The sequence below is a fragment of the Eptesicus fuscus genome, chromosome 7, assembly GCF_027574615.1.
Source record: "Eptesicus fuscus isolate TK198812 chromosome 7, DD_ASM_mEF_20220401, whole genome shotgun sequence".
NCBI classification, from domain to species: domain Eukaryota; kingdom Metazoa; phylum Chordata; class Mammalia; order Chiroptera; family Vespertilionidae; genus Eptesicus; species Eptesicus fuscus.
In genome coordinates, this window is record NC_072479.1 from 9,968,473 (window position 1) to 10,040,561 (window position 72,089).

Consider the following 72,089-nt stretch of genomic DNA (forward strand, 5'->3'; position numbering starts at 1 on the left):
ATACACAGCAGTAATGAAGTGAAACAGTAAAAAAAATTTAAAAGAAAGATAACAATTCCTGAACTTTACTTTTGGTAAATAAATAATAAAAAAACATAAAGCACATATGTACATACGTTGAGATGACGGAACTTTTTTTTTATGTAAATAAATGGGAGATGGTGACATAACCACGAAATAATGTACGTCGAGTCCGACATAGCCTGAGGACTGCCTGTAGTAGGAACAATATCAAATCTGATGTTTTCTTAATGTTCATTAGCACTTCGCTTGTTAGTAGATGGTAAGTTTCGGCTTTTTAAGCCACACATCTACTTTGTGGAGATTAAAACTAGGTCATGTAATTTGCAAATCGACTTAACCCTGCATACACATACTGCTAAAGGGATGGGGAGTGCAGGTGTCACTGTTTCCATCCAATGTGACCTCCCGCTACTTCCTCAGGACTCTTCAGTTCAGAATGTTACAGGTGACAGAGCGAAGCTGCCTGTTTCTGTCCTTATAACAAAATATAAGAAAGCTTCGTTTCTGTCTCATCCTGAGTCCCTAAAGGGATTTTATGAGCCTCTCTCCCCTTGGCACCCACTCTGGAAAACACATCCTAGAGAAGAAGTTGCAAGAATGTAAGGAACAAGAGCTCATTTTCAGGTCAACATGCTGTTTTCATGATCAAATACATTTTCAAATAGTTTAACAGATGCATAACTAACAGAAGAAAAAACTGTGTATGAGATTTTTAGCCCCTTTAAAATCGTACTCCCCCCACCACACACTTTGAACTTTTCCCTTTTCCTACTTCTCATATTTAAATTCTCTTTCAACCAAATCCAAATGAAGAATTTGAAAAAATGAAACATTTAATGTGACTGTGAATGACTGTGGGGAAGCACGGGACTTGGTTGGAAAGTCTGTGAAGAGGATTCTCTAGAAGGTCGGAGACCTCTAGGAGAACGTTGCCAAAGGCGGCAGATCCTGCCTTGACTTTTCCAAACAAGTCTGAGCCCCCAGGTGTTTTACTGGAATCTTTATGTTTACACTTCAAAACGTCCTTGTTTTACATATTAAGTGCCCAGCCTGTTTTGTCTTCCGGACGGGAAGTATAGTGTCAGTCAGTGGTGACTGACTGGGCACTTAACGTGTTAAAAGACACTTCAGAAGCATTGTGCTTTCTCAAGGGTTCTTACCCTGCTGATAGTATCTAATAGCTCATTTTAGTTCAAGCTGTTGTTTCAATGAAAGCCTAAGTAGGCAGGCAAACGGGGCTGTCTGGTTCCTTTAGCCAGGCAGTCCCTTAGCTCTCTCTTTCACAGAAACGTGTGTCAGAGTAATCATTCATCTGTTGCTCAGGGTCTGCCGGTCAGCCCTGGCAAATGACAATCTATTTATTTGACATATTTCAGTTATTGTTATCTGATGCTATCTGTCCACAGGCATGAGGCAAGGAAATTTTCCAGAGGATTTAGAAATTCTGTAAATGTATGTTAAAAAACAAATATATTTATAGCCTTTCGAAATATTTAGTCCTAGAAGAATGTTAACTTTACTTGGCACAAGCCACTGAGGACAAACCTCCAACCAATGCTGTCCCCAAACCATGTTTCTCCATTACCTCCATTCACGTTTTCATCTAACAAATATCAAATGAGGGTCTCCTATGTGCCAGCAACAAGACATCCTCCCAGAGCTGACATTCCAGTTGGGGAGACAAACAAATGAGTATGTAAGATAGTGATGCTCTAAGAGAGAAAGTTGAAATAAAGAGAGCAGAGAATGCAGGAGTGCTACAGATCATGTGGTCAGGCAAGGCCCCTCTGAGGCCACACTGGTGCTCTATTACATGTGGGGGAGGAATCTTGCAAGCAGAGGGGATGGCACGTGCAAACCTGACACAGGAAGATGACTGATGCACTCTAAGAACAACGAGGCCAGTGGCTGGTGCACTGGGAGCAGGAGGGTAAAGAAAGAAGGCTGTGGGTTTTATTCTGAATGTGATAAACAGAAAATGGAGAATTGTGAGAGGGGTAATGAGATTCTGGGCTGTCAGGGTAGACACTTCTGGGTTCCTCACCTACATAAGCTCCTTCCAAATAAACATTCATTTCTCCACCTAATTCTTTTTATAATTTTATACATTATTAAAGAAGGACCTTCAGAATTGTGCATGATTATGGCCCCTGGTCAGAGCCCTTTCCATCTGCACCATCACTGCCTGTTCACTTATCTATACCTCCTCCTAGACTCTAGGTTCCTGCAAGCCAAAGATCATATCATGTTTACTTTTATATTGATGACACCTGCATAGTACCAACACATAACAGTTACTCAATAAATATTTTCTGAATATGTATATATATATATGCATATACACATTCTATCTATATATATAAAAGCCTAAGTGACCGACCATTATGACCAGATGACTGGCCAGTAGCTATGATGCACACTGACAACCAGGGGCAGACGCTCAATGCAGGAGCTGCCCCCTGGTGGTCAGTGCACTCCTACAGCCAACCAACCTCCCACGGCCCCTCCCCTGCACTGGCCAGCCAACCCCGATCGGTCCCCATTGCTGGCCAAGCTGAGAGACTCCACCCATGCACGAATTTGTGCACCAGGCCTCTAGTATATAATAAAAGCCCAGCGACTGTTATGGTGTAATAACCAGAATGACCAATGACCAAATAATCAGCTAGTAGCTATGATGCACACTGACCCAGACCTTGCTGTTGGCACCCTGACAGCCCCGAATCCCATTCACCCGCACCCAAGACACTGAAAGGAGGGAGGAGGGATCCAGATACCCACACACCAGACCCTGATAGCAGAGAGGTGGGAGCCCCATTCCTCATGGAATCGGCCATTGGTCAGCTTGCTCTCTGCACCCTGACAGCCCAGAATCCCATTCACCCGCACCCCAGACCCTGACAAGAGGGAGGATGGAATATGTCTAAAAACCAAATATTAGCACAAAATACCTCTGAAACCAAAAGAAGCCAGAATCAATTGGCACAGGGTACCTCTGCAGCCGAAAGAAAGTGGCGGCATCAACAGAATATGTCTGAAGACCAACTGTTGGCACAATGTACCTCTGAAGCCAAAAGAAAGTGTTGTCATTGACAGAATGTATCTGAAGACCAACTATTGGCACAACGTACCTATGCAGCCAAAAAAAAAAACAGTCATTGACAAAATATGTCTGAAGACCAACTATTGATACAATGTACCTCTGAAGCCAAAAGAAGCCAGCATTGTCAACAGAATAAAGAACAGTCATCAACAAGTACTACCATACTGGTAGGAACTGCCTTCACAGCAAAAATGGGGTAAATGAGGATGCAATTATCGAACATAGTTGTGGTGGAATGACTGTTACATGTCAATTTTGCCTATCAGTAAATTTCTCTGATAAAAAACCATCTGATAGAAAATTACTCAATGATGTAGCAAAGGTAAAGTTTGTTCCAATGATATACATTTTCCAGAATACCAGGCATATTTTTAAAAAATTAATGATAAATGAAGATTCTGAAAGTAAAAATTTCATGGAAAATATTCATTCAATAAATAGTTCTTTTGCTTTTGTTTCAATGGGTGCAAATATTGCATTGCCATCAGGATATGGGCCATACTGTTTTAGAATACACGGACAAGTTTATCACTGTACTGGAACTTTACATCCTTCAGATAGTGTTTCTCAAAAGTTTGCTCAACTCTTTATTTTAGATACGCACAAAGCAACAAGTAAAAGATTAGCAATGCCAGAAAACAAAGGTTGCTCAGAAAGACTCATGATCAACATTAACAAATTCATGCATGAAATAAATGAATTAACAAAATCATACAAGATGCTACATGAGGTAGAAAAGGAAGCCCAATCTGAAGCAGCAATGAAAGGTATTGCTCCCACGGAAGTAACAATAGTGATTAAATATGATCATAATAGTGATCCAGGCAGATATAATTCTCCCCGTGTAACCGAAGTTGCTATCATATTCAGAAACAAAGATGGAGAACCTCCTTTTGAAAGGGACTTGCTTATTCATTGTAAACCAGATCCCAATAATCTAAATGCCACTAAAATGAAACAAATCAGTATCCTGTTTCCTATATTAGATGCAATGACATATCCTATTCTTTTTCCACATGACGAAAAAGGCTGGGGAATAAATTACAGCGGGAAGGCTGGGGATTGTTGGGGAGAGGGGGAAAGAGATCAACCAAAGGACTTGTATGCATGCATATAAGCACAACCAATGGACACAAGACACTGTGTGGGGAGGGATGAGGGGGTAGGGGAGGCTGGGGGAAGGTCAATGGGGGAAAAAAGGAGATATATGTACTACTATAGGTAATACTTTAAACAATAAAATAAAATTTAAAAAAATGACTCAGAGACAACAGTGTAATCGACAATAATACTAGACAAAATGTAAGGACACGAGCCACACAAATGCAGTATTATGGATTTCATCTCTCTGTCCGGGACACATTCAATACTATTTTAAATGCAGGAAAATTAACTCAACAGTATATTGTCAATTCATATTCAAAAATGGAAGCCAATCAGATAAATTTCATTAAAGTAAAACCAATCTAAGTTGAGAGTTGAAAAATATAGTGGTTTGATGGATTATCTCACATCTAGATTTGAAAATGACAATGTGCCGATTAGTGAAATGATAATATTTCTGTCATCTTTTGAGGGTAGTCCCAGAAATATGCAGCAGCGATATCAGGATGCTATGGCAATTGTAACTAAATATGGCAAGCCCGATTTATTCATAACCATGACGTGCAACCCAAAATGGGCAGATATTACAAACAATTTACAACACTGGCCAAAAGTTAAAAACAGACCTGACTTGGTAGTCAGGGTTTTAATATTAAGCTGAATGCTCTTTTAAATGATATATGTAAATTTCACTTATTTGACAAAGTTACAGCTAAAATTCATGTCATTGAATTTCAGAAATGTGGACTGCCTCACATTCACACATTATTGGTATTAGATAGTGAGTCCAAATTACAAATGGAAGATGACATTGACCACATAGTTAAGGCAGAAATTCTGAATGAAGACCAGTGTCCTCGACTTTTTCAAATTGTAAAATCAAATATGGTACATGGACCATGTGGAATACAAAATCCAAATAGTCCATGTATGGAAAATGGAAAATGTTGAAAGGGATATCCAAAAGAATTTCAAAATGTGACCAGTGGAAATACTGATGGATATTCCAAATACAAACGAAGATCTTGTAGCACAATGTCTATTGGAAATAAAGTTGATAACACTTGGATTGTTCCTTATAACCCGTATTTGTGCCTTAAGTATAACTGTCATATAAATGTTGAAGTCTGCGCATCGATTAAAAGTGTCAAATATTTAAATACATCTATAAAGGGCAAGATTGTGCAAATATTCAAATTTCTGAAAAAAACATTATCAATCATGATGAAGTACAGGACTTCATTGACTCCAGGTATGTGAGCGCTCCTGAGGCTGTTTGGAGACTTTTTGCAATGCAAATGCATGACCAATCTCATGCAATCACAAGATTAGCTTATTCATTTACCAAATGATCAGAATTTGTATTTTCATACTGATGATTTTGCTGAAGTTATGGATAGGGCTAAAAGGCATAATTCGACTTTGATGGCTTGGTTCTTATTGAATAGAGAAGATTCCAATGCACATAATTATTATTATTGGGAGATTTCACAGCATTATGTGTTTAATAATTCTTCATGGAGAAAACATCAAAAGGACGGGAATAAAGTATTAGGTACACTGTTCACTGTGAGCTTTAGAGAACCAGAACGATATTACCTTAGACTTTTGCTTCTGCATGTAAAAGGTACGGTAAGTTTTCTGATCTGCAAACTGTAGGAGGTGTAAGTTATGATACATTTCGTGAAGCTGCAAAACACCGAGGATTATTACTTGATGACACTATCTGGAAAGATACGATTGATGATGCAAACATCCTTATAACATGCCCAAATAACTACAGCAACGTTTGCACATATATGCGTGCTTGGATGTCCTTCTGATACAGACTCATTATGGGATGAGAATAAATCTCATTTTATTGAAGATTTTTGTTGGAAATTACACCAAAGAGAAGGTGCCTGTGTGAACTGTGAAATGCATGCCCTCAACGAAATTCAAGAAGTATTCATGTTGCATGGAATGAAATGTTTGCATTTCAAACTTCCAGACATCCTTTATTAACAAATACAACTACATGTGATGAATCATATGAGAGACAACAGGAAGAGGTTTTGATAAATTCTCTGAACAAGGAACAGTTGGCAGCCTTTCAGACTATAACTTCCACCTTTGAAGATCAAACTATACACCCCTAATGCTTTTTCTTCAGGAGGTAGTAGAAAAACATATTGATACATTATATTAGGGGTCATGGTGGTACTGTTTTACCCACAGTGCCTACAGGAATTGCTGCAAATTTACTTCTTGGTGGAAGAACCTTTCATTCCCAATATAAATTACCAATTCCATTAAATGAAACTTCAATTTCTAGGCTTGATATAAAGAGTGAAGTTGCTAAAATCATTAAAAAGGCCCAACTTCTCCTTATTGATGAATGCACCATGGCATCCAGTCATGCTATAAACGCCATAGACAGATTACTAAGAGAAATTATGAATTTGAATGTTGCATTTGGTGGGAAAGTTCTCCTTCTTGGAGGGGATTTTCGACAATGTCTCTGTTGTGCCACATGCTATGCAGTCAGCCATAGTGCAAACAAGTTTAAAATACTGTAATGTTTGTGGATGTTTCAGAAAGTTGTCTCTAAAACAAATATGAGATCAGAGGATTCAGCTTATAGTGAACTAGAGGCCCGGTGCATGAAATTCGTACACAGGGGTGTGTGTCCCTCAGCCAGGCCTGCACCCTCTCCAATCGGGGACCCCTCGAGGAATTTCCAACTGATCCCAGTAGGATCGGGCCTAAACGGGCAGTCGGACATTCCTCTCACAATCTAGGACTGCTGGCTCCCAACTGCTCGCCTGCCTGCCTTCCTGATTGCCCCTAACCACTTCTGCCTGCCAGCCTGATCACCCCCTAAACACTCTCCTGCCAGCCTGATTGATGCCTAATTGCTCCCCTGCCAGCCTGTTTGCCCCTAACTGCCCTCCCCTGCAGGCCTGGTTGCCCCCAACTTCCCTCTTCTGCCAGCCTGGTTACCCCTAACTGCCCTCCCCTGCAGGATTGATCGCTTCCAACTGCCCTCCCTTGCAGGCCTGGTCCCTCCCAACTGCCCTCCCCTGCTGGCCTGATCGCCCAGAACTCCCTTCCCTTGCAGGCCTGGTCCCTCCCAATTGCCCTCCCCTGCTGGCCATCTTGTGGCAGCCATCTTGTGTCCACATGGGGGCAGCCATCTTTGACCACATGGGGGCAGCCATCTTGTATGTTGGAGTGACGGTCAATTTGCATATTACTCTTTTATTAGATGGGACTAGAGGCCCAGTGCACAAAATTTGTGCATGGGGGGGTGAGTCCCTCAGCCCAGCCTGTACCCTCTCCAACCTGGGACATCCCTCTCACAATCCAGGACTGCTGGCTCCCAATTGCTCCCCTGCCTGCCCAATTTCCCCTAACTGCCTTCCCCTGCCAGCCTGGTCACCCCTAACTACCCTCCCCTGCTGTCCCAGTCACCCCTAACTGCCCTCCCTTGCCAGCCTGGTCTCCCCCAACTGCCCTCCCCTGCAGGCCTGGTAGCCCCCAACTGCCCTCCTCTGCTGGCCTGGTCTCCCCTAACTGCCCTCCCTTGCCAGCCTGGTCTCCACCAACTGCCCTCCCCTGCAGGCCTGGTTACCCCCAACTGCCCTCCCCTGCTGGCTCGGTCACCCCTAACTTTCTTTCCTTGCCAGCCTGGTCGCCCCTAACTGCCCTCCCCTGCTGGCCCGATTGCCTCTAACTGTCCTCCCCTGCCAGCCTGGACACTCCAGCAGCAATGGAGCAGAGAGGCTGGATCTGCCCCCTCTGGCAGCAGATCCAGCCTTGCTGCTCAGCCCCGTGGCCCTGGCCAGGCAGACAGGCCAGGACACTCCAGCAGTGGCAGAGCACCCACACACACACATCCCCTGCCTGGCCAACAGGCTTGAACACTCCAGCGGCGGGGCTGAGGGGACTGGGCGCCGCCATCTTGTGGCTATGGGCACTGCCATCTTTGTGATGGAGTGATGGTTAATTTGCATATTACTCTTTTATTAGATAGGATGGTTAGTAAACTTGGAGATGGAAAACTTGATAGCAGTTTTCATTTAGGAGTGGATATTATTGAAATCCCCTGTGACACAATTTGTAATGGATCTATTATTGAAGCTACCTTTGGAAATAGTATATCTATAGATAATATTAAAAAATATATCTAAATATACTATTCTTTGTCCTAAAAATGAGCACATTCATAAATTAAATGAAGAAATTTTGGATATACTCGATGGAGATATTCACACCTATTTGAGTGATGATTCCATCGATTCAACCGATGATACTGAAAAGGAAAATTTTCCCATCGAATTTCTTAATAGTATTTCCCCTTCAGGAATGCTGTGTCATAAATTAAAAATTGAAGTAGGTGCAATCATCATGCTACTGAGAAATCTTAATAGTAAATGGGGTCCTTGTAATGGTATTAGATTTATTCTCAAAAGATTGCAACCTAACATAATTGAAGCTGAAGTATTAACAGGATCTGCAGAAGGAGAGGTTGTTCTGATTCCAAGAATTGATATGTCCCCTTCTGACACTGGCCTCCCATTTAAATTAATTTGAAGACAGTTTCCTGTGATGCCAGCATTTGCGATGACAATTAATAAATCACAAGGACAAACTCTAAACAGAATAGGAATATTCCTACCTGAACCCGTTTTCGGACATGGTCAGTTATATGTTGCTTTCTCTGGAGTTTGAAGAGCATGTGATGTTAAAGTTAAAGTTTTAAATACTTCATTACAAGAGAAATTAGTCAAGCATATGAAAGTGTTTTTACTCTTTTTTTTTCCATGCAACAAAACTTTTATTAACATTTTGAACAGATTCAGTTATTACTGAACTGGTAATTTCTAAACTTAAATGGGGGAAAATGGCTATAATGCAGAGTAGTGCCATCATTGGGCACTATGAATGCAAAACTGAAGAATTAACAGCCACCCCTCAGACGGAGGACCAGGTGCAGTGTGGACTCTTTCCGGATGTTGTAGTCAGAAAGAGTGCGGCCATCTTCCAGCTGCAAATATGAGCCTCTGCTGGTCAGAGGGGATACCTTCCTTATCCTGGATCTTGGCTTTCACATTCTCAATGGTATCACTGGGCTCCACCTCCAGGGTGATGGTCTTGCCAGTCAGGGTCTTCACAAAGATTTGCATTTTGACCTGTTAGCGAGTGTGAAAATACCACAAGTCCAATCCCGTCGAGTCTCCTCAACAACAACACAGCCCCTACAATGCCTGGCACTTCTCATGTTTTTACTCTTAATGGGTTATACAAGGAGATATTAGAATAAGTTTAAACAATATCAGTCACTGTTTGTATCAATGTTGTTTTTATATCGTGTTTTTGTTGTTTTTATATCATGTCTTTGTTGTTGTTATATCATGTTGTTGTTGTTTATTTATTAACTCGAGGCCCAGTGCATGAAATTCATGCATGGGTAGGGTCCCCAGGCCTGGCCAGCGATCAGGGTCAATCGAGGCCTTCTGGCTGCCAGCCGGGGGCCTTCCTTCCCCTGGCTGCCAGCTGCCAGCTGGGGCCTTCCTTCCCTGGCTGCTGGCCAGGGCCTTCCTTCATTCTGCGCTGCCCCCTGGTGGTCAGTGCATGTCATAGCGAGAGGTTAAACTTCTGGTCGGTCGAACTCCCAAGGGGACAATTTACATATTAGCCTTTTATTATATAGGATAAATTTATATATTATTTTCATACATTTTTTACTAATTTTCTTTAATCTGGGATACTTCTATTATAGAGAAAGGGTGAGAGTGATATTAAAATATTTCTCTAATTAATTCCCTTTCAATGTGCATGAATTCATGCACTGGGCCACTAGTATGCATATAAAATCATTTCTTTTTGAAACAAGTATTCTGACTTCTTATCTCTGTAGATCAGCAACCCAAGGTTTCAGGAATTCATTTAAGATGAATTCCACCAATGTCATTGTCCAAATACATGTGCTTACATGGTAGTATTTAAAGATACAATTTAAAATATTTCAGAATCACTAGCTCTGCATTTAACAAAGATTATGGGTTCTTATACCTCATAGGTCCATGCCAGATACACTTCCTCACACTTTTCTACTTCCTGTACCCACCTGAGTCATGGCTTTGGCTGGGACAGGAATGTTACGACTAAGACCCAAGAGAAAACACCCCACAGAGACACTGCATTGCCCTGCAGAACAGACAAGCTTCAGGCAAGAATAGGTTCTCATCCCTTCCAGAATATATTTTAACTTGCAAATAAGGGATCATCCTCATTTATAGAGATATCCCTCTCCTCTTTGGCAATGGAGAGCCACACTCAGCTGCACACAAAAGGGGGAAATGTTCATCTATACTAATAAAAGCCTAGCTGGCTCTCACACCCTCACGCATGATGTCATCATTAGATGGCTGCCACAGGATAGACACCACAAAGATGGCTGCCACAAAGACGGCTGCCACAAGAAGGCCACCACAAGATGGCTGCCACACAGATGGCCACCACAAGATGGCCACATGCACAGTGGAAGCAGGGCCCGGCAGCCGCTCTGTGCAGTGAGGCCTGGGGGTCCCGCGACTCTGCGTGGCATGAAGGAGGCCGGTCCCAGCGTCTCAGTCGCCTCGTGTGGAGGAGGTGGGTCATGGCAGGGGAGGGTAATTGGGGGTGATCAGGCTGGCCAGGGGAGGGCAATTGTGGACCATCGGGCCTGTAGGGGAGGGCAGTTGTGGGCCACTGGGCCGGCAGGGGAGGACAGTTAAGGGCGATTGGGCCGGCATGGGAGGGCAGTTGTGGGTGATTGGGGAGACAGGGGAGGGCAGTTGGTGGTGATCAGGCTGGCAGGGGAGTACAGTTGGGGGCTATCAGGCCAGCAAAGGAGGGTAGTTGGGGACCATCAGGCCAACAGGGGAGGGCAGTTGGGAGTGATCAGGCTGGCAGGGGAGCAGTTAGGTGTCAATCAGGCTGGCAGGGGAACGGTTAGGGGGCAATCAGGCAGGCAGACAGGTGAACAGTAAGGAGCCAGTGGTCCCGGATTGTGAGAGGGATGTCCCAGATTGGAGAGGGTGCAGGCCGGGCTGAGGGACACTCCTCACCCCCATGCATGAATTTCATGCACCGGGCCACTAGTCCAGAAATAAATAAAACCATGTTAAACAGGCAACTGAATATTCTAAATACAAAAATCAAGGTAAATTTCTCTACCTAATGGTCTCATATAAATAGAAAACAAGTACTTGTAGAAAGGACAGGTCTGATAGTAAAATTTTAACACCAGCATGAGGTTTTAATTTTACTGTGTCTGTTGGAGTTTTTGCTGTACAATGAATCAGCTGTCTAAAGACTTCTCCTGGATGGTTTAGAGACATCTTTAAGAAATGCTGCACAAAAGAATGAAAGTTCTCTGCACCAAAATTAAACTTCATTTTTACAAGTCTTTTCTCCCTTCTATTGCTTAACACTTTACTATTAGGCATATCTTCTGGGCAATTTATGTTTTTAATATTGTTCTTCTAAACACAGGCAATCAGAACCCATTGCTGCTGGGAATTTCATGCAATATTATACAAGTTCCAAGGTGAGTCTGGGAAAGAGGTTCCCTGGTGAAACTGACAGGGATGCCTAGCTCAGTGGGGTTGGCTCTGGCCAGTTAGCAAAACGTATCCTCTATCCCCAAGTTTGCAGCTGAGTCCAGGGCACATCAAGAGACATGCACGCCTTCCATGTTGTACCTGGGCCCTGAGAAAACGAGGACTGGTTGTATCCCCACCTGCCTATGTTAGGATAGCATTCACAGTTCTGTCTGCCTCTGGTCTGCAGACAGGCTAAAAGCACTCCTTCACATCCCTTCTGTGTCCAGACAGGGACAGTCACTCAGATCTTTAGCCAGCAGATCTCAAGCCAGCATGCAGAGTGCGGAGTGCAGACGCTGGCCAAAACTCCCTCACCTGGTGGGCACCTGCGGGACAGGAGATGCTTTCCTATCCTTACTGTCTGCTTCAGTGACCATAAAAAGGTGAATTTTTAAAACCCCGGAAGTTTCAAAACCAGAGCAGAGTGCCGCGGTGCTGTCCTCATCTCTCCCCCTCCTCACTCTGGGGCTCACGCTCCAGATGCAATGTGCTGATGGCTGAAGCTCTAGGAATAAACCATGACTGCAACTTGTTTCCTGAATTTGGAGGAATGCAGGGAGGGAGGACTCAGAGGGTTGAAGATTTCTCATGCAGCAAAACTTGGGAAGGGCCTCACAAAGGGCATAGCTTGACCTGCTGAATCTTGTAAAAGAGCACTCAAGCGTAGAAAGGAGAGGGAAAAGGGTGTTCTAGAGAGAATGTGGGGAGCAACGAGGCAAAGGCTAAGCAGGGAAACCTGCTGGAGCAGGGCTCAGAGGGACACGTGAGAGAGCACCTGGCAGAGCTGTCCTAGCAGAAGCGGCACAGATGGCGCCCAGGGCAGGGCAGGCTGCCTGGCTGGCTCTCCCTCTATCAGCCTGCACCAGAGTTCAGTTGTTTCTCCTCTAAGGACTCTGTGGTATGCCGTCTTCTTTCCTTTGCTGGATTTGTGTTGAGTTTACTTTTTGGTACAGCTGTTTGCTTGTACCCTATTCCTCTGTGGCTCTAGAGCAAGAGGGCTTTTGTGAACTTCTGCTGTGTTTCTGCCTGTTCAGCTTTCCAAACAAGCTGATGTGAGAACCGATGACTTTCTAGTTTCTCCATTTGGAGAACCAGGTGTCTCACTTTTACTGACCTAGAAATGACTTTCGTAAACTCTGGCAGCACACTTCCTACTTAGCTAGCCATGAAAATACAAAAGGAGTATTTGGAAACAAAAAATACTACCATCTCTGGGAATATATGCATTCATGTGTTCATCCAACAAATGCAACATTAATTGTGCACTATATTACAGGATCTGTGGGAGACACCAGAGGTACATCAGTCATGTTTTCCCAAACATGCTAAGCAATGCTCAAATAAAACAACTTATCTTATGGATTCATTAATTAAAAATAAAGCTTAAAATAAAAAGACATGTAGCAAAAGCCAAAATAAAAATAAAAGAGGTTGATGCCCTGGCTGGTGTGGTTCAGTTGGTTGAGCATCTTCCCATGCACCAAAAAGTCGCAGGTTTGATTCCTGGTCAGGGCACGTGCCCAGGATGTGGGTTCAATCCCCAGTCAGGGTGCGTATGGGAGGCAACCAATTGATGTTTCTCTCTCACATTGATGTTTCTCTTTCTCTCCCTTCCTCTCTAACATCAATAAAAACATATTTAATACATAAATAAATAAATAATATAGGTCAACAGTGAAAAATCACTACTAATCATCCCACATCCCACCTAGCTCTTCAACACCCTTTTGTTCAAAATCATCTTTTTAAATATCTTTGTAGTCACACTTGATTTGGATCTCATAAGTGTTCTAGTGAATATGAGCAATATAGGCTAGCTATTCATACAAGGCTTTCTCAACCTTGGCACACCTGACATTTGGGGTCAGAAAATTCTTTGCGGGGGATGTCCTATGCATTCCTTAGCTTCTACCCATTCAGTGTTCCTAGCATCTTCTTAGTGTGACAATCAGGAATGTCTCCAGACATTGACAGATGCCCAGTGAGAGAGAGAAAAATCACCCCCATTGAGATCTAGACCATTCAGGCCAAAAATATTCTTTCAGCAATAGTAGAGGGATTGATGGGGAAAGAAGGGTGAGAATATTATAAAATGGTAATTAATATGAAAGCTTACTGGAAGACTCTTCTAATTTAATTTTCTTTTAAACTCATCACTCACACACCCCTTTTATTGAAAACTTTTCCAAAATATTAGTCTCTTGTCCTGCCAGACTAGATACCATTAGTGAAGTATAATTAATTATTTTAACTATTATGGTTCTTATAGTAGCTAAAGTTATTTTCCAATATAGAAATTGTTATACAATACTACAGATACAAAACAGCAATAGCAAACCAATACTGATTAACCCCCAGACATACTGGGAAGGATGGAGAATGGGGCCTGTGAGTACCCCTCCATGCTCCCTGAAACATTCCTTTAAACCACTGTTTACACATTGAGCTATCCCATTATATTATAAATTCTTTTTTTAAAAAAAAAGTATTACTTTTATGTTCTCAGCACCTAGCATAGTAAATATCACAAAGCAGGCATTCAATAAATACTTATACACCTGCACTGAAAAAGGAGTATGTAGCCAGAAATGCAGGTAAAACAAAGGCCAGGTATTTCTGGTAAGAAATCTGGGCATTAAATATATAGAGTGCTCAGATAACACGAAGGCTAAGCCTGGCAGAGGCAGAAAGCCCAGGTAACTGCCAGGGTCTGTCATAAGAGCAGGCCTCACTACACTCCACCCTCCTGCTCTCCTCCTGAGGCCGAGTTTTACAGACAATGGGTGCCCGGATGCTGGAGTGCTGGACCTGGCATTGGAAAGCATAACTCCAGGGTGGCATCAATCTCCAGGGCTGCTGTCTGGTTTCCTCGGATGATGTGGATTGAGGAATTAGGCCACGTATGGAAGGAAATGAGGCCTGCCCTGCAAAACCACCCTACTGCTCCTTATCAACTCTTTATCATTTGCCAGAGCAATGATAAGACAAGAGTGCAGACAAGAAACAAGGAAGAGAGTGACAGAATCAAAAGAAGTCTTAAAAGTCTCAAAAGTTATCTTTACTGTTCTCTAGAATCCACTCTAGGCCTGATATCCCCCTGGGCACCTCTCCATCCTCCGCGGCAGTGGATCTCGCCTTCTCTTGTGGACCACTACTGCCCTTCTCTGTCAGAGCGCCTGTGGCCCCATCCCTTCCCTCTGAGAGGCAAAACCGTAGGACCCACCCTTATCCTCACCTTCTCCTTTGCAAGAACCAAAGTGCCACCAAAAAATTCAACTGATACTGACTTCACTTACAGAAGCTCCAAACTGTCCATGCCTATTTCAAAAGTACCCACTTTTCAAAGAGAGCTACCGTAGGCGATTTCCTGGCAGGCTTTTCTCATCATCCCGAACAAGTACAGTAGAGTGCAATGCTCAACCAGAACCTAAGAAGGTGAACCCTTCCACACCATTCCCACCTTAAAAGATGAGAATCTCAAACCATGAATCCAGCCCGCTGTGCTTTCTCAGTGTTTTCATTCAGCAAATATTGAACCAGCCCTCTTATATGTAAGACATTCGTCAAATAACTTCGGGAGTGAATGAGACATGGATCACACCATTGGAGAAGGATAGTGTTCAATAAGAAAATAACATGTTGGAAAAAAATGATAGCGTGCGGTAGAGGAGGCATCGCACACAGGGTACGGATAAAGTGCTGCAGAGACAGAGCTCCACGGACCACCACTTCTGTTACGTCTGCCCCTCAGGAAGACAAGGAGTCCTAACTCGCTTCCCCTAGTAAAATCCATTGGTTTGGTTAAGTGTGCACTATCTTAATAAATGAAAGACGCTTTGCTTTCAGAATGCATAACAAGAATGATTCTGCATGAAGCGAAGAAAGCCTGAGTTCTGACAAGCAGTCTATTAAAAACCTACAAAAGTGCCATATTATCCGCATATTTATAATAGTCTGTGGAGATTAACCTGTCCAGATAATTTAATTTAATTTAATTTCTTCTAAAGGGGAAAAAAACTCAAATATTTAAAGGACAGAGACAGCTTTGGCTTGATGGGCTCAGAAGTGTATCTGTCATTTGTAAAATGCTCCCATGAACTAAAGTGCACCTTAGAATTTATAATTAGCCAAGTGTTTCCAATCGAATCCTTTCATGCATTTTCGTTCTTACAGAGAAATACTATTCCTTTGCACCCAACTCTGAGGGGAAAGCGGTCCTGGCTTGGCAGACCCATGGCCTTCTCTCATGTGCCTCCACATTTAAGAATGTTGGTTTGTTAAACTAGTTCAGATCAATGCAGTTATGTAAATGCCTAGACTTGCTCCTCAAGGCCAAACCATAACTCCCATATAGGACTCTCTTTAATGTGCCCTATTTGAGGGAAGAGTTAAAAAACTCCATCTATGTTATTTTAAAAAAATAACACATTAACAAGTCTGTGAATGTCAGCTTCTGAAGGAGACTTTCACCGTGGCCCTACTTGGTAGGGAGAAGCAACACTGGTGTCCTCCCTCATTATCTCATTGGGTGCTTCCGGAACACAGGGCAGGGCTACCCCATTTTAAGGTAAGGAAACTGCAATGCAAATCAGGTCATACACTACAAAAAGGCAGAGCTGGGATGAGACCCAGAGTGTCCCCAAATTCCCCATCGTCCTTCGTCATGGCTTGCCGATGACCAGTCTCATCCTGAGTGACAAGGATAACAGCTGTTGAGTAACAAAGCATAAAGAGGCACCCAATTTATCAAGGATACTACTTCAAAATCCATGAATAAAGGATTTTTTCTTTCCAGTTTCTTCAATGAAGTCCGTCTTGCCTTGATATCTCAATATGTGTCTGCTGCGGAAAGGGCCACATGGGGAATCTTGCCTTGATCATTCTAGAAACATTCACAAAGCACCCAACGTGTGTCAGATGTTTGTTGGTCGAGGTACCAGGACGATAGTAGAGGATAAACAGACAGAATGCCAGCCCTCAGCGAGCCTACATTTTGGCCATGCACTGGACCGGCAGGAGCAAGACAAGACCCTGCTGGGGACCTCGCTTCTCTACGCCATGTACCAGGCAACTCCCCAACCCACACAGGTGCCAAGCACTGCTGGAAAGGCCCTGCTGCCTGTCCGGTATCTCAAGGGATTATCCCTATCTCGGCAGCTGAACAGTAAATACAGACACAGCACATTTTTTTTAAAGTCAGGATGTTAAGTACAATGAATAATAACTATAAAAGTATGATGAAAATTAAATACAAAATTATTTTTAGGCCAAAACAAATCTTTATAAAAGCCATTTAACTAATTCTCCTATTGTGGGATGGAACCAAACTAAAACTTCAAAAGAAGAACTAGAAAAGAATCTCCAGCCGATCGCCCTGTACAAAGTCCCAAGCGTCTGCCCCAGGAAATCGCTGCCAAATGGCTGCTGTCAGCTCAGGTTCTCGGTGTTTCTAAAAGGAGAGGGGGAAAGCCACATGGTACTAAGAATGTGCAAGTCGGAGCCATAGCTCATAAAGCATTTGAATAGCCCATTCATTTTTAATTCTGCCGTAATTTCTGTGATAACTTTAAAGACGATGAACTCATCTGACATGGAGCATGCCAGGGACTTTTCCAGGAGCCCCACTGTAAGTCTGCATCCACTGGAAGCGTGTTCAAATACTGTATCACTCCCTGCTGTCCGCTAACAGCAGAGGGAAGCCGTTCCGTCTGCCCACTGGGGTGCTTGCCCATATATTCAGCAAAGATGACACAGTGCCAGTGTGTGTGCCCCGATGACCTAGTTTAATAAAATCTGGCCTTGCATCAAACAGAACCCAGGTTTGATTCCCAGCGAGAGAGGCAAGGTCTCAGGTGTGTAGCCAACAGGACAACGGAGCAACGTGTGGGAAATTGCGCTGTCTTGTGCACCATTTAAAACAGACAACGAAGACACCTCTGTGGTTTCTATCATCTTGACTGACCGGCCCTGCGATAATTATTGACTCTGCCCCCCGCCCCCAACCCCCCAGCAACCAATTCCCTAAAATTATGGGTTCTGGTTCTATGGACTTACACATTAAAGTATGATTGGACTCTTTTTCTCTTGTTTTCTGATTGGGGAAAAGGTTAACCTCACCCTCCCCAAAACATGGACTCCGATACCGTGGTAGTTCTAATCTACTCCTGAGATCATTTTAAAGCAGAAAATAAGACACATGCACAGCTGAGTCTCTTTGCAATTCAAAATCGTAGGGTATTTTCAGTCTTATTTGACATTTCCATATTTCGGAATCACAGGTTCTTCTTTGATGGAAAAAAACCAAACATATAGTCTTTTAAAAAATCTCGAAGGTCTCTGAAAAACCAACTGTAACTGACAATTCCCTCACATCTCATCATGTGGTACCAATTTATTTCTAGGATTCCTACAGTCTTGTTCAGCTAGTGCCCTCTAATGATAGAATTACCTGCTCAAGCTAAAAGCAGTTTTGTCCATGAAGCTATCAGGCTTCATATTATGGAGGTGAGATTAGCTAGTCTGAAACTCATAAAATTCAAGAACAATAAAAAAACACTTTTAAAGGGTAGACCGAGTCTATGTGTCCAAAAGGGCAGTAAAGCAACATGGTTAAGGGCATGGGTGGCTGAAAGCCCCAGCTCTACCCTTCACCACATAGGGGCTAGAAAGTGAGGGAAGTGGCAGCACCCACCTCACAGGGTGTAAGAGATGATGAGTTGGTGAAGTTAGTGTGTGGGCTCAGCACAGCACTGAAGTGAGTACTCACTACATGGTAGGTGTTATTAGCACTGACATGCTGTAAATCCATTCCATCCCATTAAGAACCCATCAAGTACAGGCACTACATACCTAAGAACCTTCACCAGATGATAACCCACTAACTTCCCTTTTTAAAAAGCTACTCTGTGTGTCTAAATCTACCTTGCTACAGAGTATGTACATCTTTACATAATCAGCATAAAGGGTCTCATTAAAAATAATCAGGACAATAAATTGGGTCTATAGCGATAAAATATTTCAATCCAAAAATTATGACAATTAATGATGAGAATGCCTGATGGTTGTGAAATATAAAGTTTCATTTTAATACTTATTAAGCTAGTGTTTTTACAAATATTTTCCAGTAGCAAATATCTTACTCCCTGCTGAAAAGTAAAGAAAAATGGAATATAAAATTATTAGGTCAATATCACAGGTGCCAAAAATTAGACTAGACCCGGAAAGTCTTCATAGTCTCACTCATTCCTTTGTATTCCAAAAGCAAAGAAAAAAATCAGAAAAAAATATTCAAACAAAGTGAAACAGACAGTTAAGCAATTATACAGTGGGGGAAACATTCATAGAAGCCTCCCTAATTCTCTTTCCCCTTTTTGTTCTGCCCTTTTAACTGATTTTTTAAAAATATTTTTAATTTATATTTTAGAGAGAGAAGAAGGGATATGGAGAGAGAGAGAAACACTGATGTGAGAGCACAACATCAAACTGGCAACCCTCAGGTGAACAGGACGATGCCCAGCCAACTAAGCCACATGGCCAGGGCTTAACTTATTTTTTTAAAAACCCACATATTTCTTTCTTCAAAACATAGATCATGTATGTGTGGTGGGAATGGGAGAGAGGTTTCAGATGTAATAACACTAAGGCCTGTTCCCCTAAATCACATAACCAGTTCTCTTAATTGACCATGTGTCCCTCTACTTCTGTAATTAGAGTGTCACACCCCCCCACGATACATACATACACACACACACACACACACACACACACACACACACACCTGCACGCACACACACACACACACACAAGTGTGGGCCTCGAGCAGGAATATGGGATATAAACATCAGCATTCAGTGGAATTATAACTCCTTCCTGAGGTCTTGTTATCGTTACTCTTAAGGTTAGGTGATATCCTCCAGGGGGGAAGGGATAGACAAATTATACAATAAGAAAACCAACTTTGTGTTCCACAAAGAGAAGCCCCTTAAATTTCCCTCTAATCAATGCTTCCATCAGCACCCAATGGAGCAAAAGCTTTTTCCTAGGCCATATATTTTGTGTCTATGGCCTGGCATCTTTTCCATCTCCCATTTCCTCCCTTATATGAGTCATCAGCTGCTGCCACCCCTGCCACCACCATCCTGACCACCCCTACAACCACCACCACCTCCACCCATGACCCCAACTACCATGACCAGCACCACACCTATCCCCACTGCATTGTTTTCCCATATCTGTTCTTTTTGTCCTCAGTAACACATCAGTCAGGTCCCATTCTCCTCCTGCAGCCCTATCTCTGGCCCCAAAATATTGCTGCACCTCTCTTACACTGTATTTGTCAATCAATATCTATCATTAACAGCAACATACAGCTGTTGTCTCATCAGATTAGTTACAAAATTTACAAGTAGGGAAGAGCCATCCATTACAAGCACACTAACATTTTGAACGGAACTCCCTTTTACTGTGGAAAAAAAAAAGTTTAAATAGTCTTTGAGAACAAGAGGTGGTGATGTACAGAATAAAGCCACTTCAGTAGTCTTGGGGATCTGAAAGTACACACTCTGTACCTCTAACATGCAGGAACTTGGTCACAGATTTGGTTTGAAACATGATTTTTGTTTTCCTTTCCTAGTTTTACCCCTAGAAAGCTCAGGCTGCCCCTTCTGGTCTCCAACCTACAGACACTGCGATCTCTCTGTTAAGTTTCTTTCATACAACCTAAGTGTCCAGTCAAAGCCAGACCCCAAACTAGTATTTCTATCTTCTGTCCCCAATGACCAGAATTTAATAAAAAAAAAAAAAAAAAACCCTTCCTTAGAGTCTGTCCTGCATTGAATCCCAAGAAAACAAAGCCAACCTCGCTTTGTTTGTGTGAACATTCAAGGCCACCACATCTAACGGGGCACCGATCACATCATTAGTATCCCCATTACTTTTAAAATTATATTTTTATTATAATTTTAAAGATGGTAATTTATTTAAATTGTCATTTCCCTGTATATGGCAATAAAGTATCTTATTCTAAAAATCAGTACAGTCTCACAATTTTCCATTACATAGAAGGAGAATATCTGTGGAAGGGGTGACTTTGTCTAATGGGCACAAAATGTTATATGGGCTCGCAGCAGCCCTCAGAAAAGCTTCTCTCAAATGTTTTAAACTGTCTGGGGTCTTGGCTGTTTGCTAACACTTCTACTCTCAGTTTAATAAATTCTGTTTGTGCTGTATTAACGGCCCCCTCCCCAAATCTGGTCTTTTTCTCAGTAATTTCCGTTTTCAAGCACATCCTCCACTCAAAGCAAGTCCCTAAATGCTACTGCATCCCCTTGTCCTATTTCTGTCAGTTGATGTTACTAAACATGTGTCAGCAAGAATACAATAACCTTTTATTGCAGAGAAGATTAATTACCACAAGGAAAGAGATGTCCATGACAGACACACTCTACCAATTTAAAATCCTTAACAAAATATGCTGTTTTAACTTGAGTTTCAGTCAATGTCTGAATATATTCCTCACATTTTTTTAAAAAACAATATTAAATTAGGCTTTCATATGAGAATTAATTTCAATTTTCTTGTTTCATTACTGATATTTACAAAAATTGCCACCAGTTATTACTTGGAGTACTAGAAAGTATTGCGCAACATTTAAGAGGCAATTATGGACCCAAGTCAAATGGAATAACAAAGCCAACAGAAATACACATCCACTCACCTTGGCCCCCAGAAAACAAGCTTTACTGCCATTGGTGACAATTAGCCCTAGTTGACAATCCAGGTGTGGAAACCTTAAAAAGAAAAAGATACAGGAAAATTTAGAAAAAAGGAGGAAGATTCAGGGAAGCATAAACAGTAACTTAATTATAACAGTACTTCTCACTATACAATAAAGTTAGTTCAGGAGTTCTTAAATCTAAGCAATAATTGTACCACAAATAAACTCTTCAAAATTGGGGTTGTGTCATGATTTCACCATTATTTCACTGGCTGTGTCTAGAATTTTAGAGATACTTAACCTTATTTTCAGATCAATCTTCAATGGATTACATGACTTCAATTTTCTTTCTATCTTAATCCCTCAAGCCATTAATGATGTGAAAACTGATTCTTAAATTCACCATATAAATGATATGTCTTAAGGACTTCAGACTTGCCTTTCATCAGAAGAATACCTCTGATACATGAATAATCGTGTCTATTTTGTAGATCTGAATTTTTCTAAATTGCACCAAATTTATAATTATGCTTCCTATTTTCTTCTAATTCAGAAGAAATTAAAAGTGAGAGGACCCATAAATCCTATAATATTGATAATATTAATATTAATTAAATCCTTAATAAAATTGTATTTCAAAATAAATCAGCAAAAATTCCTCTCTAAGTTGTCCAGCAAGATTAGTTGTTAGATAATATAAAAGATGCAAAGTTGCCTTTCAAATGCTACTGCAATGGATACCACAGAATGTCTGCTATTATTAGATTGCATCATATAAAATAGCTGATATCCAACCAGAAATTTCATCATTTTTCCAAACAAGAAAATAGATATGATTTTAAAACCCAGTGATCATGAAACAAATCTTCAAAATTACCAATTGGCTCAGCACAAATCATTTTTCTGAGCAGCATCAGTGGTTTGGGTATTAAATGTTTCTACTGCAATCCAACATATGTTCATGGCACCTGAAAGATAATAAACAAATTGCCGCCAACCTTTGGGAGGGCCTGAGTCTCTTTTCAATTCTTTTTCCCACCCAGATTCTATTTACTGCCAGCTCCTTCTCAGCTTCCTTCTTGTCAGGGGGGTGGGGGATAGTGTGGAAGGGGTATCAGGGGAAGAAGGGGGACATCTGTAATACTTTCAACAATAAAGATACTTTTTTAAAAGTGTCTTTTCCTAGAGCACGGTGTGGTAGAGAGAAAAGCTGAGGGCTAGGCGGCATAAAGGTGAGAGTAAGAATGCAGAACTCTAAGAGAGAGGCTAAAGGGAAAGCACATCCGAGTAAATGAGGAACACAATGGGGGGGGGGGGGTTTCCTTGCTGCCAGGAGACCTACTAAGCAAGCAGCCTACCATAAATCGTTTTGTTGTGTTTTCGTGTAAATAAGCAGCCAATCTCAAAATAAACGTTTTGATCTCTTTTTCATACCGTGCTTCTATTTCTCATTCCCTATTTTTAAAATTACTTGAAGATCCTATATAATAATAGACAAATATGCAAATTGACCATACCTCCGACACACCCACAAGCCACGCCCACAAGTCACGCCCACCATCCAATCAGAGAGAGTATGCAAATTAACCCAAACCAAGATGACTACAGCCACAGAGAGCAAGGTTTCCTAGGTAACAGAGGAAGCCAAGCTTTCTGCCAGCCGTTGCAGGCCTAAGCCTCCACTCAAGCTACAAAGTTTCAATTATAGAAGGTAAACAAATTCAAACAAATGGCAGCAGAATGGAGCTTGAGAGAGCAGGCCAGGTTGCCGCTGGCAACAGGGGAAGCAAAGCTTTCTGCACACCCTGGCCGGGCCCACCCGCTTAAGGCAACAAAGTTTCAATTATAACCCCAACACAAATGGATTCGGGCCTCGGAGGGAGCCCCAGGCTTGGCTCTGCTCCAGGCTACAAAGTTTCAGTTGTAGAAGGAAAATAAATTCCAGATACCAGGGTCTCCGCTTGCGTCCCAGGGGGTGTGGCCCACCTGCAAACCACCACAGGCCCCTCGCTCAGGCCGCCCCATGCCCCAAGGGAACCCCACCTTGATCAGGGACACCCTTCAGGGCAAACCAGCTGCCCCCCCCCCCTGTACCAGGCCTCTATCCTATCTAATAAAAGAGAACTATGCAGATTGATCATCACTGAAACACACAATATAGCTGCCCCCATGTGGTCAAAGATCCTGCCCCCATGTGGACACAAGATGGCCACCACAAGATGGCCAGCAGGAGAGGGCAGTTGGGAGGCACCCGGCCTGCAAGGGAGGGCAGTTGGGAGGCACCCTGCCTGCAAGGGAGGGCAGTTGAGAGGGACCAGGCTTGCAAGGGAGGGCAGTTGAGAGGGATCAGGCCTGCAAGGAAGGGCAGTTGGAGGTGATCAACCCTGCAGGAGAGGGCAGTTAGGGGTGACCAGGCCAGCAGAGGAGGGAAGTTGGGGGCAAACAGGCTGGCATGGGAGTGATTAGGGGGTGATCAGGCTGGCAGGCAGAAGCAGTCAGGGGCAATCAGGAAGGCAGGCAGGCAAGCAGTTGGGAGCCAGCAGTCCTGGATTATGAGAGGGATGTCCGACTGCCCATTTAGGCCCGATCCCTGGGATCGGGCCTAAACGGGCAGTCGGACATCCCTTGAGGGGTCCGAGATTGGAGAGGGTACAGGCTGGGCTGAGGGACAACCCCCCTCCATGCACGAATTTCATGCACCGGGCCTCTAGTAAGACATAAAATCAAAATTAGCACTCTGACCACATGAAGAGGTGGCAAAGTCCAAGTTGATATGCTAGGTGAAATGCATAGTTTTGTTCATATCCAATCAGAATTATAAAACAACCTAAGACCAAGAGAGGAAATCAAGGAGAGGAAATTCAACATTCAGAGGCACTTCATTATTCCAGCAGTGATTTTCCCCTTAAAACAGAGATACTGTGAATGTAAATACATTAATGATGGCAATAGCTGAATGATGGCACTGATAAACCCTAACTGGAACTTTAAGAAAACACAATCAGTTTGAAGAGTCTATGGGAGGAGCTAGAGCTTATGGAAGTCTCCTACGCAATCTCTACAGGAAGAACTCTATGCTCAGGATGAAGCTCTATGGTTCTAACTTCGCCTTCCCTTAACTTCTTCTTCCCTTGGTAAAATACCGCCCCATCTTGGCTCACAGGGCAGAGTGTGCACATGGCTTGCCCTGGTCTGCAGGCACTGGACTGTAACTCTTTCTCTTCCCCAAATCATTGTTGGTGAGAAAACACATTAATTGATATTAATTTTCAGTTGAAAGCACTACTTTTAAAAGTAGTAACAGAAAAAGGAAATAATCCTATCTAATAAAAGAGTAATATGCAGATTGACCATCACTCCAACACACAAGATGGCTGCCCCCATGTGGTCAAAGATGGCTGCCCCCATGTGGACACAAGATGGCCACCACAAGATGGCCAGCAGGGGAGGGCAGTTGGGAGGGACCAGGCCTGCAAGGGAGGGCAGTTGGGGGCGATCAAGCCTGCAGGGGAGGGAAGTTAGGAATGACCAAGCTGGCAGAGAAGGGAAGTTGGGGGCAACCAGGCCTCAGGGAAGGGCAGTTGAGAGGGACCCAGTCCTGCAGGGGAGAGCAGTTGTGAGGGACCAGGCCTCCAGGGAAGGGCAGTTAGGGGTGACCAGGCCTGCAGGGAGGGCAGTTAGGGGCAAACAGGCTGGCAGGGGAGCAGTTAGGCATCAATCAGGCTGGCAGGGGAGTGGTTAGGGGGTGATCAGGCTGGCAGGCAGAAGCGGTTAGGGGCAATCAGGAAGGAAGGCAGGAGAGCAGTTAGGAGCCAGCAATCCTGGATTGTGAGAGGGGTTCCAGATTGGAGAGGGTTCAGGCTGGGCTGAGGGACATGCTCCCCCACCCCCGTGCACGAATTTCGTGCACTGGGCCTCTAGTAATTATTATAAGTATCACCACAATAAAGAGCTACTGCAAAATAACTACCCTTAATTAACTGACCAGTTGGGCTTGCACTACTCCTTGTGAGAGTTAGAAAGTGACTTCATGTTAATAAAGCAACAGAACTAGAGTGTAAGCAAATTTAAGGAGTGCTGGATAAGGTAAACAAAGACTGTACATACATGTATGGAAGCTGCCAGGTATCAACTAAATGAGGCCACTCTGTGCAGAGCCAGAGGCTGCCTAAGAAGCAACTGGTCAACCTCATTCACAGGAGTCCTAGGCCACTGGTGATCAGAGCAGGGTCTACAAAACATCCACCATACAAAAGGACATGGCAGCTGACATAGAAGCAGGAGGAGTAGGTGTTACCTAATGCCCGAGTCCTATAATAAAAGCTACGAAATGAACTCTGCACTATCCTGTGCATGCAAACCTGAAACAGGTGGTTCACAATAATCACCGAGGGAGCTTGTCAAACACAGATTTCTGGACACTAACCTAAAACTTATTCTTGACTCTCAAGAATTTGTATTTTCAAAATACATGTATTGATTTTTTTTTTTTTAAGAGAGAGGAAGGGAAAGGGAGAGATAGAAACACTGATGTGAAAAAGAGAAACACTGATTGGCTGCCTCCTGCACACCCCCTACTGGGAATTGAGACTGCAACCTGGGCATGTGCCCTGACCGGGAATCGAATCCAGTGACCACACTCAATCCACTGACCCACACCGGGCAGGCTCTTTTTGCCTTTATAATGTGGTTACTAGAAAATTTAAAATTACATTGTGGCTTCCATTATATTTTTATTGGATGATGCTACTTCATAAAGTATAGCCTTTCTCTACCTTAATATATCTGCTAAAATGATGTTAACTTTTGTTAATATCGGAGACTGAGGGCAGTATTCTACAGCATGGCGCTGCTGGGCACGCAGAACCGGCCCTACGTTCAACGCTCAGACTATTGCTTTTATTTTTTTCCTTAATTTATTTTTTTTCCATCACCATTTATCCCCCTATACCCTCCTTCACCTCCACCCACTCCCCTCCCCCCACAATCAGCACACTGTTGTCTATATCCATGAGTTCTCTTTTATATTCTTTTTTGCTCAAACCCTCCACCCCACTCCAACACCCCACCACCACAGCTGTCTGCTGGCTCTCTATGAGTCTATCTCTATTTTGCTTATTAGTTCAGTTTGTCCATTAAATTCCACATATGAGTGAAATTACATGGTACTTGTCTTTCTCTGACTGGCTATTTCACTTAACATAATGTTCTCCAGGTCCATCCATGCTGTCACAAAGGGTAAGATTGTCTTCCTTTTTATGGCAGAATCGTATTCCAACTACTAAAGGACACTTGGGCTGCTGCCAAATCTTGGCTATTGTAAAATAATGCTGCAATGAACATAAGGGTGCATATATTCTTTCAAATTAGTGTTTTTGGTTTCTTTCTATATATTCCCAGACGTGGAATCACTGGGTCATAAGCAGTTCCATTGTTAATTTTTTTTGAGGTATCTCCACATGCTTTTCACAGTAGTGTACCATATCTCCATATCCATTCCCACCAGTAGTGTACCATCATTCCCTTTTCTGCACATCCTCGCCAACACTTGTTTTGTTTACTTATTGATGATAGCCATTCCAGCAGGTGTGAGATGATAGCTCATTGTGCTTTTAATTTGCATTTCTCTGATGATTAGTGACACTGAACATCTTTTCGTGTGTTTTTTCCAAGTTTTTAAATATATTTTTATTGTTGATAGTATTGCAGGTATCTCCCATTTCCCCCTACTTTTCCCCCTTCCTGCCAAACCCTACCCACCCACCCCCCAGGCTCTTCACTACCCAATTGCCTGTATTCATGGGCTATGAATATCTATACTAATAAAAAGGTAATATGCAAATTGGTCAGAATGCCCTCACAGTAATGACCGAACATCAGGCTGCATGGGGCGACAAGGCCAGGAGGAGGGTTAGTGAGGGACGACCAAACGACTGAAGAGCAGGCTGTGTAGGGCGACCAGGCTGGCAGGAGGGGGGGGGGCAGTGAGGGGCAACCAGGTTGGCAGGGGGGGCAGTTGGGGGTGACCAGGCCAGCAGGGGGGGCAGCTGGGGGCGACAAGGCTGGCAGAGGGGGGCAGTGATGGGCGACCAGGCTGGCAGAGGGGGGCAGGGAGGGGTAACCAGGCTGGCAGGGGGGCAGTTGGGGGTGACCAGGCCAGCGGGGGGGGGGGGTAGTTAGGAGCGACCAGGCCAGCAGAGGGGGGCAGTGAGGGACAACCAGGCTGGCAGAGGGGGAACAGTTGGGGGTAACCTGGAAGGGGGGGGAGTTAGGGGCAACCAGGCCGGCAGAGGGGCAGTTTGGGGTGACCAGGCCAGCAAGGGGAGCAGTTGTGGGGGACCAGGCCTTCAGAGGAGGGCAGTTGGGAGTGACCAGGCCTGCGAGGGAGGGCAGTTGGGAGTGACCAGGCCTGCAGGGGAGGGCAGTTGGGGGGGACCAGGCCTGCAGAGGAGGATAGTTGGGAGGAACCCAGGCCTGCAGGGGAGGACAGTTGGGGGTGACTGGGCTGGCAAGGGAGGGCAGTTGGGAGTGACCAGGCCTGCAGGGGAGGGCAGTTGTGGGCGATCAGGCCAGAAGAGGAGGGCAGTTGGGGTGACCAGGCCAGCAGGGGAGGGCAGTTGGGGGAGACCAGGCCAGCAGGGGAGGGCAGTTGGGGGTACCAGGCCTGCAGGAGAGGGCAGTTGGGGGCAACCAGGCTGTCAGGGGAGGGCAGTTAGGGGTGACCAGGCCAGCAGGGGAGGGCAGTTATGGGCAATTGGGCTGGCAGGGTAGCAGTTAGGTGTCGATCAGGCTGGCAGGTGAGTGGTTAGGGGGTGATCAGGCTGGCAGGCAGAAGCGGTTATGGGCAATCAGGCAGGCAGGTGAGCGTTTGGGAGCCAGCAGTCCTGGATTGTGAGAGGGATGTCTGACTGCCCGTTTAGGCCCGATCCCACCATGATTGGGCCTAAACAGGCAGTTGGACATCCCTCAAGGAGTCCCAGATTGGAGAGGGTGCAGGCTGGGCTGAGGGACACACCCCCTCCCATGCACGAATTTCATGCACCGGGCCACTAGTAAGTACATAAGTTCTTTGGTTTATCTATTCTCATCCCCCCCATAACCACATCAAGGTATATCAGTCTGTTTCATGCCTCCATGCTTCAGGTCTTATTTTGTTGGTCAGTTCATTTTGTTCATTAGATTCCACAAATAAGTAAGAAAGATCATGTGATATTTGTCTTTCTTGTATCGGCTTATTTCACTTAGCATAATATTTTCCAGGTCCATCCATGCTGTCCCAAAGGGTAAGAGATCCCTCTTTCTTACTGCTGCATAGTATTCCATTGTGTAAATGTCCCATAGCTTTTTATCCTTTCATCTACTGATGGGCACTTGGGCTGTTTCCAAATTTTAGCTATCTATACTAATAAAAGGATAATAAGCTAATTAGACCAGACGTCTTCCGGACATCCTTCCAGACAAAGTTGCAGCACCTGTGAGGGACAAGGGCCAGTGGCGCAGGAGAGGCGCCCATGTTGCGCGGCCCCTCCTTCTGCAGAGGTGGGTGCTGGGAGAGGCGGGGCAGTGTCAGTGGGCCTCGGCCAGTCCCACCCGTGCTGTGCAGCCCCTCCATCCACATAGGCGGGCACTGGGAGAGGTGGGGCAGTGCCAGTCGTGGCCCCTCCTTCCGCAGAGGTGGTGCTAGGAGAGGCGGGGTGGTCCACAGTCCCGGAGTCTCTGCAGAGGCTGGACAGGGTGCAACTGTGGTGCCTCAACCTCCGCAGCCCTGGCAGCTGGCTTTGGCAGCAGCAGCGGGGTGATGGGGGTGGTGCCTTCCCCTGATCCTCCTCCTGGTTGCCTCCCACAGAGGAAGGACAGACTGTGGCTTATGCCCGCTCCCCCCGGGAATGGCCCTAAGCCATCAGTAGGACATCCCCTGAGGGCTCCCAGACTGTGAGAGGAGGCAGGCCAGGCTGAGGGAACCCCCCACCAGTGAATTTTCATGAACCGGGCTTCTAGTTGTAAATAATGCTGCTATGAACATAGGGATGCATATATATTCTTTCTGATTGGTGTTTTGGGGTTTTTTAGGATATATTCCCAGAAGTGGGATTGCTGGGTCAAACAGTAACTCCATACTGATTTCCATAGTGACTGCACCAATCTGCATTTCCACCAGCAGTGTATTGGGTTCCTTTTTCTCCACATATCCTCACCAGCATTTGTTGTTTATTTTTTTTATGATAGCCATTCTGACAGGTATGAGGTGATATCTCATTGTGGCTTTAATTTACATTTCTCTGATGATTAGTGACTGGGCATTTTTTCATGTTTCTTGGCCATTTGTATGTCCTCTTTAGAGAAATGACTATTCAAGTCTTCTGCCCATTTTTTTATTGGATTGTTTGTCTTCCTTTTGTTGAGTTGTATGAGTCCTTTATATATTTTGGACATTAAGCCCTTATCAGATGTATCATTGGCAAGTATGTTCTCCCATACAGTGGGTTCCCTTTTCATTTTGATGGTGGTTTATTTTGCTGTGCAGAAGCCTTTTATTTTGATGCAGTCCATTTGTTTTCTCCTTAGTTTCCTTTGCCCTAGATGTATTCACAAAAATTCTACTACGTGAGATGTCTGAGATTTTACTGCCTGTGTTTTCTTCAAAGATTTTTATGGTTTCACACATTACATTTAAGTATTTTATCCATTTTGGGTTTATTCTTGTGTATGGTGTAAGTTAGTGGTCTAATTTCATTTTTTTTTTTTTTTGGCATATGTCTGTCCAATTTTCCCAACACCATTTGTTGAAGAGGTTGTCTTTACTCCATTGTATATTCTTGCCTTCTTTGTCACATATTAATTGACCGTAATGGTGTGGGTCTCTGTTATGATCCATTGGTCTATACGCCCATTCTTGTGCCAGTACCAGGCTGTTTTGGTTATAATGGCTTTGCAGTATAGTTTGATATCTGGTATTGTGATCCCTCCAACTTCATTCTTCTTTCTCAAGCCTGCTGCACCTATTCAGGGTCTTTTATGGTTCCATATAAATTTTTGGAGTATTTGTTCTAGCTCTGTGAGGTATGACATTGGTATTTTAATAGTGATTGCATTGAAACTATAGATTGTTTTGGGTAGTATAGACATTTTTTTTTTGTAGTATAGACATTTTAATGATATTAATTCTTCCAATCCATGAACATGGTATACATTTCCATTTGTTTCTATCTTTCTCTATTTTTTCAATGTCTTAGTTTTCCAGGTAGAGGTCTTTTACCTCCTTGGTTAAGTTTATTCCCAAGTATTGTTTGTGGGTTTTTTTGTTGTTGTTAATCATCACCTGAGGATATTTTTCCTCGGGGTTTTGTTTTGTTTTGTTTTGTTTTGTTTTGTTTTGTTTTGGAGAGAGTGGAAGGGAGGGGTGGAGACAAAGAGAGAAACATCAATGTGAGAGAGATACATCAATTGGTTGCCTTCCACATGCAGCCCAACTGGGGTGAGGGATTGAGCCCGCAACCAAGGTATGTGCCCTTGACCCAGAATCAAACCTGTGACCCTTCAGTCTGGGGGCCTACACTCTATCCACTGAGCCAAACTGACTAGGGCTGAGCACCTTTCATATGTCCATTGGCCATCTGTATGTCCTCTTTAAAGAAGTGTCTATTCAGGTCCTTTGCCCATTTTTAAATTGGATTGTTTTTATGGTGTTGTTATAAGTGCTTTATAAATATTGGATATTGACCCTTTACAGATGTATCAGCAAATACGTTCTCTAATTCATTGTCTTTTCATTTTATTGATTGTTGTCCCATTTGTTTACTTTTGTTTTCCTTGCCTGAGGAGATATATCAGAAAAAAATATTGCTATGGGAAATATCTGAGATTTTACTGCCTAAGCTTTCTTCTAGATATCAGGTATCATAATTCCTCCAACTTTATTCTTCTTCTCAAGATTGCTGTTGCTATTCAGGGTCTTTTGTGGTTCCATATAAATTTTTGAAATATTTGTTCTATTTCTGTGAAATATGCCTTTGGTATCCTGTTAGGAATTGTGTTGAATCTATATATTGCTTTGGGTAGAATGGACATTTTAATGATGTTAATTCCCATCAAAGTGGTATATGCTTCCACTTATTTGCATCTTCTTCCATTCTTTCTTCAGTATCTTAGAATTTTCTGAGTCCAGGTCTTTACATCCTTAAATTTATTCTTAGGTATTTTGTTCTTTTTAAGCAATTGTGAATGGGATTTTTTAGTTTCCCTTTTTTAAAATATATATTTTATTGATTTTTTACAGAGAGGAGGGGAAAGGGATAGAGAGTTAGAAACATCGATGAGAGAGAAACATCAATCAGCTACCTCCTGCACACTCCCTACTGGGGAAGTGCCTACAACCAAGGTACATGCCCTTGACCAGAATCGAACCTGGGACTCTTCAGTCTGCAGGCCGACGCTCTATCCACTGGGCCAAATGGGTTCAGGCTAGTTTCCCTTTTTGATAGTTCATTATCCTATCTAATAAAGAGGGACTATGCAAATTGACTGTCACGGCATAATAAGATGGCTGTATCCACAGCAAAGGCAGAGATTCAATAACACAAGATGGCTGCGCCCACAGCGGAGGCCGAATTCCCATAATGAGCCTTAATGAGCAATCAGCAGGGACTTCAGGCTGTGTCCCCCGCCTTGCGGAGTTTGACGGGGGACCTCAGGCTGTGCCCCCCCCCAACCCTGCAGGGCTTGACAGGGTACCTCAGGCCATGCCCCCTTCCCAGCAGGGCTTGACGGGTCTTCAGGGTGCACCCCCTGCCCAGCGGGGCTTGACGGGGGGACCTCAGGCTGTGGCCCCTGCCCTGGTGCCAGGCTGGGGGACCTCAGGCTGCGCCCCCATCCCAGCGCCAGGCTGGGGGTCCTGAGGCCGCACCCCCTGCCATGTGGGGCTTGACAGGGGACCTCAGGCCATGCTCCCCGCCCGTGGGACTTGACAGGGGACCTCAGGCCGTGCCCCCCACCCATGGGGCTTGACAGGGGACCTCAAGGCATGCCCCCCGCCTTGGACCAGGCCAGGGGACCTCAGGCCGTGCCCTGCACCCGGCAGGGCTTGACAGGGACCTCAAGTTGTGCCCCCTGCCTCAGCCTTGGCTGGGGAACCTCAGACCACACACCCCACCCTGGTGCTGACCTCAGGCCATGCCCCCTGCCCTGGTGCTGGGCCAGGCAACCTGAGGCCATGCCCCCACCCAGTGGGGCTTGAAGGGGATGGAGCTGGCTGGGTCTGGATCTAGCCCAATGGGGGTGGGGCCAGCCAGGTCTGGGTCTTGCACAATTTCAAGTCGCATGTGGGTGGGCGGGGACTTGACTCTGGTTCCTGTGGCACACCCCAGACTCTAACAGGAGGAAGATTTTCATATATATTTTACTAATTTTCTTTCATCTCTGATACTTCTATTATAGAGAAAGGGCAAATAGCAATATTAAAACATTTTCTTTAATTAATTCCCTTTTAATGTGCATGAATTTCATGCACCAGGTCACTAGTTGGTGTATAAAAATGTAACTGATTTCTGGATATTTATTTTGTATCCTTCTACTTTACTGAATTCATTTTTTGGTAGAATCTTTAGTGTTTTCTATATACAGTATCATGTCACCTGCAGATAGTGATAGTTTTACTTCTTCCTTCCTAATTTGAATGCCTTTCATTTCTTCTTCTTACCTGATTGCTGTGAATATGATTTCCAGTATGATGTTGAATAAGAGTAGTAAAGTGGACATTCCTGTCTTGTTCCCAATCTTAAAAGGAACACTTGTAGTTTTTGCCCATTGAGTATAATATTGGCTGTGGGTCTGTCATATATGTCCTTTATTACATTGAGGTACACTCCTCTATATCCACTTTGCTGAGAGTTTTTATCATAAATGGGTGCTGGATTTTATCAAATGTTTTTTATGCATCTATTGATGTGATCATGTGACCAAGGTTATAGTAAGAGACAAAGAAGGGCACTATTTAATGATAAAGGGAGCAATCCAACAAGAGGTTATAGCCCTTGTAAACTTTTATGCACCCAACATAGGAGCACCTAAATATGGAAAGCAAATTTTGATGGACATAAAGGGAGAGATTGTCAGTAATACAGTCAAAGTAGGGGATTTTAACACCCCATCAATGAATAGATCCTCCAGATATAATATCAACAAGGAGACAGAAGCCTTAAATGACACACTAGAGCAAATGGATTTAATTGATATCTTCACAGCATTACACCCCCAAGCAGGAGAATATGCATTCTTTTCAAGTGTCCATGGAACATTTTCTAGGATAGACCAATGTCAGGACACAAAGCAAGTCTCAATAAACTTTAAAAGACTGATATCTTATCAAGCATCTTCTGTGATTATAATGCTATGAAACTTGAAATCAATCACAAGAAAAAAACTGGAAAACACACAAAGACATGGAGGATAAATAACATGTTACTAAGGAATGGGTTAACAATGAATTCAATGAAGAAATCAAGAGATACCTTGAAGCAAATGAAAATGAGAACACAACAACCCAAAATCTGTGGGATACAGGGAAAGCAGTCCTAAGCATGAGAGTCATAACATTATCTCAAGAAAAAAGAAAAAGCTCAAATAAACAGTGTAACTTTACACTTTAAAGAACTAGAAAATGAACAACAAACAAATCCCAGAGTGAGTAGAAGGAAGAAAATAAAAATCAGAGCAGAAATAAACTAAAGAGAGTCTAAAAAAAAAAAATACAAAAGATCAATGAAACCAAGAGCTGGTTTTTTGAAAAGATAAACAAGATTGACAAGGCTTTATCCAGACTCATCACGAAAAAAAGGAGGGAGGGGGAAAGAGATCAACCAAAGGACTTGTATGCATGCATATAAGCACAACAAATGGACACAAGACACTGGGGGTGAGGGGTGGGATGAGGGCATGCAACAGCCGGTAGGGGAGGCTGGGGGAAGGTCAATGGGGGGAAAAAAGGAGATATATGTACTACTACATGTAATACTTTAAACAATAAAAAAAAGTTATGTTAAAAAAATAAAATAAAAAATAAAAAGCGATGTCTAACAAAAAAAAAAAAAAGAAAGAAAGAAAAGAAAAAAAGGAGGGAGGACCCAAATAGATAAAATCAGAAATGAAAGAGGAGAAATAACAATTGACACCACAGAAATACAAAAGATTGCAAGAAAATATTATGAACAATTATATGCCAACAAATTAGACCATCTGGACAAAATGGATAAATTCCTAGAAACATACAATTTTACAAAACTAAACCAGGAAGAATCATAAAATCTGAATAGACCGACTACAACTAGTCAAATTAAAACAGTAATCAAAAAACTACCAACAAACAAAAGCCCTGGACCAGATGGCTTTACAGATGAATTTTATCAAAACCCTCAAACTAACACCTATCCTTTTCAAACTGTTCCAAAATATTCAAGAGGAGGGAAGACTCCCAAGCTCATTTTAGGAGGCCAGCCTTATCCTAATTTCAAAACCTGATAAAGCCATGACAAAGAAAAAAATTATAGGCCAATATTCCTGATGAATATAAATGCTCAAATCTTCAACAAAATATTAACAAACTGAATTCAGCAGTACACTAAAAAGATCATACACCATGATCAAGTGGGATCTATTCCAGACTATTGCTTTTAGAGTCTACTAACTCACTGGAGTTCTCCTTCTCTACTGTCAGCTGTTGGCACTTCATACCTAAGTACTAACTTCCCTTTTGTTTCCAATCTTCCCATCTAGATATCTTAGCAAATTCTGAGTCAATAGCCCTACAGGGAAAAGCCTGTCCAGGACTAGAGTGAGGCAAAGCACTTGCCTTAGGCACAAAATTTAACAGGAACCAAAAACTCTATAATCAAGATGTATATATTTTTAAATAACTTTACTGATATGTAATTCACATACCATAAAATTCCCCATTTAAAGGATACAATTCAGTAATTTTTATATACTGTATTCACAAGATTGTGCAACCATTGCCCTATCAAATTCCAAAATATTTTCATTACTCAAAGAAACCCCATCCCCATTAGCAGTTACTCCACTGGCCTCCCTAAGCCCAGTCCCTGGCAACCATAATCTATTTTGTCTCTATGAATTTGCCTGTTCTGGATATTTGATATCAATGGAATCACACAGTATGTGGCCTTTTGTGTCCAGCTTCTTTCACTTAAAATGTATTTAAAGTTCACCCATGTTATATCAGGAATCAGTACTTCATTCCTGTTTTATGAATGAATAATATTTTATTGTATGAATATGCCACATTGACGGATATTTGAATCATTTCCAGTTAGAGACTATTATGTACAAATTGGTATACAAGTTTTATATGGATATATTTTTAATTCTGTTGGGTGTCTATCTACTTAAGAATGGCATTGCGGCTGTGAAGCAAGCCTGACCTGTTGGCTGCGTGGCTGACAGACCCACAGCTGAGGCTCCATGCCCATCCAAGGACACAGGCCTGCATGGTGGCACCAAGCAGACCCGAGGGGTCAGGAGTGGGAGTGGCCTCATGCCCCCTCTGCAGGAATGACTGAGTTCACTCCTGGACACTAGTCACAGGCCAACCCTAGGTACTGCATGGAAAATAGCAAAGGGGTCTGTAATGTTGGCAGTTTCATTTCCAATGACCACCCTCTATACTTCAGAAGGTTGCCTTTATATTTAGAGCACCAGCTAAAATGGTGGTAGGTTTGATACCTGCAGAGAAAATTCAAAAGGAACCTCAGCATGGAGGCAGAAGTTGATATACTCAGTTACTGGTACTGTGCAGGAGAATGAAAAGGGGAGAGGACCCATGCCAAGCTGATGAGGAAGGCTTAAGAGGAGCTTTTTTGGTGGCATCATATTAACATTTTACACTCGGATGTCAAGTGTGACTCGACACGGTTAGCATTAGAATAAAAGAATTGAGAAAAAAGCAAGCGAGTGCAAAGGGTTAAATGTGTTGCATAGGTAAAGAGAGATAACTATGATGCACTAAGATCAGTGTTATTTCAGACTAGAGGCCCGGTGCATGAAAATTCATGCACTGGAGGGGGGTCCCTCAGCCCGGCCTGCCCCCTCTCACAGTCCGGGAGCCCTCAGGGGCAGGAGGCAACCCAGCGATCAGGGGAAGGCAATGCCCCATCACACCTCTGCTGCTGCCACTGTCAGCAACGCAAGCCTCGGCCGGCCCGGTCACCTGAGCCTTGGGTAGCCCTGGGCGGTTGGGCAGCTGACATCTGAGGCTTGCCTGCACCTCAGGCATCGCCTGGGAAGCTGCCATCCAAGGCTTGCCTGCGCCTCGGCCGGCCCTGGGTGGCTGGGGGGGGTGAGGGGACTAGGAGACTCCAGAGATGGGTGGGCCCAGCCTTGCTGAACTCCTGCAGCCCCAGCAGGGCTGAGGGGACTGGGCACTGCCATCTTGTGGCTGTGGGTGCCGCCATCTTTGAGGGCAGGGCAGTCAATTAGCATATTCTCTCCTTATTGGCTATGGGCGCCACCATCTTTGCGACAGCATGAGGGTCAATTAGCATATCACCTCTTTATTAGATAGGATATTCAGCCAGGGCTTCTCTTTTCCAATCTGGATGAAAGAAAAGACATTGTTAAGCTTCCTAAAAAACTGTTCTTTTCTCAAGGTTGTAGTTGGATCCAGCAATATAGTTTTGGTCCTGAGAAGTATACAGGTTCAAATGTGTTTGGAAAATTATGTAAAGGTGTGGAATTACTGACAATACAGTGGACTGAATTCAGTGGGATTCAAAAGTATCACAAGAGAGGAAGTATGTGTAACATCTTTCTTTCTAATCCATTCTGGACCACAAACTGTGAGCAAAATTTATGAACAATGAAGACAAGAAAGGGCACTCCCAGTTTTTTTACACTCAATTTCCTGGGAAACAATCATCTGATCTGTTTAAGCTTCAAGATGAATCACTTAAATTCTACAGATGCCACATGTGGACTAGCAAAGATTGGCATACTTGTATTCACCTTTGATGTCAAGATAAAAGTGTTCAGTCTTAACTCTAGGGACTATGAAGTTGGCTACCCAGAGAAGTCACTCAGGGAGTGGCTGGAGATCTCCCTGCTGACTGAGAATGACCGCCACTGCCACTTTTTCATCTTCTAAGTCTGGTGTGGACCAGCCGCCCGCCAATGACAGTGGTCACATTCACAAGTAAAGTATTTCTGGGAAACCAAAGCTGGTGTTGCAGTCACCGAAGGAATTAGGATCTTCTCCTGAATTACAGGTACACTGGATGCAACAGTGCACAGATGGCTTTTCCTTGGTTTCAGGGATTTCCTCCAAAGCAACTGCACTAATATATTTGTAAGTTGGTGATTAACTTTGTTGATAAGGGCTGTGGTCTCTTCCTACATGGCAGGTCTTTTTTTTTTAATATATTTTATTGATTTTTTTACAGAGAGGAAGGGAGAGGGATAGAGAGCTAGAAACATCGATGAGAGAGAAACATCGATCAGCTGCCTCCTGCCCACCCCCCACTGGGGATGTGCCCACAACCAAGGTACATGCCTTTGACCGGAATCAAACCTGGGACCCTTCAGTCCGCAGGCCGACACTCTATCCACTGAGTCAAACCAGTTAGGCATGGCAGGTCTTTAAGAGCATGAGGACATTTAATTTGGAAAAGAATAACAATAGGAGAAAATGAATGGGAAAAAAAGACTAACCTAAAAAGAATAATATTTCTTTGTCTCTAATTTTTGCATTCTTCATTAAGAATCTTTAGTTGATTTTGGATCCTTACAAACGTGACCTTATTTTATAAGCATTATCTTTCCAGGAATCTCTATGGTATATTGATTTTCTAGAAACCCTTGATTAACTGTAAAATTATGTGTACATGTGTGTATGTATACACATACACATACATACCCATATGTATACATATTTTTACATATACATATATAAACACATACACACAAATAAACACTACTTTATGTTGTACAATTTGTCTTATATTTCTTAACATATTTTGTTACTATTGCATCTGGCCAGTTTAATACATTTGATGTGGATAGAAAAATAAATTCTGTAGATTAAGGCAACTGAATGACAATTATTGAACTGTCATGAAAATATTAAAATGTGGTGTATTGACATATGTAAAGTGTGGTAGATAGAACCATGCTCCCCCCACATACACACACCACTTTCCTAGAAAGTTGTTACATCCTAATTCCCAGAACCTGTGAATATGATGGATTAAATGGCAAAGGAAAATGAAGGTGCAGGTGGAATTAAGGTACTAACCTGCTGATCTTGTTACAGGGAGAATATTCTAGGTTCTCCAGGTGAACCCAATAAAATCACTAGGGTCTTTAAAAGTGGAAGAGGGAATTGGAATAGTGTTACAGTCAAAGAGAAATTAGAAATTGGGAAAGACAGTAGAGAGTTGCAACATGCTGGTGTTGAAGATGGAGGAAGGAGCCATGAGCCAAGGAATGCAGGCGGCCTCTGGAAGCTGGAAAAGGCAAGGGAACAGATTCTCCCTTGCAGCCTCCAGAAAGGAGCACAGCCCTCCCAATGCCTTGATTTTAGCTCAGTGAAACCCATGTCAGACCTCTGGCCTCCAGAACTATAAGATAATAAAATTTTGTTAAGTCACTAAGTTTGATGGTAATGTGTTATAGCAACAATAGTCGATACTCAGGCAAACTAATTTTTGGTCATCTTCACTTCTAGTTTCTTTTGGTAATCTTTATTTTGGAGGTACTTCTCTAGTCTGTTATGAATTTCAATAAATACAAAATAACTTTTAAAAAGGAATGGAATTGCTAGGTCATATTGTAACTCTATGTTTATAATTTGAATAACTAGCTATTGTTTTTGCAAAGTGGCTGTACCATTTCTCAATCCCACCAGCAATGTATCAGTCTCCACATCTTCACCAACACTGGTTATTGTCAGTATTTTTTATGTCAACCATCTTAGCAGGTGTGTAGTCTCATTGTGACTTTTATTTGTATCTCCCTAATAATTAATGATGTTGACCACCTTTTTATATGCTTATTGGTCATTAGTATATCTTCTTTGGAAAAATGTCAGCTCAAATGTTTTGCCCGATTTTTAACGGGGGTTATCTGTCTTTATATTATTGACTTGCAACCATTCTCAAGATACTTCGGATGCAAGTTCCTTTTTAGATATATGATTTGCAAAAATATTCTCCCCTTCTATGGACTGTCTTTTCTCTAAAGAAAAGTTTTAAATTTTTATGAAGCCCAATTTATAACTGGTTTTGTGACTTGAGTTTTTGGTGTCACCTCTAAGAAATCATTGCCTAATCCATGATATATTTAATTTTCTTTTCTTCTAAAAGTCTTTTTGTTTTAGCTCTTACATTTAAGTCAATAATCCATGTTAATTTCATTTTGTATACCCAGTTTGAAGTAGGGTCCAACTTCATTCTTTTCTAGTACCATTTGTTAAAAAGACTATTCTTTCTCCATTAAATTATCTTGTCATCCTTGTTGAAAATCAATAACCATAAAAGTAAAGGCTAATTTCTGGAGTCTCAATTTTATATAATTGATCTATGTCTTTACTTATGCCAGTACCACACTATCTTTATCACTGTAGCTTAGGAGTTTAAAATCAGGAAGTACAAGCCCAATTTTGTTCTCCTTTTTCAATATCGCTTGCCTATTCTGAATCCCTTGTATTTCCACATGAACTTTAGGATCAGCTTGTTAATTTCTGAAAACCTTCAACTGGAATTTTGATAGGCATTGTACTGAGTCTGTAAATCAATTTTGGAAGCATTGCCATTTCAACAATATTAAATCTCCCAATCCATGTCGTCTTTCCATTTATTTAGGTTATCTTTATTTTCGCAGTGATGTTTTGTAGTTTTCTGTGTACACGTCTTGCATGTCTTTTGTTAAATTTATTCCTAAATATTTCATACTTTTTTATGTTATTGTAAATGGGATTTTCTTTATTTTCAAATTTTTCACTGAAAATATACACAATTGACTTTTTATTGGCCTTGTATACTGCAACCTTTGTTTATTAGTTCTGAGTGTGTGTGTGTGTGTGTGTGTGTGTGTGTGTGTGTGTAATCCTTAAGATTTTCTATATAAACTATGTCATTTGCAAATAGAGATAGTTTTACATCTTCCTTTCCCATCGGGATGCCTGGTATTTCTTTTTATTTGCTAAAACCTCCAGTATAATGTTGAACAAATGTGACAAGATCAGACACCCTTATCTTGTTCCTTATCTAGAACAGGCAATCTTTCACCATTAAGTATGGTGTTATGGCGTTTTTGTAGATGTCCTTCATCAGACATTTCCTTCCCTATCTAGTTTTGTGAGTGTTTTACCATGAAGTTGGAACCTGCCAAGTGCTTTTTCTGTGTCTATATAGATGAATGTGTGGTTTTTGTACTTTAGTCTATTACATTGATTTTCATATATTAAGCCTGCCTTGAATTCCTCAGATAAATCCCAGTTGGTCATGATGTATAAACTTTTCTACATCTTGCTGGCTTGGGTTTGTTAGTATTTTGTTGAAGATTTTTGCACCTATATTCATAAGGAATATTGGTCTGTACTTTTTTGTGATGTCTTTGTTTGGTTTTGGTATAAAAATACAACTAGCCTCAAAGAATGAGCTGATAAATGTTCCCTTCTTCTCCATTTTCTGGAAGAGATTGTGCTAAATAGCTGTTAATTGTTCTTTAAATGTTTGGTATAATTTACCAGTGAAGCCTCCTGAGCCTGGACTTGTCTCTGTAGGACACACTTTTTTATTTCTAATTCAATCTCTTTACTTATAATAGATCACTTCAGATTTTCTATTTCATCTTCAAATATTTGAATAGTCTGTTTCTTACTAGGAATTTGTTCATTTCATCTAGATTATCTAATTTGTTGATATAAAATTACTTATAATATTCCCTTATGATCCTTTTTATTTCTCTAAGGCAGGTAGTGATGCTCTTTCATTCTTGATATCAATAATTGAGTCTTCTTTTTCTATTGGTCAGTCAGCTGAAATTTCGTCGATTTTGTTAATCTTTTCAAAGGACCAATTTTTGTTTCGTTGGTTTTTCTCTATTGTATTTTTTATTCTGTATTTCATTTACTTCCACCATAGAATTATTATTCTTTTTATTCTACTTGCTTTGGGTTTAGTTTGCTCTTTTCTACTTTCTCAACGTAAGTGTTAGGTTAATGATTTGTAATCTTTCTTCTTTTGTTAATATGTGCATTCATAGCTATAAATTTCCCCGTAAGCACTGATTTACTGGCATCCCGTAAGTTTTAGTACATTTTTATTTTCATTCACCTCAAGTATTTTCTGAGTTTCCTTGTGATTTCTTCTTTGACACACTGGCTACTAAGAGTATGTTGTTTAACTTCCACATTTTGTGAATTTCTGAAATTTCTTCTGCTATTAATTTCTAATATCACCCCATTGTGGTCAGAAAACATACTATGTATAATTTCAATGCTTTTAAATTCACTGAGAGTTGTTCTGTGGCCTAAAATATGTTCAATGGCCTGATATATTCCATTGTGAAGAATTTTGTATGTGCACTTGAGAATGATGTGTACTCTGTTGTGTTTGCATGAAGTGTTCTATAAGTGTCTGTTAGTTGTATGTAGTTGGTATACAGTGTTGTTTAACTATTCTATTTCCTTGATGACTTCCAATCTAATGGCCTAGTTGAACTTCTGTCTAGTTGCAATCCATTATTGATAGCAGGACATTGAACTTTCCAACTATTATTATTGATTTTTTATTTGTTCCCCTCAAATGTCCTGTCTGGACAGGGCCTGTGGGGATCCAGCTGAACCGGCTATTCGACATCCCCCAAGGGGTCCCAGATTGCAAGAGGGCACAGGCCAGGCCAAGGAACCCTACCAGTGCACAAATCCGTGCACCAGGCCTCTAGTTGTTTACTAAAATCTATTTTGTCCATTATTAGCATAGCCATTCCCAGTTCTCTTTTGATTATTGTTTGCATAGCATATTTTATTCCATTCCATTTGTGTTTGATATAAAGTGGATCTGTTGTAGAAAGCTTATAACTGGATCATATTTATTAATTCATTCTACCAATCTCTGACTTTTTATTAGGGTGTTTACTCAACTTACATTTAGTGTAATTACTGGTAGGATTTACATCTGCCATTTTACTATGTTTTCTATATGTCATGTTTTTTTGTTCCTCTATTCATCCATTACAGCCTTCTTTTGTGTTAAATAGATATTTTTGAATGCCATTTTAATTCCTTTGCTCTTTTATTACATTTTTAAATATTTTTTCTTAATAGTTTATAATATTTTACATTTACTAAAGTAGTTACCTTTACTGATACTCTTTATTTCTTCTGTGGATTTGAGTTATTGTCTACTGTTCTTTCATTACAACCTTCAATATCAAGATTCCCTTTAAGCCCAGCTGGCATGGCTCAGTGGTTGAGCATCAACCTATGAACCAGTAGGTCATGGCTTGATTCCTGGTCAGGGCACATTCCTGGGTTGTGGGCTTAATCTCTAGTACAGGGCATGCAGGAGGCAGCCAATCAATGATTCTTTCTCATCACTGATGTTTCTAGCTCTCTCTCCCTCACCCTTTCTCTCTGAAATCAATAAAATGTGAAAGATTCCCTTTAATATTTCTTGTAGGGCAGGTCTGCTAGTGAAAAATTATCTGGTTTTTAAGATTTTTTAACAAATTCCCTTGTTTTGTTAATTAACACATCTTAACTTTTTTCTTCTAATTTTGAAGGATAGTCTTGCTGGATATAGAACTCTTGATTGGATGGTGATCCTTCCAGCACTTTCAGTACTTTATCCTACTACCTTCTGGCCTCTGTGATCTCTGATGAGAAGTCAGATATTAATCTTATGTACATAATGTACTTAATGATTCACTTCTCCCTTACTAGTTTTTTTGTTTTGGCTTATAACAACTTGACTCTTGTGTATCTAGGTGTAGCTCTCTGTGTTTATCCTGCTTGGAATGCATTCAACTTTCCGTATGTAAAGATTAATGTTTTAAATGAAATTTTACATATTTTGTGACCATTGTTTCTTCAAGTATTTTTTCTGTCCCTTTCTCTTTCCTCTCCTTTTGGGAATTCCATTATGCATATTTTTATACTCATGATGAATAGTCTGAGGTTCTGTTCATTTTTCTTTATTCTTTAGACTTTCTGTTCCTCAAATTGTATAATTTCAATTGTTCTATTATAAAGTTTCTGATTCTTTCTTTTTGCCAATTCAAATCTGCTGTGGAGCCCCTCCAGTGATTTTTTTTTTCATTAAGTTATTATACTTTCCAACTGTAGGATTTTTATTTTGTTCTTTTTTAATAATTTTTATCTCTTTCTTGATATTCTCTATTTGGTGAGACATCATTCTCATACTTTCCTTTAATTTTTCAGACACAATTTTCTTTTATTCTTAACATATTCATAGTCATTGACTTAAAACATTTGTTTTATAAGATCAATATCTGGTCTTTCTCAGGGACGCTTTTTATTGTATTTTATCTCTGCAAATGAGTCAAACTTTCCTGTTTCTTTATATGTACTCTAATTTTGTGTTGAAAATTGGATTTCAAATAATATGGCAACTCCAGAAATCAGATTCCACCACCAACTACCAAAGGTTTATTGTTGTTGCTGTTTTTTGTTGTTGTTCTTCTTCCTAATGCTGTTTGTCCATTTCCTAAACTAATTATGTAAAGTCTATTGTCTTTATCATGAGCAGCCACTTAAGTCTCTGCTCAATTTGCTTTAGTAGTCAGCTAATGATGGAACAGAAATTTCCTTAAATACTTTGAAACAATATGTCTCACACCCTTTGCTGAGGGGCTCTGTGTGTATACTGACCCAGGTTTTCTATGCTCTGATAGGCAGTTTATAACTCTACCTAAGCCTTTCTTACTGCTTGTGTAAAGTTCCAATGTCAGCCAGAGGTGATAGATTAGGGCCTTTTCAAGTCTTTGTGGAGCATATACACAGACCTGTACATGAGTATGGGCTTTCTAGGTTCTAAAAAATATGTCAAAGCTTTTCAAAACCCTCTATGGATATCTCCTTTCTCAATTATTCCTTTTAAGTTTTTTAGTCAACCTCTTGTTAACCCCAATTCATGTATCCACTTCTGGCAACTGTGATGTTAAACAACTGCCACTGATTGTTTTTAACAAATGCCCTACTGCTATTTACCTGAATGAATTCTGAGTCATTAGAATTCATTAGGTGAAATAAAAACAAGCTCTGAGAATGGAGCTTTACAGAGAGCTGCTAGACAGTTCACACAGCAACACTTTTCTGAGACTTTAAAGAGCTCTGCACTTATCCTTTCTCTCCAGCAGTTTTCAGCTTTCAAAGGTCCTATGGTACTAGAAAGGAACAATGGGGATAAGTTTAAAGGCCACAACGTTCACTGTTCTTATCAAGACTCGATTTTTTTTCTTAAATAAACTCCTTGGATAATTTTAAGAGGTTAATTTCCAGGTTTCTAAAGTAGTTTGACAAGTTTTGCCTCACTCAGTAAACTTTTGTTCTTACTGATGTTTTAGAGAAGAGGATTTACAGAATGTTCTCACTCCAAAATTCCAGATGTGGTTCCAAGATAAGTAGTATTTTAAAAATTAATTCAAAAAACTCATGATGAACAAAATTATCATAATTTTAAATTAAGAAATTATCAGCAAGTGTCATACTACTCCACATGGGAGTCTGACAAAAGAAGAAAAATCAAATACTAATATCTTTTTAGAATTTGATATTTTGTTCATCATGGATTTTTGCACTAATTTTTATTTTTTTAAATCTCATTAAAATATTATTTCTATTTATTGCTCAATTTTTTGGTGTCCCCTTAAATATTGTGCTGAGGCAAGTGCCTGACAAGCCTCTCTCTAGTCTTAACCCTGGAAGAGGTTGATTTCAGATCACATCTCTCCCTTTTTTTAACTCTCCAAACTAACATACTAGTTTTAACTACCATTTATATTCCACTACAGTATTTTGAATTGTCAAAATGATCATCTTAAAATCTAGCAGAAAAATTTTAGTGCACAGTTTGGGACTAGAGAACTAAGTAGTCATATTAAACTACTCTTAACCTTTTGCACTCGGATGTCGAGTGTGACTCGACACGGTTAGCATCGGTGGCAGCTCTTTGAATGTATCAATAATTTGAAATATAAAAAAATCCAAATAAATAAGTTTGTATGAAAAGAAACTCCAGTTTTTTATCCTACTGCTGCACTTTGTAAAATCTTGGGTATTTAAAAAATTAAATCCCGAGTAGAAAAAAGGAATCGAGAAAAAAGCAAGCGAGTGCAAAGGGTTAAAACTGCTAGTAGAGGCAAATTAGCTCACTCAATATAAAACTCAATACAAGCTGCCAGTTAAACTAATACAACATGGTTTAGGTGTGTGGTGTGTTTTTTTTTTTAAGGAATAAATGCCAGAGTCTTTAGAAAATTAAATGTAATGCTTCTCATATGTTCCATACAAACTTCCTAAGATTTTATACAACATGAATAGAATATGCTTAGAAATAACAATTTCAACCAAAATTATTCTGTTGTATGATGTCATTTCTTAAATTGGCTTCCTTTGAAAATTAACTTATAGGAATAAAAGAAATAGAGGCAAAAATGCTTGGCATAATATGTACCAAAATTTCCAACCCAAGAAGACAATTGTGTGTAGAGAAAGATTGCCTGTCTTGAAAGTTATTTTGAGTAATTTCAAACAGCCTAGCACAAAGGCAATTAATTATAGATGATTTAAGATTACTTCCCTATACTGTCATTTAAGAGATAGTGTTCATATTAAGTTTTTAGATTACTACTTTGCAATAACAGTCTGGTGAAGTGTGGAAATTTAACTTCCCTATTAACTGTTCAGTATTTGTTTCTACTGTTTTAGTGCCTTTTTTCATAATCCATGGCTCTATATCCCATGCTCTTTTCCACTACACTTTTGAAAAGCATTTTAAAATAACTATATCAATGTTAGCCTATTTCTGGACGAATTTACTTGCTTTATCATAGTCTTTATAGAATAAAGCACTACGTTGGCTTTTCATTTCTGCAGGTGAGTTAAAGTTCCCAAAGTCTATATCAACTTGTCATTAATACTAACTTAGCCCTAATCACATACACTGTTGATGTACCTTTAATGACTGTGTACACAGTGTTTTGTTTTTCTAAGGGAACTGAACCTACTGGTTCAATGGGTATGTAGGTGAACAAAGGGAGGCAAAAGTAATAAGGAGAAGTCTTGAGGGGTCAAACAGTTTATCCTCTCTGGGAACAGGGACGTACATCTGCCTGAAAGATAATAATCAAGCTCATTTTAAAAGTCCCTCCACAGTTTGGGTTAACAATCTCTTCTATCTAATCTATACTCTAGTAATAAAACATGAAATAGAAATAAGATAAGAAACCTAAATAATTATTTTCTGCAGATGATATGATTGTCTACCTAGAAAATTCAAGGGAAATAACCACAGAAAAGTTAGAATTGATAACTTGAAAAGTACCTGGTTATACAACTATATCTTAAAATTAATAGCTTTCTATCTATTAATTATTGGTTATGTATATGCTAAAGACTGAATATCTGTTCCCCCCCTAAATTCATATGTTGTAAACTTAATGCCCAAGGTAATAAATAGTATTAGGAGGTGGGGCCTTTGGGAAGTTATCAGGTCATGAGGTCAGAGCCCTCACAAACGGGATTAGGGCCTTTGTATGAGAGGCTCCACACAGCTTGCTTGCCCCTTCCATCAAACGAGGACAGAGCAACAAGATGTCATCTATGAACCAGAAAGAGGCCCTTACCAAACACCAAATCGGCTAATGCTGTGATCCTGGACTTCCCAGGCTCCAGAACTATGAGAATAAATTTCATTGTTTATCATCATCCCAGTCTGTCTTATTTGTTATAGCAGCCTGAACAGACTAAGACAATACAACATAATCATTATGTATAATATAGATAACCAACTGACTATATAACGATAACCAAGGACTAAGACAATATAACCAATATGTATAACATATATATCCTATCTAATGAAAGAGTAATATGCAAATTGACCATCACTCCCCAAGACACAAGATGGCTGCCCCCATGTGGTCAAAGATGGCTGCCCCCATGTGGACACAAGATGGCCACCACAAGATGGCCTGCAGGGGAGGGCAGTTGTGGGCAGTTAGGGGTGACCGGGCCAGCAGAGGAGGGCAGTTGGAGGAGACTAGGTCAGCAGGGGAGGGCAGTTGGGGGGGGACGAGGCCTGCAGTGGGGGGCAGTTGGAGGGGGACCAGGCCTGCAGTGGAGGACAGTTGGGAGAGACCCAGGCCTGCAGGGGAGGGCAGTTGGGGGTAACCAGACTGGCAGGGGAGGGCAGTTAGGGGTGACCAGGATGGCAGGGGAGAGCAGTTAGGGGCAATCGGGCTGGCCGGGGAGCAGTTAGATGTCGATCAGGCTGGCAGGGGAGTGGTTAGGGGGTGATCAGGCTGGCAGGCAGAAGCTATTAGGGGCAATCAGGCAGAGGCAGATGAGCGGTTGGGAGCCAGCAGTCCTGGATTGTGAAAGGGATGTCCAACCGCCCACCGGGATCGGGCCTAAACAGGCGGTTGGACATCCCTCAAGGGATCCCAGATTGGAGAGGGTGCAGGCTGGGGTGAGGGACATATATATGAATAACCAATTAGAAGAGGACCCATTCACAAAAGCTAAAGAGTATAAAATACCCAGGAATAACCTTAAATCCCTCATTTTCTACACATCTAGGGCATGAGAGAAGCTTACAAATGCGATGACAAGTGCATAGAAGAGGCAAGACTATCCATTTCCTAATATGCTACATTCCTGATGCCACCTGCTTGTGTCTTATTTGGCTGTTATTAAGCTCCTACCTGCCAGCAAACAATCCAAAGAACCTTTGTCTACATGGAAGATTCCTTCTTTGACTTGCATTGAATAAACAATGGTTATACGCTAATGGCTTGGAAAAGTCAACAGTTATCCATCCATCCTCTCCCATACCCATGTTCCCTATACATCCCAGAAGGTTAGGCCTTTCTACCACCAGACAGGTCCTGGCTGCTGCTCCCCACTGGCTTCTCACCTTTCCCCCCAGGGATCCGTGACAGCCCGCTGCCAGGTCCACGTGTGTGTTTTCTGGTTGTTAAATGTAGGGCAGCCACCGAGCATAGAGGAGCCAATGAGCAATTCCCCCTCCTCAAACCCTAACTAACCCAGATACCTTCAGGCCATGGGGTTCTCTCAGCTTCAGTTTCACCTAAGGCAGTGGTCGGCAAACTCATTAGTCAACAGAGCCAAATATCAACAGTACAACGATTGAAATTTCTTTTGAGAGCCCAGTTTTTTAAACTTAAACTTCTTCTAATGCCACTTCTTCAAAATAGACTCACCCAGGCCGTGGTATTTTGTGGAAGAGCCACACTCAAGGGGCCAAAGAGCCGCATGTGGCTCGCGAGCTGCAGTTTGCCGACCACGGACCTAAGGAGATGCTATAGGTTCTTGACATTTTTATATTCTCCAAAAAAGAGTCATGTAGTTTTCACTGTCAAAATCCTTTATTCTTCACAGTTCTATTTGCCCAAGGGGACTTCAGGGAATCCAAGCTGAAATGGAACTTCCCTGGTGGACCCTTTCCTGTAAGCCAAGGGAAACCATCAATGAAAACACACAACCTCCTCCTAGTTTATGTAGCAGCCTAAACTGCATTCCAGACTCCCTGAGAGGCCCTGGGTTGTACCTGGCCCAAGCAGCAACATAAGGCCTCCTGAGGCCTCAAGAGCAGCATGTCCATTCACTGACACAGCCTCAGGTCGCTGGAGAGCAGGGTCCATGGGCAGAATTACAAAGGTAGGCTGCTGTGGAAAGCACTGGTCACTAGCATGTGATTCTCCACAAGTGCCTGTAGCACCAGGCCTCCCTACTCGCCTCTTGAGTGCCCTCAGAGCTCTGGTCTGAAATTCCTGCACTGGTTGACCCCCTAAAGAGTGCAATGCTTCCCCAGGTGTCCATATGGCTCACTCTTCAGTCCCCTTCAGGGCTCGGCTCAGCATTCCCTCAAGGAGGCTTCCCTGGGCACCCTATGTAACACAACAATTCCCCGCCCTACACTCCTTCTCTCCCAGCTCTGATTTACTTTTCTCCATAGCACTATCCCTACCTGATATATTAAATATTTTACTTCAGTTTATCCATTAGATTGTAAGTTCCTCTGTTTTTTCTGTTTTGTCCACTGCTCTATAATATCTAATGTCTAGAACAGCGCTTGGCACACACACTCAAAGTATTTGTTGGATGTTGTTAAAAACAAAGCTGGATGTTAACTAAAAACAGTAAAGACAGGTGGTATTCAGTATGTACTGTATTAGGGGAAAGAACTAAAGCATAGAACTGAGTTCAACTTCAATCCATGTAGAGGAGAATGGGCATCTTAAAGGAAGAATGAGGGAATATGGAGGTGACAAGTGGAGCTCAAACAGAGTCAAGGAAATGGAAAATTACGAAGGACTGGTAGGGTAGTTAGTCACTGTCAATGTGATTAGGCTCTCTGAGTGTGCTAACTGGCATTTGTCAAAGTTATGCCCCAAACCTCCCACAGAGATGGGAGACAGGCCCTCTTATTCCTAATGACTGTATTTCAAAGGAATGGCTGTCAGGTCCTTGAGAAAGACACTCCTGGGTTGTAGGAGACACGTATACATTTTAAAATGGAAGAGAAAGGATTATAATTCTAAATTATTCTAATAAATGCTTAATAAAAGGAGGGGGGCCTATCATCAGGTATTGGCTGGAACAAAGGGTAAATTCTTTTGGCAGTCTTGAGATTTTCCAAACAGGAACTCAAGGGGGCCTGGGTCATCCCAGGGACATGGCCTTAGGCTGTTAGAAGCCCTGTTGGAGTTTTTCCAAGTCTCTTATTGTTGGGGTGGAAAGGGCTGTTATGAAAGTTGCAGTTCTTATAGGCCAAGGTTGAGGCCTAGTCAAGAAGAGAGCTCAGAGGAACCTGACTAAAGTGTGATCAAGGAGAGAGTCTCTATGGATGGATGGATGGATGGATGGATGGATGGATGGATGAATGGACGGGGTATAAAGGTGGGTGGAAAAGGGGTCAAGATAATAAGATCTGAAGACATCCAAATTCATATGTAAGTAGAAATCATTTCAGAGAAAAAGGGGAAATCCTCCACTCTTCAACAACTCCTTCTCAAGCATTCCTGTGGTGAACAGAATATGGCTCCGATTTACTCATAAAAGCTGCTAATGGGAACAAATCCATGGTTCATCCTATTCCTGCCCAACCTGCATTTGTTTTCTGCAGGATAATTTCCAGACCTGAGTTTGCTCACTGTTTAAAATTCTTATTAGAGACAGATGCTAAGGAGGTTACAGAAAGATCTCCTGTGGAGCTAATGCTATCTGTTCCTATTAACTTTTTATTAATGAAGCATCTTTGGGTAATTTTGTCTTCCTTTCCCCTCGGCAGCCCACCTCTGAGATGTGGAAGAGCTTTAACCCACTTTCCTCCCTTCCCCATTCCTGTCTCAGTTCTTCTCCACCTCCAGCTTTACACTCAGATCAAAAAAAGTCCTGTTTCTGTGGAGTTGGTTCTCCAGGTAAATACCTGATCTCTGCATCTCCACACAGCCCTAGGTGATAGCAATCTGCATTTTCCCCACAGGCCAGCTACAATACTGGCTAGAATTATTTTTCTTTTCATAAGACTACAGACATTAAAATAAGAAAAAGCATTTTTATAAGTTAATATTTGAATGTAATTTGAAGGCAGGATGGATTCAGGGTTCCAGGAGCCTTCCTATATAATAAAGAGGTAATATACAAATTGATCCTCACATCATCACAAGATGGACACCCATGTCATCACAAGATGGCTGCCCCCACATCATCACAAGATGGCCACCCCCACGTTGTCACAAGATGACCGGCAGGGGAGGGTAGTTGGGGGCAATCAGGCCTGCAGGGGAGGGCAGTTGGGGGGGACCAGGCCTGCAGGGGAGGGCAGTTGGGGGCAATCCGGCCGGCAGGGGAGCAGTTAGATGTCAATCAGGCTGGCAGGGGAGCGGTTAGGGGATGATCAGGCTGGCAGGCAGAAGTGGTTAGGAGCCAGCAGTCCCAGATTGTGAGAGGGATGTCCAACTGACACTTTAGGCCTGATCCCTGGCAGTCGGACATCCCCCAAAGGGTCCCAGATTGGAGAGGGGACAGGCTGGGCTGAGGGACACCCCCTCCAGTGCATGAATTTCATGCACTGGGCCTCTAAGTATGTTTATATAATGGGAGGTGAGTAGGGTGCGGTGACTATTTTCCTCATTTAAAAAACAATCCAAAGTTACAAACACAAACTTAGGTATGACCATGTGAGCATGTTGCTAGTAGCCTGCTCAGGGGCTTGGAAGTAGCCTGGGAGAGGGGTCCTGAAACTTAAGATTCATTAGCTTTCCAGTCAATTCACCTCCACTAGGCAATATAAAAGATTGGAGAGGTTTATACCACAGCACTAAAATCCGTAGACACCCACTAAGTATAACAGTCTTATATCAGTCGTCTAGATACTATTCTTATCTCTCTTTCACAAACCTCCATCCCTGCTGTTTCCTCTAACTTGACGGCAACACTCATTATGAATTTGTGGGCTGGGCTGGATTTGTTTCCTCCTCCCCTATCTAGGCTCTCACAATCTAATTCTGTGTCAATTATGTAATAGCCAAAAGAGAGAGTTTAATGGAATACAAAGCATGGTCAGAGTTCTTACATAAGCCTTATAAACTATCCATAAGATCTGCTCCCAGACTGGGGTACGTGGAATTACATAAGGTAGATGGAAAACACTGATGCAGCAGCCAGGTTTACTTCCGACCTCAGACACAATCAAAGCATTCTGCACTTAGTTTACCAGTATACATTAAAATAATAAGTTTTGAATTAGATGGAAAAAATAATCTTTAATGCGACTTGCTTATCTTCTCATGTTAACATAAAGGAATCTCCTGACACTGTTACTCAACTTCCCTGTAACCTCTGCACAAAGAAATGTCCCCTTAAGATGTCCCTCCGTATTCTACATGAAATTACGGGTCCCTAATAAACATCAACCATTCTTGTTTTTTTATAAAATCAAGAAAGATACTTAGACAAAATACAAAAGTGTACATGCTATAATTCTTCAACACATCTTTCCAATACCAGTTTTCTCTCCCCATATTTCTAACCACTTATTTTTTACTTTCCTTAAACCACTGTAGCCACACCTGGGACTACAAAGTGACAAATTAAAAAAACAACAGCAACAGTGCAATACAATGGGTCTCACCTCTGGCTGCACATTAGAATCACCAGCAGAGCTTTTAACATTCCAAATGCCACAGCATCACCCAGAACCAATTAGAATGAAATATTGGGGTGGCACACAAAAAGGGGATGCCTAGACATTAGTATACCTGATGCTTTCTACTTTTCCTTCTTCGTACATGAAAAAATAAATAACTACAAATATGAGAGGAGAAAGTTTTGTGGGGGAGATCTTTAATAACTGACAGCTCATAATTACTGTTCCCATCAGATATAAAAATAATATCATTCTATACTTTGAAAGCCATCAAGGATATCTGTGGGATCCTTTTAATTACTATCATAATCAAAAAAATTTTTCACCAACTTTCTTTAGCCTTTACAAAACCTATTTTATTGTTCAATGTTTTTGTAATTCTACCTAATAAGTTCAAAGCAAAGGCCCTATATTGTCTTAATGGATGGGTCACGCTAAGACCCTGCTTATCCTCAAGTAAAGTTTCGGTTTAAAGCAGAAATGACGGTTCTCACTTACCGTCAACCTCTCACACCTATAACTTTACCAATGAGCAAATACGTCTTAAAGCCCTTACATAACAGAGTACAGGCGCCTTTGGTGTCCTGCCAAGAGTACTTCTTTCCGTGTTTGTATTTAAAATAGACTGGTAGTAACATCACTTGTGTGCCTGAAATTCCTTCTGTGCACAGGCTCCGAATGAAAAAAAAAAAAATTAAAAATGGATGTAGCAACCCGCTTTGCTGTTTTGCCATTATAAACCTCAAAGGAAATAACACATTCTGACTCAATTAAAGCGAAGACACAGAACAAATTACCCAAAGCCGAGGGTAGGCGGTGACTCGGTTTAACTAACCTACCATCCTTTCCAAGACGGAGAATGTTTAACCTGGCGGCATGCAAGGTGCCTATTGAGCTGCAAACCTGGCCCGGCCGGCGGGGATGTGGCAGGCCAGGGTGAGTCCCACGGTGACAGAAAAGGCACATCAAAGCCCGCTGCCTGACTGGGCTGCAAGCACTCCCCAACTCCGGCACCTGTCTTCCCGCAGGTCTAGGAGGCAGGACCAGAGCCCAGCCCGCTCGGTCCGACTGTGCGGAGGGATGCGCTCACCTGGGTGGGGCAAAGCCACGAAAAATGTCCAAGAAGCCACCACTGCCTCAATGAGATTCTCACCCCGGACCGGGCTCCGACACGCTCCCTCCTCCTCTGCCTCCTCATCCAGCTCGTTTGCTATTTAACGACAGGTCTGGACTCCACTGACCGGCCGAGGACGTCCGCAAAAGGGGGCGACAAAGTTGCCCGGAGAAGCCGGCAGAAGTGGCGCAGGTGGAGGCGCCGGAGACGCCCCCGCACCTGGGACCGGCTCGCCGCCGCCGCCGCCGCCGCCGCCGCCGCCCCCGCGCACGCCCGCCCGCCCGGCTCCCGCACTCCCCGCGCCGGCCCCGCCCGGGCCGCCACCCCGCGCCAGTACCGGGCAGCGGGGGACGCACGCGGGGGCGCCCACCGGACGTGGGGGTGCTGCCCGCCCGCCGCTGCGCGCTGCCCCTCCAGCTGCCTTGCGCAGACAAAGGGAAGCCGCGGGGCGGTGACGGCGAAGCCCGATCCCCGAGCGCGTCGCGCAGCCCGCGCTGCCAGTGAGGTGCGATCCGCGGTGACAGCCGCCGGGCGGCGCGTGGGGCCCCGCGAGAGGGTGACGCGGGCGGCAGTGTCGCGCGCCCCTCGCGGCCGCCGGGAGATGCGCTCGCCGGGACCCGGGCGCCTCCTCCTGGCCCCGCGGTCAGCACAGCCCGCAGCCCCCCGGCCGTACCCGCAGCGCCCTCTGCCGCCCGCTCCAGCTCAGCGCGGGCCGTGGGCGCTGCGTGGGGGTGGCCGCCGCGGTCCCAGAGCATCCCCAAGATCCGAGGGAAGGAAGACAGAGGGCGGAGGCTACAGGGTAGGGGTATGCGAGGAGTGGATCTGCTGTTTTCCTCCTAAAACAGAAGAGGGAGCCCCAGTGAATTAAGAGCAGCTGGAGGAATCGGGGTTCATCCTTGGGAAGAATGTGAAGGGCGGGAAGATTCCGGATTCACAAGGAGCCCAGAGTTGATCTCTCGAAATGTTTGCGGAAAGGCTAGCGTTTCTTTCTAGAATCGGGTTGAGGTAAGGGTGCCTGGCACTGCCTGAGGGGCTCTGAGAGCCTTGACTGCTGTGATGAATAAATAGATTAATGACCTCGCGAGGACCCTTCGAGGACCCTTCGGCCTCCTTGGCAGTGCACCCAGGAGGTTTCCAAGGCACGCGAGCTCAGAGAGCGCTGTTCCCTCCGGCCCACACAGCAGTGGAATAAACATTTGTCATTATGAAGATGAAGGGGGGTCTGGTCCTTGCACTGGTTAGGTGGCGTTGTTTTTTAAGGGGAGTGTCTTTTTCCAAACTGCCATGTTAAGCAATATTTTATACTATTTAAATTTTTTTTGTCAAGTTGGTGTACTTGGTGAAGGGAAGTCATGAAACAGAACCCCTTCCCCCAGCCACTGTCTTAAAATTATTCTATTAGTTCTCCCTTCTCTGCTGGAAGAATCTAGGGCAGATTTCATAGCTTTTTCTGTCACTTTCAGGTGTTAATCAACAGTCTGATTCTCTGGTATTAAAAAGTCTAGTCCAATCCAAATCAAAATGTCAGTCCCATTTCACTTAAGCCCCCCCCCCTACCTCCTCTAACTTTTCCTAACCCCCTAAACCCCCCTCACCCCTCCAGCCCCACCCCTGCCACCTCCCAGCCTGACCCAAGCTCAGAGCCTGCATGGGAAAGAGAAATGTCTGCTTTTTTTCCTTGCTCTATATCTTCCCAGCTAGCTCTGTAAAGGTTGGTAGCTCCCGAGTGGCAGCATGGAAATGTCCCCCGCACCAGGCCCTGGCCCTCAATTCCAAGTCAGCTCCTCCTCTGGTGGCCTGCCTCACAGAGACCCTCTGCAGGGTCACCATGCCCTGGCAGGCAGACCCTGCTACCTTCAACCATGTCCATGCAGGCCCCTGTCACAGCAGGATACCCTGCTCATTTTCTGGTCACAGGCAGCTCTGACCAGCCTCTCTCCTTGACGGTTCTTGTGTAGAAATCAAGCAGCCATCTTTGGACTCATGCATGTCCCCAGCCCAGGTGATACACGCCAAGGTCTCGGAGCAGTTTTCCAGAAGCACCGCTTTCTTTGCGTGACGTGGCTGGGCACTCCCTCCTGGTCCTCGCGGCACCTTATAATTCTCACTACCAATCTTCTCCTTGATCCCTCCCCCCTTTTCTTAAATTTGGGCAGAAAGCAGCCGAACCCTTACAAAGGAAGTCATCCAATGCCTCTAATTAAAATGTGGAGCCCTGGCTGAGGGGAGCATCATCCAGTGCACCAAAAGGTCGCCGTTTTGATTCCCCATCAGGGCACATGCCAGAGATGCGGGTCTGGGCCCTGTCAGGGTGCATATGGAGGGTCAGGGTGCATATGGGAAGCAACCCATTGATATTTCCCCCTCACAGTGATGTTTCTCCTTCTCCCCTTCCTGTCTCTCTAAAAACATATTTTTAAATAAATTAAAAATAAAATGTGGAGACACCTCTCTCTGCGGCCACTGAGGCATGCCACCCAAACCTCAAGGGTGTAACTAACTGACAGCCTCCTTTGGACCTAAACAGTGCTCACACCAAGGCTGAAGCTCCCAGTTGTTCCCAGTCCATGGCGTTGCATAGTGGGAATGCCAGAACTGGGCCATTTCCGCTGGATACAGGACCCCTGTCATGGGCAGCGTTTCTTCCAGAACTCCCCACCACCCTGCCTAGGCTCTCAGCTCTGCCCTGCAGTCTGAGGCTCTTCCTACGCCGCCTGCCAACCTCCCTTTTCCTCCTGCACTACACTATCCAGGTGTTTTCTCAAGGTATTTCCCCATCTAATCCTTCTTGGCATCTGCCTCTCCGAGGTCCCAAATTAGCACATTCATCCGCTGTTCCCAGCAGATATTCCTAGTCCCATTTTAACATTTGGTTGTTTGTATTTAGAAAATAAAAGAAGAGTAGAGTTTCTTTTGAGAAAATAAAAGAAGATCAGCAGGTAACTTCCTATACGTTCCCCCAAAACAGAGCCTAATAGAAGGAGTTGGAGGTAGAGCGATTATTTTGTAGGTAATCCCAGGAAACGGGAGTGATGAAATTGAAATATTGAGACAGGAAAGTATGAAAAGGTGTGCATAAAGGTCACTGCTATTCACAAGTACTCAATGTATCAGGGTCTCTGAGAAGCTTACAAAAGTCCTCCCAGAATTGTCATTTCAAAGACGGGGCCTGAAAGGTGACCATCTGGCTCTTATTCTCTGTGGATGGGACTTATTTAACTCCCTTGCACGTCCCTTCACCAGGGCTTTAGAAAAGACCCTGAGGCAGAGAAACAGTGCCTGGTAGCAGCATTTTGTTGGGGAAGAGGGCACTGTTGACTTGAGTCCCACTCCCAAGGGAGGGCCATCAGAGCAGCCAAGGAGATGTGGTGCAGGCCATCAGAAGTGTCTGCCACGGCAGGTCTCAGGAGTATTTCCCCCTTGCCTCCCCAGACTGAGGGGCACATAGGTGGCCAAAGGCATCTGCCCTGTGCAACTCCAAATTGCTAAAATGCCCAGGGAAAAAGAGGAAGAAAGGGTATAGCAATGTTTGCAAGTCATGAATGACATTTGGCGGGAGACTAGTGTCTTAGTCCATCCATACAGTGGTAACAAAACGACCTTAGACTGGGTGACTTATACACGGACGTTTACTTCTCCCAGTTCTGGAAGCTTGAAGTCCAGGATCAAAGTGCCAAGTGACTTGGTATCTGGTGAGAGCCTGCTTTCTAACCAGCTGTCCTTTCACTGTAACCTCCTAAACAGAAAGGGTAAGAGAGCTCTCCGGGCACCAATCCCATTCAGGAGGGCTCCAACTTCAGGGCCTACTCACCTCCCAATGGCCCACCTCCTGATACCTACCACCACACTGGAGTTACATTTCAACAGCTGAATTTGGGGGGACACGAACGTTCAGAACACAGCAACTGACTGACACATAGCAGGATGTTATTAGGGATCAGGGCCTATGGGAAGGGAAGTAGACCAGGACTGGACAGTGGGAGTAATTGGATTGTGATTAAGAAAAAATGGCACATCTAAACAACATTAGAAACAAATGAATGTAACTATACTGGTAGAGGTAGGAAGTATTTAGAATTAATAAGAAAATATTCTAACTGACCTTATGCCAGTTGTGGAGGCTCCAGAGATTTGTGACCCAGACTCCCCAGCCAGTAGGGACTTGTTGCCTCAGCTGGGGGCAGTGCTGTGAGCCTCACCTGAAGATACCCCCTCTCCCAAGAGCACACCTTCCCCAGAGAATTCACACCCAGTGACCGATGTGGGTGGGGACATAAAAATCTGGCCATTTAGCCCACCGTGGTTACTCAGGGGCACATACAGAGTGATGTGCCGGGGCCTGCTTGTACTGGCTTGCGAATGTCAGTTGTTAGATATTTAGGCATTTTGTGAGCCAGTTGTTAAATACAGCTATCATTGAAGATTGATTAAGCTTATAATTTTATATATATATTATATTAAAAACAAAGTTAACAAATCACTTCCATTATTTTGCTACATTTATATATGCTCTTGAGTCTATTTACAACTCGAATATCTATATGGTGGCAATATTACAGTGTGGGGCAAAATTAACAGTTGTGAGTACACGAAACACAGTTTATTTTTGTATTATTATTTATCAATTATTATATTACTAGAGGCCCGGTGCACAGATCCATGCATCGGTGGGGTCCCTCAGCCTGGCCTGCAGGGATCGAGCCGAAACCAGCTCTCTGACATCCCCCAAGGGGTCCCAGATTGTGAGAGGGCAGTTCTCAGGTGACGTACCCCAGAATCAGGCTCCCTTCTCTCTCTACCTCCAAGTCACCGCAGCTCAGCAGCTCCTGCATTGAGCATCTTCCGCCTGGTGGTCAGTGCATATCATAGCTACCGGCTGGATGGTCGAATGGGCAGATGATTGCTTAGGCTTTTATATATATAGACTAGAGGCCCAGTGCACTAAATTTGTGCATGGGAGGGGGTCCCCTCAGACCAGCCTGCACCCTCTTCAATCCAGGACCCCTCGGGGGATGTCCGACTGCCGGTTTCAGGCCTAAACCAGCAGTCGGACATCCCTCTCACAATCCTGGACTGCTGGCTCCTAATCACTCACCTGCCTGCCTGCCTGGTCACCCCTAACTGCCCCCCCTGCTGGCCTAGTCACCCCTCACTGGCCCCCCTGCCGGCCTAATCGCCCCCAACTGCCCCCCCTGCTGGCCTGGTCACCCCTTACTGCACCCCCCCACTGGCCTGGTCATCCCTAACTGCCACCTCTGCTGGCCTGGTCGCCTCTTACTGCCTCCCCCCGCCAGCCTGGTCACCCCAAACTACCCCCCTGCTGGCCTGGTTGTCCCTCACTAACCCCGCTGCCGGCCTGGTCATAAGCAGCTATCTTGTGAGGGCGTGAAGGTTAATTTGCGTATTACCTCTTTATTTTATAGGATTTTACATGCCAACAACTGTAAAGCTACTTTTCCCCACCCTGTATATGATAATGTACTATTAGGCATCTCTTTCTAACTTCACATTCATGGTATCACTTTTGTAACTTTAAGTCATCCATGGGATGTGTATTTACACCACAGAAATTGGCAAACACTACAAATCAGGGTTTTCCCCCCAAGGAACCAGGTGTTAAACATTTACAAGCACAGCACTGCATATATGACATAGTCAGAGCTGTTCCAAGGTGGGCTAAATGGCCAGATTTTTATGTCCCCACCCCCATCGGTCACTGGGTGTGAATTCTCTGGGGATGTGCTCTTGCGGCCGGGGGTATCTTCAGGTGAGGCTCACAGCACTGCCCCCACATGAGGCAACAAGTCCCTCCTGGCTGGGGAGTCTGGGCCACAAATCTCTGGAGCCTCCATAACTGGCATAAGGTCAGTTAGAATATTTTCTTATTAATTCTAAATACTTCCTACCTCTACCAGTATAGTTACATTCATTTGTTTCTAATGTTGTTTAGATGTGCCATTTTTTCTTAATTAATGTTTTTCTCTTTTTTCATTCTTCCTAATGTTTGTCTCTATTTTGTCTTTGTTGAGTCTACTGTTTTTTATTTACAATTTTACTAATTTCTGCTGTGATTATTATTATTTCCTCTCTTCTGTGTTCTTTGGTTTTATTTTATTACTAGTAGCCCTGCTCATGAATCCATGCACCAGTAGCTCTCTGCAGGGCCTGGCCACTCCACACCCACTGCCCAGAGGCTCTCTGCGGCCCAGAGGCCCATCTGCGGCCAGGCGCGGAACACTTGCCTCGTCACCGGGGCGACAAAGCAAGCATTCTGCCAGGCCGCTCACGCTGCCTGCTCTCAACAGCCACCCCCTGGGACTGGGGGACTCCAGCGGGGCTGAGAGGACTGGGTGCTGCCATCTTGTGCCTATGGGCACTGCCATCTTTGTGATGGAGTAATGGTTAATTTGCATATTACCCTTTTATTAGATAAGATTCTTTTTCAAACTTCTCAAATTGAAAGCTTAGCTCATTAATTTTCCATCTTTCTTTTTTTAAAATAAATTTTTCACACATTTTTCTATTTGGTGCTTTCAATATCATTAAATTGTAAATTTCTATTACAATTACTTTTTTGCCCATTTTTTTCTTCATTTATTAAGATATTACATATGTGTCCTCATCCCCTCATTGTCCCCCCAACGCCCCCCCCCCATTCATGCCCTCACCCCCCCTCCCCCTGGTGTCTGTGTCCATTGGTTAGGCTTATATGCATGCATTCAAGTCCTTTGGTTGATCTTTTCCCCTTACCCCCACTTTCCCCTACCTTCCCTCTGAGGTTTGATGGTTTGATCGATGCTTCTCTGTCTCTGGATCTGTTTTTGTTCATCAGTTTATGTTGTTCATTATATTCCACAAATGAGTGAGATCATGTGATATTTACCTTTCTATTACTGGCTTATTTTGCTTGGCATAATGCTCTCCAGTTCTATCCATGCTGCTGCAAATGGTAAGAGTTCCTTCTTGACCATGAGTTATTTACAAGTGTCTTTAATTTCTAAATGTATGAGGCTTTTTGAGATATCTTTTTCTGTTCATTTCTTGCCATACTTGCAGTGTGGCAAGAAGACATGGTCTGTTGGATACACTCTTTAAAACTGGTATGGACTTGCTTTGCGGTCTATTCATAAATACTCTATGTTCCTGAGAAGAATGTATATCTTCTAATTTATAGGTGTTGGGTTCTATGTGTGTTCATTAGGCCAAGCTTTTTAATTTTTGGTCCAAATATTCTATATCCTTTCTAATACTTGTCTCCATGAGCTATCAGTTACTGAGAGAGGAATAGTAAAACGCCCCCACTACGATGCTGAATTTGTCCATTTCTCTTTGCAGTCCTCTCATCTGCTGCTTCTTGTATGTACTGGAGCTATGTTATCAGGGGCAAACAAGTTTTGAAATGTTATATATGTTTGGTAAATCATATATTTTTTTCACTATATAGTGACTCACTAATACTTTTTATTTTAACATATTTTTTCTTCTGATATAAATACTGCTACAGAAGCTTCCTTTTGGTTAGTAAATAACCACATATCTTTTCTATCTTTTAACCTTTCTGTGTTCTCTTGAGTGTATGTTCCCCATAAATTTGCAATATCCACTTATTTTTATTCAATCTGACAACACCTATCTTTTCATTTATAAATATACCTCATTTAATTGCTTGTAGTATAAATATTATGTAATTATATCAATTACTTATATAATTGAACCTACTCTTGACATATAATTGTGTGCTTTTTTTTGTCCTCACCCTAGGATATGCTTACCCATTGATTTTTAGAGAGAGGAAGGGAGAGAGAGAGAGAGAGAAACATCAATGTGAGAGAGAAACATCGATTGGTTACCTCCTGTACATGCCCCAACTGGGAATCAAACCCACAATCTAGGTATGTGCCCCAATCAGGAATTGAACCCACAACCTTTCGGGATGTATGATGAACCTCCAACCAACTTAGCCACCTGACTAGGGCTAATTGTGTACTTTCTATTGGTCTGCATTTTTGTTTGTTTGTTTCTTCCTGCCTGCCTCCCTCTGAGGGAAATTTTCCGTTGTTTTATATTTCCTGTCATAGAAGTTATACACCCTATTTTTTTCTCAGTTGTTATCCTTAAACTTACAATGTACACAAGTATCTGAAAATTCTCATTTTTTATACCTTTGTGCTTCTCCTGAATAATAAAGTACCTTTGCGTACTTAAGCTCTGATTATTCCCTGCACATCTTCCATAATATTTTGTAGTATTTCAATGGAGTTTGTTACTCTGCAAATTAAACAGTGTTATTATTACTTTATAGCCAGTGTTTGCTCACCATGCCTTCTGGAATCTCAGATCTTTTTTCTGGGATCAGTTTCTTTCTTTCTGGATTACATCATCAAAACTTCCTTTGTGAATGCTTGTTGGAGTGAAACGCTCTCCAGTTGTGTTTCCTAACCATGTCTTAATTCCTTTCCATCCTTACACAGTCTCTCTTCAGGCTTCCATTGCTGCCACTGTGAGTCCAATTGTTATCCTGTAGCATCCTCTCCCTCTGCCTTTAAGACCTATCTTCCTATTGTTTTGGTTGCTTTGGAGTTTGCTTCATTTGGGAATGGTTTTTAACTACAAATTTATTTCTTTAATATATAAAAGATTATTCAGATTATCTATTTCTTCTTGAATTGTGGTAGCATGTGTCTTTCAAGAAATTTGTCTATTTCATCTAAGTTGCTGAATGTATTGGCATAAGGGTGTTTATAATATTTCTTTAATGTCCTTTAAATATTTACAGGATTTAGAGTGATGTGTGTCTCTCATTCCTGATATAGGCAATTTGTATCTTTTCATTTTTTTATTTTAAATTTATTTTATTTTTCTATCACCATTTTATCCTCTCTATGCCCTCCTCCACCTCCACTGCCTCACCACTACTTCCACAATCACCACACTGTTGTCCATGTCCATGAGTTCTCTCTCTCTTTTTCTTTTTCTTTTTTTGCTCAATCTCTCCACCTCCAACCACCCCACCCCCACCCACATACATACACCAGAGCTGTTTGCCTCCTCTCTATTTATAAGTCTCTCTATATTTTGCTTGGTAGTTCAGTTTGTTCATTAAATTCCATAGATGAGTGAAATCATGCTACTTTTTCTCTGACTGGCTTATTTCACTAAGCATAATGTTCTCAAGGTCCATACATGCTGTCAAAAAGGGTAAATTTTTCTTCCTTTTTACAGCAGAGTAGTATTTCATGGTGTAAATGTACCACAGCTTTTTTTTTTTTTTATCCACTCATCTACTGATGGACATTTGATTTGCTTACAAATCTTAGCTGTTGTAAATAACACTACAATGAACAGAGGGGTGGGTATATTCTTTTGAATTAGTGTTTTGGTTTTCTTCAGATATATTCATAGAAGTGGAATTGCTGGGTTAAAAGGCAGTTCCATTTTTAATTTTTTGAGGTAACTCCCTACTGCTTTCCACAGCGGCAACACCAACCTGCATTCCCACCAACAGGGCACTAGGAGTCTCTTTTCTCCACATCCTCGACAGACAACACTTGTTTGTTAATTTATTGATGATAACTATTCTGGCAGGTGTGAGGTGATATCTCATTGTGGTTTTAATTTGCATCTCTCTGGTGATTAGGGACATTGAGGATCTTTTCATATGTCTATTGGTCACCTGTATGTCCGCTTTGGAGAAGTGTCTATTCAGGTCCTTTGCCCATTTCTTAATTGGACTGTTTGTTTGGGGGTTTTTTGGTGTTGAGTTGTATAAGTTCTTTATAAATTTTGGATATTAACCCTTTATCAGGCGTAACACTGGCGAATATGTTCTCCCATCAGTGGGTTGTCTTTTCATTTGTTGATGGTTTCCTTTGCTGTGCAAAAATTCTTCAGTTTGATGTAGTCCCATTTGTTTATTTTTTTCTTTTGTTTCCCTTGCCTGAGGAAATATATCAGAAAAAGTATTGCTATGACAAATGTCTGAGATTTTATTGCCTATGTTTTCTTCTAGGATTTTTATAGTTTTGAGTCTAACATTTAAGTCTTTAATCCACTTTGAGTTTACTCGTATGTGTGGTATAAGAAAGTGGTCCAGTTTCTCTTCTGCACACATCTATCCAATTTTCCCAACATCATTTATTCAATAGAATATCTTTAGTCCATTGTATTTTTTCCCTCCTTTGTCAAATACTAATTGACTATAAAGGTGTGGATGTATTTCTGGGCTCTCTATCTGCTTTCACTGATCTATATGTCTGTTATTATGCCAATTTATGCTGTTTTAATTACTATGGCCTTGCAATATAGTTGATATCACGTTGGGTAATTCCTCCAACTTTGTTCCTATTTCTCAAGATTGCTATTGAATCTGTAGATTGCTTTGGGTAGTATGGACATTTTAATGATGTTAATTCTTCCTCTCTATAAACACAGTATATGTTTCCACTTTTTTGTATCTTTCTCAATTTCTTTTTTCAGAGTCTTATAATTTTCTGAGTACAGGTTTTTTAACATCCTGGTTAAACTTATTCCTGAGTATTTCATTCTTTTGAAGTAATTATGAATGAGATTGTCCATTTATTAATATTTTTGTTTTCATTTCTTCAAATTCTCATCATTCTTTTTCAAATGTGTGCGCTCATTTTATACTCCTTATTCTTTTCTCGTATTTTTAATTTTCTCTTTAATGTCAGTAAACCTATTAGGAACACTTTCTAAATTTTCACATTTGATTATTCCAGTACCTAAAGTTCTCAAAGCCTAACAATATTATTTGCTTTTTCTACTCATCTTCACTCAGCAGTTTCCTCCTATTTTGGTAATTTTTTTATTTTGAAATCATATTTGCTTCTTTTATTATTGAATGGGTCTTTTTATAATGATGTTGCCCTTAGAGCCTTGTACAAAGGTCTTAGTTTCCATATCTCCCCCTGTATGAACCAAGACCTAATCTGCCACCCCCAGTCAAAACCCTACATTAGCTGTGCTCTAATTTCAGGGGTTAATTAAATATTTCTAATATCAGAAGATTTTTAATCCTTTATTTCCTCAAACCATTATTGTGTTAGAAAATATTACCAAGGCTATGAATATATATATATCCTATCTAATAAAATAGTAATATGCAAATTAACCATCACTCTGCTACACCCACAAGCCACGCCCACAAGCCAATCAGGAGTGAGTATGCAAATTAAACCCAACCAAGATGGCTGTGGCCACTGAGAGCAGGAGGGAGGCTTGGGTTTCCCTGGCAATGGCGGAAGCCAAGCTTTCCGCACACCCTGGCCAGCCCAGGCCTCCACTTAAAACTACGAAGTTTCAATGATAGAAGTTAAATAAATGCCAACAGAAATTACAGCAGCCACGGAGCTGGAAGAGCAGGAGGCTAGGGTTGCCCCCAGCGATGGAGGAAGCCAAGCTTTCCACACAACCTGGCCAGCCCAGGCCTCCACTTAAGGCTACAAAGTTTCAATGATAGAAGTTAAATAAATGCCAACAAAAATGGCTGCCGCCTTGGAGGGAGCAGAAGGCTTGGCTCTGCTCCAGGCTACAAAGTTTCAATTGTAGAAGATAAATAGATCCCAGATACCAGGGCCTCTGCTTAGGTCACCAGGGGGCGTAGCCAGCCTGCAAACCACCACAGGCCCCTCGCCCAGGCCACCCCACGCCCCAAGGGAACCCCCACCCTGAACCAGGACACCCTTCAGGGCAAAGCAGCTGGCCCCCAACTATGCACCAGGCCTCTATCCTATCTAATAAAAGAGCAATATGCAAATTGACCATCACTCCAGCACACAAGATGGCTTCCCCCATGTGGTCAAAGATCCTGCCCCCATGTGGACACAAGATGGCCGTCACAAGGTGGCCAGAAGGGAAAGGCAGTTGGGAGGAACCAGGCCTGCAAGAGAGGGCAGTTGTGGGAGATTAGGCCAGCAGGGGAGGGCAGTTGGGAGGGACCAGGCCTGCAAGGGAGGGCAGTTGGGGGTGATCAAGCCTGCAGGGGAGGGCAGTTAGGGGTGACCAGGCCAGCAGAGGAGGGAAGTTGGGGGCAAACAGGCTGGCAGGGGAGCAGTTAGGCATCAATCAGGCTGGCAGGGGAGTGGTTAGGGGGTGATCAGGCTGGCAGGCAGAAGCGGTTAGGGGCAATCAGGAAGGCAGGCAGGCAAGCAGTTGGAAGCCAGTAGTCCTGGATTGTGAGAGGGATGTCCGACTGCCCGTTTAGGCCCAATCCAGGTTGGATCGGGCCTAAACGGGCAGTCGGACATCCCTCGAGGGGTCCCAGATTGGAGAGGGTGCAGGCTGAGCTGAGGGACACCCCCCGCAAGCATGAATTTCATGCACCGGGCCTTTAGTATATATATATATAAAACAATAATATATTCGTGACTTAGGTTTTTAACTTTATAACAATGATACCATGGGTCAGGAAGTACTGCAACTTGCTATTCGCTCAACACTATGTTTCTAAGAGTCATCTACATTGTGGCACATAATTGAAGTTCATTCCTTTTCACTGCTATATAATATTCTATCACTTTCCTGTTGGGTTGTTTTCAGCTTTTGTTATTATGAATCCATGTGAACATCTCATAAAAATCACTTCAAGTATAAGAAAGCACTCAGGATAAATACCAAATATTTTTCTAATGTACCAATGGAAACATTGGATATACCAATATGCATTTCCACCGGCAGTGTATACTAGTAAGATATCCCATTTATCCTCATTCTCTCCAGCACTTGATATGGTCAGACTTTTCATTGTTGGAAAGCTCGTGGGTATAGAATAATGTATAACTGTGGTGCTACTTAGTATTTCCCTGATTAATAGTAAAACAAAGCATCTCTTCTATCTTCTGCAAAATACTTTTTCATGTATTTTGCCCAATTTTCAATTGTATTTAGTCATCTATCTTACAGATTTGTACTTCATTCCATACTCTGGATACTAATCCTTTGTTGGTTATATTCATTATCAATATTTTCTCCCAGTGAGTTACTTGATTTTTATTTGCTTTATGGGATTTTTTGAAGACGTCTTAATTTTAAAGTACTCAAATTTATCAACTTTCTTTCATGAGTTTCTGTGTCTTGTTTAAGAAATTCTAAAGTTAAAAAGATATTCTCTTATACTTTGTTCTAAAAGTATTAAAGTTCTGTCTTTCATATTTTACATACTTAACTGGAATTGATGCTTGTGCTTTGTCAGAGACAGGAATCCTATTTCAATTCTATTAATGTAAATCCAGAACCATATATGAAATACTTCCTTCTTCCCCCAATTATCTGCAATGCCACTTCTGTTATATATCAAAGTTCCATAAGGATGCGGGCTTCTTTCTGAACCCTTATTTTGTTCTACTAGTCAATTTGTTTATCCCTATACCAATATCCAATGCATAAAATCTACACCTTTATAGTAAGTCATTATGTCAGCCAGAGCGAGTCCATCTAACTTTATGTTTCTTAACTATTTTTTACCCTTTTCTCGTCTGTGTACATTTTAGAACCAATCTATCAATTTCAATGAAAATTCCATTTGGCTTTTATTTGGAATTGGGAAAGAATAAACAACTTTATGATATTGAGTATTCCTCTCTGAAAATGTGAATATTACTCCATTTTCTTGGGTGTTTTTTAATGTCCTCCAATAAGATCTTATGATATTCTGTATATAGATCTGGCACACATTTTGTTAGAGTTATTCCTAATGCAGCAGGTTGTTGATTATCTCTAAAAATTATCTTCCTCTTTCTGGGCACACAGCTCCCAGGAGTGATGGTGCAGCTTTCTACTTAGCTCATACTTAAATACTGCTTTCCCTAACCTCAGCTTTTCCTCACATTGCATTGTTCTCAACATTGACATGGAGTGGCCCAGCTTTGATCGTTCATATTAATACAGTAGTGTAGGGCAGCAGTCACCAACCTTTCGGGCCTCACAGACCACCAGTGGTCCGCGGACCACCGGTTGGCGACCACTGGTCTAGGGAATGATCTTGTAACAAAGTGGAAGGAACCTAGGTCTCTACATGATTTGTTGGAGCAGAGCTGTCCCTCCAGCTTGGAAAAGCCAAGCTAACAACTTCTCTTTCATTTAATCCATACTATTTGGGGCTATATTTTACAGTACGCTATCTTTCTTATACACTGTTACATTCTGTTTAGTAATATTTTATTTAGGATTTTTACAGGTATGTGTGAAAATGCGATTGAACTGTAATTTTCCTTCATCCTACAGTTATTTTCTTATTTTAATGCCATAACATGCATTGAAACTATTCCCAGTCATTTAGTCTTCTGGGAGAATTTACGTAAGATGAAATGTTCTGTTTCTAAAAAATCTAGTTTGGCTCATCTGTAAAACCCTCTGAATCTCATGCTGTTCTTATTAGGAGGAATTTTTACTATTGAATAATTTGATTTATTTAACATTAACTTTCTTTATTAATAGTAATGCATTTTTAATTTCCATTTGTTATACTACTAAAGTGGTTGATCATTTTCCATATGTCTATTAATTGTGGGTTTCCAATTTTGTGGGTTTCCAGTTAATTTCCTTATATCATTGTGATCATTTAGATTAATTCCACTTTTCCTCCCACTGTGGGTGGAATACCATTATATGTTAGCCATATAATCAGCTTTGGCCAAAAGAATGGTAACAGACAAGGTTTCAACTGTGTTTGCTTAGATTGGCTTATCTCTTGCACCTTTATCATCACCGTGAGAACCACCCCTGGGTGATCATTGATCTTAGAGCAGTGAGGGACACTGGGAATAAACTTCACCTCATCCTGGAGCCAGGCTGCAGCCTGAAGCCGTCACCCAGCCCAGTTCAACCTAAGTCATTCAAATCAGAGTTGACCAGTAGATGTGGGAAAATAAATGCTGCTGTTGGAAGCCACTGAGTTTAGGGGATTTGTTTTGCAGTATTATCTATACTAATACAAGGGAAATATGCTAATTAGACCAGACATCTTCCGGACAAAGCTGCAGCAGCTGCAAGGACCGAGGAGGGCCAATGGCCAGCAGTAGCAGCAGCAGCGGGATGATGGGGGCGGCACCTTCCCCTGATCAGCCTGGTCGCCTCCCTAAGCCATCAGTAGGATATCCCCTAAGGGCTCCCGGACTGTGAGAAGGAGCAGATGGGGCTGAGGGACCCCCCGCGCCCCCCGCCCCAGTGCATGAATTTTCATGCACCGGGCCTCTAGTTGTAGTGATATCTGACTAACACATCTATTTATCTATCAGGATGTTAGAGAATTTCTTATCAATTTTTATGGTTAATTTATTTAATTTTATATATAACTAGAGGCCTGGTGCACGGAATTCATGCACCGGGGAGGGTGTCTCTCAGCCCAGCCTGCACCATCTCCAATATGGGACCCCTCGAGGGATGTGCAACTGCAGGTTTAGACCTGATCCCTGTGGAATCAGGCCTAAACCTGCAGTTGGACATCCCTCTCACAATCAGGACCGCTGGCTCCTAACCGCTCACCTACCTGCCTGATTGCCCCCTAACTGCTCCCTTGCTGGCCTGATTGACACCTAACTGCTCCTCTGCGGGCCTGATTGCCCCCAAATACTCTCCCCTGCTGGCCTGATAACCCCCAAGGCTTTTATTAGTATAGATATGACCCTGCACAGAAAATTTTACTAACCGTGCTTTACAATAAGGGCTTGACGATTGAATCATTAGGACCAGACACCAAGATTTCCTTTCTTTGAATAGTGGAGGGAATAATTATCTTGTCTTTAAGTTGCCCAGAAATTAAAATGAGATAATGACTTAGAAAAGTATAAAAGCACCATATAAAGACAACTGTCTTTTTAATGAAGTGGTAAAATGAAAAACACTATTTTTATTCTCCCCTTCCTTCCTTTACAGCTTTTATTTAAACTTTGAAATTTATAAAAATTTCACTCCAATTTTCATGTCTTTACATTCAATATTATTTTGTATTGGTTTCAGGTTTTATATTAGTTACAGAATAGTGGTTAGACAATCATATACTTTACAAAGTGTTCCCCAATATTTCTAGTACCCACCTAGCATCATACCATCATTACAACACTATTGACTATATTCCCTATTTAAGTGACAATGGGTTTACAGATTCCTTTCAGTCTTTCTTTTGTGCTGCTCATCCTTCCTTTTCTTTCTCACTTCTTCCCTCATTTTCTTTATATAGTATAAAGCTCAATTGGCCATCAAAGCTCAGTGAAGGCACTGGGACACGCTTCATCCATTTTACAGACCAGGAAACTGAGGCCAATTCCAGTTGGCTGTGGAACTTGACTCAGCACACAGGAAGCCCTCAGAGCCATGCTCTTTGCGCTCCCTAAGGGGCAGCTGCCCAGCAAACAGAACAAACCTTCCAGTCAGGCTTCTGAGCCTCTTTCTCGAGCACCTCTTCATTGCAGATGCTCCACATTCTTTCCTCTCCCCGTCCCCTGCCCCCCATTCTTTACTGCCCCTGCTTCTCTGGAGCAGGTGGAAGGCTTCCCACTCACTGCCTAGGCATGCTCTGCTATGGGGCAGGGTGTAGCGAGCTTGCTTTTGGGTGAAGGCAGGAGCAGGAGTCACTGCCTCTGAAGTGTGAAGGCCGCCTGAGTGAGGCCCATTAGCACTGGGAACTTCTCTGAATCACATCAGTCAGTCCAGTACCCTGCAGTACAGCACCCCTCCACTGAGGTGGCTCCACCCCTCAACCCCCGCCTCAGGGGTGAGGGTCCTTGCCCCTCTGCCAGGAGTCCTTCCATGCCCCTTGATCCCTGGCTGGGCCCACCTGTGTCTTGGGACCACTGCAGAACCTCTGTCTCTCTGCAGATGAGGCAGATCCCTGCCCTCAGTCTCCCCGAAGCTATGAATCTGTGGCCAGAAACCTGGTCTGGGTCTCAGCAACCCCATGCCTGCAATGTTCCCAGGGACCCCTAGGAGCGACTAGGCAGGCCCGGCCTTGCCTCCCCGGGGCAGCGATATTCCCAGGAACCCCCGGGAGTGGCTAGGTGGGCCCGGCCTTGCCTCCCAGGGGCTGCAGTATTCCCAGGGACCCCCAGGAGTGGCTAGGCAGTCGGGCCTTGCCTCCCCAGAGCGGCGATGTTCCCAAAGCCCCATGGGAGCGGCTAGGCAGGCCGCTGCCCCTCCTGGGGCCTGCGATGAACCCAGACCCCTCCTGTGCTGTCTGGCGCTGCCCACCCCATCGCCTCTTTGGCCATAGACTGGTACCTTGTGGGCGGTGTCTGGTGCTGCCCACAGGGCCTCCTCTGTCCCCGAAGGACCCGTACCCCCAGAAGCAGGCCATGGTGCTGCCCCGCCCTGCCTTCGTATGCAAATTAACTGCCATCTTTGATGGGTTAATTTGCATACTCACTTACTGATTGGCTGTGGGCATAGCGAAGGTACAGTCAATTTACATATTTGTCTATTATTAGGTGAGATTATATTTAATATATAATTAATTTTATATAATTATTTACTGTAGTTATTTCCCACTGTGATAGAGCTTGTCTTATACTTTGATGGTGTTTCTTTTTTATTTTATCTTTTTTGGTATTTCTTAATTTTACCTCAGGAAACTTATTTTTAATTAAACTTGTATATTTTTTCCTCTCAATCTTATACTACCTTTTTTTTAATCCTCACCCAAGTATATGTTTATTAACTTGGCATATGGGACAATGCTCCAACCAACTGAGCCACCTGGCCGGGGCAATCTTATACTACGTTTTAACTTAAACCGTCTTTCCCAATTCTGAGATGTTATAAATAATTCCATTTTCTGTTCCTCTAAAACTTTAAAAATATGTAATTCTATCATCTATCATGAATAACAGAGGAATATTAATCATTCCTAGATCTTAATTTTTTACTGAGTTTAGTGTATCTGAACCCTAAAATTAATACTATTTCTAATTGAAAAAATGTTTAAATTGAAATCTTTTTAAGATTATGTGTAACTGTCAATCTTTTA

The 72,089-nt window shown here is 42.6% G+C and overlaps 1 protein-coding gene and 1 pseudogene across 1 annotated transcript; one reads left to right on the top strand and one right to left on the bottom strand.

Annotated features, from left to right (window-relative positions):
- Positions 1 to 9,025: 9,025 nt before the first annotated feature.
- LOC103301265 (ubiquitin) lies at positions 9,026 to 9,411 on the bottom strand. Its single transcript, XM_008158180.3, is given in 2 exon segments — positions 9,026 to 9,264; positions 9,266 to 9,411. Coding segments are annotated over 2 exon segments (225 nt in total). The 5' UTR covers positions 9,400 to 9,411; the 3' UTR covers positions 9,026 to 9,173.
- Positions 9,412 to 36,075: 26,664 nt separating this feature from the next.
- Positions 36,076 to 37,727, top strand: LOC103301273 (inactive ubiquitin thioesterase OTULINL-like; annotated as a pseudogene).
- The last annotated feature ends 34,362 nt before the right edge of the window (positions 37,728 to 72,089 follow it).